We start from the raw sequence: 72,089 nt of genomic DNA, 5'->3' as shown, positions 1-72,089 counted from the left end.
ATATTTGCTTTAGTGTAATATAACGAAATATGAAAGCAATTTAACTTACCAATGGCCAAATGAAGTCTATGACTAAAACACTGGATTCTAGTCCACTGATTAAGCTCCACTGCTTTGACCATGTTAGTGCCGTTGTCTGTTGTTATGGCTACCTGACGCCCCTTGGCAGAGGTCCCACGCAGCCAGTGCCTCTCTCAAGCCCAAGGCTATGTTTTCTCCTGTGTGGTCGGCGGGGAAGTACGATGTTTGCAGGCAGTGGCTTTTCAATTCAAACTCCTCGTCGACAAAGTGCACAGTCAAGCTAATATACGGTTCACTTGTCCTGCTTGACCACAGGTCCGTAGTGGTTGAAAAGAACGTCACCGTAGCCATTTCCTTTTGAACTTCGTCACGGGGCGAGTTATAAAGTTTAGGGATCGCTATTTGAGAGAAATAGTTTCGACAGGGCAGTTGGTACCTCTTGTCCAGTGTGTGGATCATTTTCTGAAATCCCACTTTACTAACGGCGTGTATGGGCATCATGTCTTTTGCCAAACAGTGCGTTATGGAGTCAGTGATTTCTTTATGTCTAGCCGAAGACTTATCATATGGCGTGATGCTTGCACATCTGTAATTTTGTTTTGTTTGGCAATCGGCAAACTGTTCTCAGAAAGTTTGCCTTCACATACACACTCTTATTTATTTAATATAATCGCAACATTTTGCCGTCATATAATCGCAGAGGGCTGACATCGCGATTGCGATGCGATTAATCGTGCAGCCCTAACGACTAATAATAACGATGATTAATTTGGGACTGTCATATTACATAACATGAGAACACTATTTTATTAAATCGTTGTGGATTCATTGGGTTTAGTTGCCGTTTTCAGTGCGTCGTTCCAGGAAGAGCACGTCCACAACGGTCACACATTCTGACAAGCACGCATCTGAGGCGGTGTTATTGACACGTATTAGTCGTTATATTTGATTATTAAATAATTAATTTAATTAAACAACTAATTAATTAATTAAATTAATTTAGTTTCCTTAGTGTTTCAAGTTATTATTTCTAAAGCACATTACTACCGGCCGCCGGCCGCCCAAAGTGCTGTACAATAATTACAATATAGAAACACAATAAAGACTGTAGTAAAGTTCAAAGTTCGATATAAAAAGGATGGAAGAAGACAGGGGTCGGTGTGACTGGGTCTCGTACACTTTTATTTTCCAAACTCATACAGGTGCGCCCGAGCGCCTTCACCATAGATAAACTACAGCACAGTCTCAAGTTACTCAAAATCACGTTGGTTCTCTGGTTGTGTGTGTACAAGATCCCAGTCCCTCTCTCTCACTCGAACACACGCAGCAACCGGCCTTTATCCGGTCTCCCCACGCCAATCACTGCAATCAGAAACAGGTGTTCGTCATCTTGCACTTGACCTACTTACTTACCGCTCGCCTCCACCCCCGCTCTCCCGCTACAGACCTCGCTGAACCACGCCCCCCTACTACATACCCCCACCGCCCGACTCAGGCCGGGGAGCCATCCGGACTGCAGCCTCCCCCCCCCCTCCTTCTGGAAAGGAAGTCGGCCACAGCCATCTGTGCACCCGGCCTGTGGACCACCTGAAATTTAAAAGGTTGTAATGCTAGATACCAACGGGTGATCCGCGCGTTGGTATCCTTCATGCGGTGGAGCCACTGCAGAGGAGCGTGGTCCGAACAGAGGGTGAACTCCCGTCCCAAGAGATAGTAGCGGAGGGTGAGAACGGCCCACCTGATGGCAAGACATTCTTTCTCAATGGTGCTGTACTTAGTCTCTCTCTTAGAGAGCTTGCGACTAATGTACAGAACCGGCCGCTCTCCACCCTCCATCTCCTGGGACAGGACTGCGCCCAGCCCCCTGTCCGACGCGTCAGTCTGTAGAATAAAAGGGAGATAAAAGTTAGGAGCCTGTAAGAGCGGTCCGCCACATAAAGCAGCCTTTATCTGGGTAAAGGCCTGCTGACACTGCTCCGTCCACTGGACGGTATCTGGTACCTCCTTTTTAGTTAGATCAGTCAGCGGACTAGCGAGGTCCGAATAATTAGGCACAAACCTTCTATAATATCCCGCTAGCCCCAGGAACTGTCTAACCTCCTTTTTGGTCTTAGGTCTTGGACAGGTCGCAACTGCTGCAGTTTTGTCAATTTGGGGACGCACCTGCCCATGACCCAAGTGGAAACCCAGATACCTGACTTCCACACGCCCAATCGCACACTTCTTCGGGTTGGCCGTGAGCCCGGCCCCCCTCAGCGCTCCCAGGACAGCACGCAGATGCTGCAAATGCCGCTGCCAATCATTACTATAGATGATAATATCATCCAAGTAAGCAGCGGCATATGCAGCATGCGGCCGGAGAATCAAACGCTGAAAGGTCGCCGGCGCCCCGAACAGCCCGAAAGGAAGCGTGACAAATTGGTGTAATCCAAACGGCGTTGTGAAAGCTGTTTTTTCTTTGGAAATTGGAGTTAAGGGGATCTGCCAATATCCTTTCGTCAAATCCAGTGTCGAATAAAATCGAGCAGTACCTAGCCGATCAAGTAGCTCATCAACCCGAGGCATTGGATACGCGTCGAATTTCGACACGGCATTCACTTTGCGATAATCCACACAGAACCGGACCGAGCCGTCGGTTTTAGGCACTAAAACTATCGGGCTAGCCCAGTCACTGTTGGATTCTTCTATTACTCCCATGTCCAGCATAGCCTCTAATTCCTCCTGAACCACTTTTTTCTTGTGTTCAGGCAAACGATATGGCCGGCTACGCACTACTACGCTCGGATCCGTCTCAATGTGGTGCTGAATGAGATTCCATCGACCAGGCAGGGGCAAAAACACGTCAGCAAATTCTGCTTGTAAATTGCGTATATCAGTGATCTGAACCGGCGAGAGGTGGTCTCCTCCAAGTGCCAGAGCGAGAGATTGTGATTTTGGACTCGTCTCTGGACCGAGATCCTCCTCCCCACTCACCACCGATGCCAACATCACTGATTCCACCTCATTCCACTTTTTTAACAGATTCAGGTGATAAATTTGACGTGCCCCGTCCCTATCTGTTCGAATGACCTCATAATTGAGATCCCCAACTCGCCGTGTAACCTCAAACGGCCCTTGCCACTTCGCGAGTAATTTAGAACTGGATGTGGGAAGTAATACAAGTACTTTATCTCCCTGTGCAAATTCTCGCAGTCTAGTCCCCCTGTTGTACAGCCGACTTTGCTTGTCCTGGGCCTGTAACAAATTTTCCATAGAGAGCCGCCCCAACGTGTGGAGTTTTGTTCTCAGGTCCATGACATATTGAATTTCATTTCTGCTATTCGAAGGTCCGTCCTCCCAAGTTTCTCTAAGCACGTCTAGCACCCCGCGGGGCTGACACCCATAAAGAAGCTCGAAGGGGGAAAACCCTGTGGAGGCTTGGGGGACCTCGCGTACAGCGAACAAGAGGAGTTCTAGCCATTTATCCCAATTTCTGGCGTCTTCTTGTACGAACTTTCGAATCATTGTCTTTAATGTGCGATTAAAACGTTCCACCAGCCCGTCCGTCTGTGGGTGATAGACGCTGGTGCGAATCGATTTAATGCCCAATAATTCATAAAGCTCGCGAATCGTACGTGACATAAACGCCGTGCCTTGATCGGTGAGAATCTCTTTCGGGATTCCCACCCGGGAGATTAATTGAAACAGTGCACTCGCCACGCTCTTCGCGGAAATCGTACGAAGTGGCACTGCTTCTGGGTATCGCGTTGCATAATCCACTAGGACTAAAGCAAAGCGATGCCCCCGTGCAGATCGCTCTAATGGCCTGATGAGGTCCATACCAATTCTTTCAAAGGGGACCTCTATCAAAGGAAGAGGGCACAATGGTGCTTTTGGGTTGGCCGGCGGATTCACCAGCTGACATTCACGACAAGCGGCGCACCACTTGCGCACGTTCTCGTGGATGCCCGGCCAAAAAAATCGGGTCATTAAGCGATTGAGTGGAGCTGCCTGCCCTAAATGCCCAGCCATCGGATTACAATGAGCCGCCTGAAAAAGCATTTCCCGGCCGCTTTTTGGAACTAACAACTGTGTTGTATCTTGCTTTGACTGGGTGTCTTGGGTCACCCGATACAACTTATCTTTTAAAAATGCGAAATAAGGATATGAGATGGGCCGGTCTGGGTGAAGAGGCTGCCCGTCGATTGTACGGACTTGATCAAAGGCATTTTTCAGCGTTTCATCTCGGGACTGCTCCAGAGGAGAATCATCGCGTTCTGAAAGATCTCTCCTTTCAATCGCGCTCCGTTCCTCCGAGACAGGCTCCGATGGTCCCGGAACAGCCTCTCCCACCTGAGCAGCCCCCTCCTTCCCCCGCTTTTTCCCTTTCCCAGATGCACCCGCACATAAATGCCCTAATAAAATCTTAAATCCTGGCCAATTGGTCCCCAAAATCAGCGGATGCCGAAGGTGCTGACTAACAGCCACCTCCACCTTATGCTTTTGTCCCCTGAATTGAATCATGACTGGCATTAAGGGATATTCCATCACCTCCCCGTGCACACACCTCACCTTAACCGCGCGGCTCTTATCCAATGCCTCGGATTGCATCAGACTTTGATGAATCGAGGTTTGGTTACAGCCTGAATCCACCAAAGCCTGATACGTACCCCCCTTTATACTCACAGGTATTTGGTATAATCCGCCATGACCGGGGGCAGCCTGCGGTGTGTCGGGTACCCTGACCAGTGTCCCTACCTCCATCACTGTACACTGGTCGACAAAATGCCCAGGGTCCCCGCAACGCCAACAGGCCGGCCCAGACCTTCCCGCCGCTCCAGTGGCGGGAAGCGGGTCAAGAGATTGGCGTGGGGAGAGCGTTAGGGCCGGTGCTGGACCGCCGCTGGTCGCGGCGACAAATTTCCGAGGCGCTGTCCTCGGTCCTGAACTGGGCTCCGTCGGGGCTCCAGCCCTCCACCTCGGCGCTGGTCTGGGCGGAGCCGACCCCCGATACCTGGGAGCAGGGACAGGTGGAGAGAAAGAAGAAAAAGAAGAAAGAGAGGACGTTGGTAGGTTTTCACCGACCCCTGGACACGCCGCCAGCTGATCCTCCGCCAGTTGGATGGCCTGGTTCAGCGACGTCGGGCGGTGGCACTGGACCCACTGTGCAGTCTTCTTGGGCAGTCTCGCCACAAACTGCTCCAGCACCACCTTATCGATGACTCCCTCGACGTCGCGATCCTCGGCCATCAGCCACTTGCGGCACGCGTCCCGGAGCTGCTGCGCGAAGACGAAGGGCCGGCCGGACTCCCCGAGTTCCAGCGACCGGAACCGCTGTCTGCTCTCCTCAGGGGTCTGACCGACCCGCTGGAGGATAGCGCGCCTTAGGTCTTGATAGACCAGGGGGTTCTGGACTGGCAGTTGTTGGGCGGCGATCTGTGCTTCTCCAGACAGCAGAGGGATCAGCCGCATTGGCCAGTCCGCCGGGAACCACCCCCCTGACTCGGCCGCTTTCTCGAACAGATCGAGAAACGCCTCTGGGTCATCATGAGGACCCATCTTCTGTAACGGAATGGCGGTGGCCGAGGCAGTCGCTGGTATTAATGGGTCGGCCCGAACCTCCCGGTCCAGGCAGCTCCGGAGCAGCTCGCGGTCCTCTTGTTGGGCCCTGAGGAGCATCTCGAACCGACGCTCCTGCTCCTCTTTTATCTCCACCAGGGCCCGATGTTGTTCCTGATGGAGTCCCGCGAGCGCGTGGATGATATCCTCAAGTGGCGACGGAGTTTGTCTGGCGGCGGTTCCTTCTTCCATCCCGGGTTTCGGCACCAGTGTAGTAAAGTTCAAAGTTCGATATAAAAAGGATGGAAGAAGACAGGGGTCGGTGTGACTGGGTCTCGTACACTTTTATTTTCCAAACTCATACAGGTGCGCCCGAGCGCCTTCACCATAGATAAACTACAGCACAGTCTCAAGTAACTCAAAATCACGTTGGTTCTCTGGTTGTGTGTGTACAAGATCCCAGTCCCTCTCTCTCACTCGAACACACGCAGCAACCGGCCTTTATCCGGTCTCCCCACGCCAATCACTGCAATCAGAAACAGGTGTTCGTCATCTTGCACTTGACCTACTTACTTACCGCTCGGCTCCACCCCCGCTCTCCCGCTACAGACCTCGCTGAACCACGCCCCCCTACTACAAAGACAATCAATAATCACTTATAAACATTGAAAACAGGATAAATTACGTTAAAAGCCGAGACAAACAGATGAGTTTTGAGGGCAGCTTTAACTCTCTGGGGTCGGCGGTCTCGCCGGCGATACCAGCTCACTTTTTTCCTTATCAGTGCAAAAGAGACTCAAATTACTCTGTTAATTTTGATCTTACATATAAGTGTTGTACATCATTAGATCCTGTTAAGTTTCTATTTTTTTTGTGGATACTCACAATAAAAACAAAGTGTTGTGCTTTTCACCAAATAAAGAAAAACAAACATGATGCGAGTTCTGCGTTCTCTCTGTCAGTGAAGTCCATTCTGAAACGCGTCCTAAGATTAACTGTAACTCCGCGATTACTTGTCACACAGGCACGAGAGGTTTTTCTTTATGAAGCTTAAATTCTCTTCTTTTAAATGAAGTAATTTATATAAAAAACAAATATTCTCAGTTTATGCAATCTGTATGAAAAGAGAGTGCTGTCAGTATTTTTTCCCCCAGCTCATTACACTTCATTACGCGTTAATCTGACACGCCCACGGAGGACGCGCGCTATTCAAACGCAAATGTTGAGGCAAGCCATGACAATGCCCACATCAGCTGTTCCACCGCGGCGGTAAAATGTGTGGTGTATTTGCTGCCTTTTACCGCTAAGAGGCGCTACAATCATAGACTCTGAAAAGTGTTCGTTTATTCCGGTTTATTCTCTCTAATGCGTAATCTGCTGCCGCACCGCGCTGATTCAGAGCGATTGAAAGCTGGTAGCAGAAGAATTCAACAAGTGAAACGTAGTTAAAATAATTCATAATCACAATACTGAAATTAGGCTACTGAAATGTAATTGAATAAATAATGAAAACATTTCAACATAAAACATTGCAATAAAAACATTTAGGCTACATGAATGAGGCTTTACAACATTATCAGCGTACAGACGATAGCTCAGTGATCAACGCAACGACACGAGCTTCGAGGAGCTTCAACAGACCTGAGATCGAATCTCAATGTAGCATAGATGTTGTTAACCGATGTTGTCCTACGTTTATATTTTCCCACCTTGATGCTTAAATAGGTAACTGTTTATATCTGTTTACTTATTTAAAGTCAAGAGTTTTGTTTGATTATCATTACAACATAAATTTGCTACATTCCTGTAGAACCGCAGCCGCTGCACAAACGACAAAAACTGATGAAGGAAGATTGTCAGCCGATCAGAAAATGAAAATGAAGAAGCTCGTCTTTAGTCTGCTAAATTATTGTGTAATGTAAAAGAACACTAAAATTACTTAAGTTTGAAACCAAGTTAGAACATTTCAAGGTTTAAATTGTTTAATTTAAAACAGGGTTGCATCTTGTTTAGAGTTTATTTCTTTTGCGATGCAAAATAAGAAACACTAGGCTAATCTTATTCTTGCGACATTTTAAATTTGTATTGCCAAAGAAATTACAGCTAAATTAAACAATTAAAACAGTAGGCCTACAAAACGAAAATTGTCCAAAGAAACATAATTAAATTAAAAACATGCGTTTCTCTTTGCCTCTCTCGCGCTGGATCTCTTTTTAACAAGTTTATTTAGTCTCCCTCGCTGCGCGCGCGGGTCTCTCTCTCGAAATGAATCATTTCAGGGTAAAAACACATCATACAGCTGATAATACTGTATATGTCGCTGCGTGTCAGCCATACAAATCACGAAAATCTTTAATTGTTGCTTCAAAGACACAGCATGCCTTGTTGAATTCACCTTACAATAACTTCAATTGAAATTTTGTGTGAAAAAAACTTTAAATAGGCTACAATAAATAAACTACAATATTTATAATTTAATAAGATATGGGGCCTACATTTGGACACAGATTTATCCTTACAATAATTTTGCCTGCTCATCAGGCTGGCTATCCGACACTCTCCATATGAAAGAGGAACATTAACACCTTTGTCCAGCAACTGTCCCTCCAACCCCCCACAGGCTATCGGAGTCTGAGGCTGACTTAACACAAAGAGAAGTCGCAATTCACACTTAAATCGCCATTCTAGACAGTGTTGATAATGAAGGAATTAAATGATTTAAGTTACATGTAGCCTAGTGATATTTCTGTCATAAAAGTTTATTACTAAATATTTCATTATTTCAATAATTGATGAAATAAAACTGGTTTGGGGCAGCTTTTTCCAAGCAAAACTAAATATAATCTGAAAAAACGCTTGTTAATTTGTTGTCATGAACAAAATGTTCAACTTAATATTAAAGTCTACAGGGATCTTTGGATCCTTACAACCAGGCATGCAATTTGTGAATTAAGTTTTTATTTTATTTTGTATTATTCAAATAAATATCGAAACACGGTGCTTCGTGGTAATGCTGCTAAATTAAATAACATTTATAGAATAATTATGAACTTAAATGAAACAATATCGCAACATTTCGACAAATACATTATTATGTTTTTACATTTTAATTCAGGGCGATTTAGCCTACATTTAATTAGAGCGAGATTTTCACCCATGTCTTGTCATTTTCTCATTGGGAAGCGCATGTTTGAGTAGATCCTCGTACCTCTCGTTTTCATATGGATTAGCCTACATAATCAGATAACATTTATTAGCCTAAATATTTAGACATTTAAAGGCTTTAGACATAGCCGATTTCTTATCGTGACTGAGCTGAAGTGGCTTTCGGTTCATTTTTGTGACGCGCAGTTCCCGAAGACAGAGGACAGATATAGGCTACTGTTTTTGTCGTTAGCCTAATATGAATACAAGTTTACAGTTTTGAACGATGTAAGCTACTCTACTCTTATCTGTATGACCAAAAAATTACGGAGTCGCCTATTAAGTTATTTTAGCTGTAATAATGAGATAAATAAATTAATCTAAATGAACGCTCCGCCGCGTTTGTCGAACACTAACTCACGATGCCAGAATAAAACCCGACTTTAGAAAAATGCATAGGGCCACTCGGCGTGGTGTGCCAAAACACTTAATTATAAACTTCAATATTTCATTCAAAATAATCTCAACACGCTTTGTGAAATTTTGAAAAGCCGTGCATGCATTAAGGCCACTGGAACTAATGAACAACTGAAACGCTGGTTTTGATTTTATTGTTTTTCGTTTAAACGTGCCTGTTGCATATCTCTATTTTATATATTTGATATTGGTGAAGTAGCCTATAGCATTGATTAGCTGTGGAGGGAGGGGTGTGGGGATTAAAATAATTCAGCAGAAGTAGGGATGTTTAGACCAGAAGGAAATCCCAGTCCCCCCTGGCAAATCACACTTTACTTAAAACCATGTTTTTAAAAACTCTAGGTTGTAGGGAACAGACCTCTCTGCCATGCGCGCACGGTTTGGAGCACAATATCTGTCTCGCATGCACGCTCGCTCTAAATAGATTACGGGATATTTTAACTAATTTGCGGTATAACTAGTCGATCACGAGTGGCTCAACAGGTAGATCTATAGATAAACTATATCTTTCAGGAATTTGACCGACCGGGTTGACACTTCAGCGTGAGAAATCAGGGGTGTGGCGTGAGAGCCTGGAATAAATAAATAAAAAATATATATATAGCCTATATAAAACAAAACTGTATGGTGTAACAGAGTTTTAGAGCTAGACAAATCTCTCTGCAATAATAAATATAAAATATACAGCAGACCATGTTTGTGCGGGATTTGAACCTGTGTTATCTTGATGATGAACCGTCAGTTCTACCGCTCGGCTATGAATTTTGTTACTGAGAAATAACCAAACGTTTGATTCTCACATGAGCGAGAAAACGTTTTGTGTTTAGCCTGTGAGTGTAGGCCTACTTTAGCCTTTTACAGTTTTAAAAGATTATATCTTATCTGTATGACCAACAATTTGTTGTAGGCTTATTTGGAAATTACCATAACTTGTAGTATTTCATCCTTAGGCTACTGTTAATAGACATTAGCCCCACTTACGTTTTGCTAAATGTCCCTTTGCGCCACCTGGCGGTCATTTCGCGTACGACTTTGAAATGCGACTGGTTTATTTTTACCGCGGTGGATGGCTAAAAATGGTATGTGGATGGCTAAAAGGTGTGACTAAAAATGTGCTTTTGGCTTTCATTTATATTTTGATTGTTTGTATATATATATATATATATATATATATATACTAATGAGCCTTTCATTCAGGGGTGTCACACAAGAAAGAATGCAAGGACAATATATATAAATAAATAAATATTTATATACACACACACACACACACACACACACACACACACACATATATATATATATATATATATATGTGTGTGTGTGTGTGTGTGTGTGTGTGTATATAAATATTTATTTATTTATATATATATTGTCCTTGCATTCTTTCTTGTGTGACACCCCTGAATGAAAGGCTCATTAGTATGCAGTCTGCTCAGGTGAGAACTGCCTAATTATTCATGAGGGGGTTGGGCCGATCCGCCCATCCGCATATTGCCTTTGCAAACAAAAAAATGTTTTTCACAATTTAAAACAATCTATTGTGTTATGTGAATGATAATTCAGGATGATTTTCAGATCATTTTGAAGAAAAAACTCTAGGCCACAACATCCATTAGTCAAAAGTCTTGTGGACACATATTTAGTATGTGTTTTGTGGCCTTATTTCAGAAACTTTAAGTTTTAGTTTTTTCAATAACCACGCATAAACAATATTCTCTCAAAAATACAAAAATGTACATACATGTTGATAACACATTATGGTAGCCCTGTGTGTGCTAAATAGAGTGTAATTACACCTTTGCCAGTAATATGTTTATAAGCAACTGAAAAAAGCACAAATGTCAGAGTATGTCAAAACATCTCAAGGACCCCAAAAACACCTTGGACCCCAGAGGGTTAAACTCAGATAAAGTGGAAGCCATTTTAATTTGGGTCGGGAGATTATTCCACAGAGTGGGGCCAGCCACTTCAAATCCAGCCGAGATGTAATAAAGGCATTGGATAGCAACCTCTAAAGGGGCGTTAGAAAGAAAGGTTTTAATTTTAGAGAGAGAGCGAAGAAAAAAAAACTAGAGCCCACTACAGAGGCAATTTGCCTGTCAAATTTCAAGCCGTTCTCAATTTCCACACCCAGATTTCGCACTTGGGATGAAATAGCAAGATTTAAAGGGGTCATATAATGGTACATGCACTTTTACAAGTTGATTGTACTGAAATGTGTGTTGGCAGTGCCTGTACACAACCATCATATAATGATAAAAATCCATCCAGTGGTTTTGTTTTAATCTCCTTATATGTTTTCCCCTGTCTTAAATTGAGCCGTTCGTTTTTGTGACGTAAATAAAACGGACGCCCCTCCCACGATTGTTGATTGACAGCCGCGACAGCCGCGTTTCAACACAGACCCGCCCTCGCTAGCTGTCAATCATAGTCAGCGCGGACCGGCGCGGTCATTGTTGATATGCTGGAGCACTGTCTATGAGCAGAATGGCGTCTAAGCGATTGTGGTGTTCTGTTCTTGGGTGTAATCACGAACACAGCAGTCATTTTAATGTTCCTAAATCCAAACCGCTGAAGACGCAGTGGCTGTGTTTGTTTACGAAGGGAATATTCCCCACGAGCAACGTCAATGCTCTCATGTTTGCGCGAATCATTTCACACACCAGACTGCTTTATAAACGAGGGTCAGTATAAAGCTGGATTTGCTAAGAAGCTTTGCTAAAAAGGATCGGTACCAGATATTCGTGTTCCTGCTGAACCTCCAAAAGAACTGAAGTGAGTGTAACGTTTTATTAAACGTTATATTACTATTTATATTAATCCTTGTAAATCGCTAGCTGCACGCTTCACAATGAATGCGTCTAAGGTTTACACTCAGGGTACATTACGGCATGTTTTCTATGGATGACGTTCTCAATATAATGCATAATCCCACGTTTATACTGAACAACGCGTTATGGTTACCGGTATTGTGTTATTGTGTTACAAACGGTGTACGCCAGAGCCGGCTCTGGTGACGCATAGAACAGAGAGGCGGAGTCAGCAAAGCTCATGATCATTTAAAGTCATATACACTGAAACGGCGTGCTGAAAACAGAGCTGTTTTTGACCAGGTAAAATAAGTGTTTTCTTACAATACTAATGAGAATTTTTAATTAAAGTATATTACAAACTTTTAATTTAGACCCTAAAGAATCATATTAGCTTGTACAAAAATGGCATTATATGACCCCTTTAAGAACCCAAGATTAGGTAAGTTTTGTAAACCACCCCTTTCAATCGGATCGAAATTTCAATCGGATCGAGCTCAATCGGATCGATTAAGGTGTTTACATGAAGGTTTTTTAGTCTGATTGAGCCGTCAATCCGATTATAAGTGTCCATGTAAACGCAGCTACTGATTCACTTTAGCATGTAGGTTGTATTAGTAAATTAATCCACACAGATTATTAAATATAAATCAGTCATTAAAACTATCTGCGAGACGCAATTTCACAAACAGCGTAAGTGTTCAGCGGTGCTGCGTCTTCTATCTCTGGTCTCTCAACATGGGTTGCACAAGGCAATCGTTAAGCGCTGCAGGCGGCGAATATACTCTCGCGTTTCGAGTGGATATTCTGATGTCCATGAGAATAAAAACAAACTCAGTAACTTGTATATTTTCTATTTTGGCAGATCAGCTCCTCCCACTACAATTCATCATCAGTGAAGCCCCTCCAACTGTAATTATTCAATAAATACTATAATTATTCAATAAATGCTGTGATTATTCAATAAATGCTGTAAATTCCCATCAGCTACAAGTGAAGACGAGCATCAGAGCATCAGGAAGAGCTGAAATCTGCCAAGACTGAGTTTATTAAAGAGGACAGTGAGAACATGAGTGATCCAGAACCCTGCAGAATGAAACACATTGAAGATCCTGAAGAACAAAGAGGTTAGTGTTTATTCTTCATTCATTCATTATGCTGAAGAACATTCATGTTAGAAACATTCAAGCACTTCATCACATTTAGATAAACAGTTACACTATGAAATGGTACAGAATGTTCTTGGTTTTTTTTTTACAAATGGTCAGTAAAGGGAGGTTTCATATGGTCAATATCAGGTCAAGCTAAATCTAAATATTTTATCGGTTTTATTTTACAACATATGGTTTACAATTTGTAACAGTTACCAGAATTTTTACCTGAATTTGAGTATTTTTTTAAATTGTCCAACATGTACAAATTTTTCAATCTACTTTGCTTTACTGCAAACATTTGTGTTCTTTCTCGCAGTGAAATTCACTTGATCTTGTGTTTCTTGTGTCCCACTTTCACATGCATGTGAAGTCAACGGAAGAAGTTCAGTGTGAATGGCCCTTAATTAAAATGTTTTAGTAGTTTTTAACATAATTAAATATTAATCTAAAAGTTGGTGTCAAAATATGGCAGTATTGTGTATTTTAATGTTCATATGTTAGATAAGTGCGTCATTGATCAAACATTTATAGTTCTCACTACAGAAACATGGGATTTGTGGAAAAAATAACTGGAAGATCAGTGTATCTCATTCATGGAAAGTTTCAGGGACGTATAATTAATTTATTAAAAAAATACATAAATTATTGTATTATTTTATAGAAGTTGTCTGTTACATCTGGGATAATTTTAATCTTCATTAACTCTGAACTATTTTGATTATTTAGAAATTTTTTAAATGAGAGTTTTTCTTTCATGTCAGACCCGATGGAAGAGAGCGAGAAGATGGAGGAGGAGAGAGAAGAACTGAGTGAAGTGGAGGAGGAGAGAGAAGAACTGAGTGAAGTGAAGGAGGAGAGAGAAGAACTGAGTGAAGTGAAGGAGGAGAGAGAAGAACTGAGTGAAGTGGAGGAGGAGAGAGAAGAACTGAGTGAAGTGGAGGAGGAGAGTGAAGAACTGAGTGAAGTGAAGGAGGAGAGAGAAGAACTGAGTGAAGTGGAGGAGGAGAGAGAAGAACTGAGTGAAGTGGAGGAGGAGAGAGAAGAACTGAGTGAAGTGGAGGAGGAGAGAGAAGAACTGAGTGAAGTGAAGGAGGAGAGTGAAGAACTGAGTGAAGTGAAGGAGGAGAGAGAAGAACTGAGTGAAGTGAAGGAGGAGAGTGAAGAACTGAGTGAAGTGAAGGAGGAGAGAGAAGAACTGAGTGAAGTGAAGGAGGAGAGAGAAGAACTGAGTGAAGTGAAGGAGGAGAGAGAAGAGCTGAGTGAAGTGAAGGAGGAGAGTGAAGAACTGAGTGAAGTGAAGGAGGAGAGAGAAGAACTGAGTGAAGTGGAGGAGGAGAGAGAAGAACTGAGTGAAGTGGAGGTGGACAATCATGTCCAACCTGGAGGAAAACCCTTGAGTCGCTCAAAGACTAAACAGACATTTTTAAAGAAAAGAAGAGCCAAGAAATCTTTCACCTGCACTCAGTGTGGAAAGAGTCTCAACACCAAACAACATCTTGATGTTCACATGAGAGTTCACACCGGAAAGAAGCCGTTCTCATGTGATCAGTGTGGGAAGAGTTTCAGTCAATCATCAAACCTTAATGTTCACATGAGGATCCACACTGGAGAGAAGCCGTTCTCATGTGATCAGTGTGGGAAGAGTTTCAGTCAATCATCATCCCTTAATGGTCACATGAGGATCCACACCGGAGAGAAGACGTTCACATGTGATCAGTGCGGGAAAACATTTATCTGTGCATCAGACCTGACGAAACACCTGAGAGTTCATACGAAGGAGAAGCCGCATTCATGTTCTGTGTGTGGAAAGAGTTTTGTACTGCTGCACACTTTACATGGTCATGAGAAAATACACACTGGTGTGAGAGAGTACATGTGCTTTGAGTGTGAGAAGACTTTTACTACAGCAAAGGATTTAAAACTGCACCAGAGGATTCACACTGGAGAAAAACCTTACAAGTGTTCACACTGCGACAAGAGATTCAGTCGATCAGGACATCTGAGATCACATGAGAGGATCCACACTGGAGAAAAACCTTACAAGTGTTCACACTGTGACAAGAGATTCAGTCGATCAGAAAATCTGAAAACACATGAGAGGATCCACACTGGAGAAAAACCTTACAAGTGTTCACACTGTGACAAGAGATTCAGTGAGTCATCATCTCTGAAAATACATGAGAGGATCCACACTGGAGAAAAACCATACAAGTGTTCACACTGTGACAAGAGATTCAGTGTTTCATCACATCTGAAAAGACATGAGAGGATCCACACTGGAGAAAAACCTTACAAGTGTTCACACTGTGACAAGAGATACAGTGTTTCATCACATCTGAAAACACATGAGATGATCCACACTGGAGAGAAGCCGCACATCTGTGATCAGTGTGGAAAGAGTTTCTCTATTAAAAGTCACCTGAAGCGACACATGAAGATCCATGCAGTGGAGAAACCACATCACCACAGTCTGAGATCACGGTAAGTAGTTCATCTTTATGTGCTGAGAAACAAAAGCTGCTTTTCCACCTTCAGAAAAGGTTCCTGGAGCCTGGTACGGCACGGCACAATTACAAACCATTCTTGGCCCTAAACTCTCAGCACACTTGGCTAACCGTGTGCAAAGTTCAATAATGACAACAACATGTTCCAAGAACATGGTTCCTGTTCTCACCATGCACCATTCATTTTCAACTGCCTTTTGTCCATAGAAATGTCCAGCTTCAACTCGAGCTTAGATAAACCACCCAGTGGGACTGATAATGCTTGGATGATGAGTCTGGTAGCAAGATACCCAAATTATGCAGGTGGAGCTGGGGAGGAACGCCAGAGGGCAATTCCAAGCAAAGGTCATCCTTACCATCAAAAAATAAAGTTTTTACCAAAAGAACAAAACCCTTTTTAAGTTGTCCATTTAGGTCTGTAATATACTGTATTAATGTGTTTTACAGAGTCACATGAGCAATATAAACCAAGTTGAATGGTTCAATCTAACAGTACATATAAACAGACAGACTGAAAGGAATGCAAGATTCGTGCTCTAGTGATGTTACATATGACACTGAAGCTTATAAGCGTGTATCGAGTTCGCAGCGAAATTTCTCATGAAGCTCTGTGTCAGAGCGTGTATTGTTTTCAGAGAAACACGTGATCAACGAAAAGCCTCACTTTCTTTCCAGTCACGTGAATGCTTCACTTTGCGTGTCGAAATGTTTGAACCCAGACCACTACTCTACAGGGTTTTGGAAGTTCAAGTCAATTTAAATTATTTTTATTTATATATATATATATATATATATATATATATATATATAAGCAAAGCATTTGTGAAGCCACAACACGCACAACCTTGAGGCGGATGGGCTACAACAGCAGAAGACCCCACCGGGTACCACTCATCTCCACTACAAATAGGAAAAAGAGGCTACAATTTGCAATAGCTCACCAAAATTGGACAGTTGAAGACTGGAAAAATGTTGCCTGGTCTGATGAGTCTCGATTTCTGTTGAGACATTAGTCAGAATTTGGCGTAAACAGAATGAGAACATGGATCCATCATGCTTTGTGACCACTGTGCAGGCTGGTGGTGGTGGTGTAATGGTGTGGGGGATGTTTTCTTGGCACACCTTAGGCCCCTTAGTGCCAATTGAGCATCGTTTAAATGCCACGGCCTACCAAAGCATTGTTTCTGACCATGTCCATCCCTTAATGGCCACCATGTAGGCCACCATGTACCCATCCTCTGATGGCTACTTCCAGCAGAATAATGCACCATGTCACAAAGCTCGAATCATTTCAAATTGGTTTCTTGAACATGACAATGAGTTCACTGTACTAAAATGGCCCCCACAGTCACCAGATCTCAACCCAATAGAGCATCTTTGGGATGTGGTGGAACGGGAGCCTCGTGCCCTGGATGTGCATCCCACAAATCTCCATCAACTGCAAGATGCTATCCTATCAATATGGGCCAACATTTCTAAAGAATGCTTTCAGCACCTTGTTGAATCAATGCCACATAGAATTAAGGCAGTTCTGAAGGCGAAAGGGGGTCAAACACAGTATTAGTATGGTGTTCCTTATAATCCTTTAGGTGAGTGTAATTGGTATTAATATAATTGTTACATTTAATTTATTGCCATACTTTAATATGTGAATTATATTATCAGAAAACTGAACATTTAGCATCCTCTGGCTTTTATTTGTGCTTACAGTTTTTCTCGATTGTTTACACACATTTTCTGAAAGAATGCCTCGTATTCTCAGAACTCTACACACAAATCAATAAACACACACAATGGGCAAAACCACTCAATTCTCCTGCTAAATGAAACTTTACATTCAAAACAATGTTATTCTCAAAATGGTATTTTGTTTTCAAATGACACACAGAAACCATCATATGAATATACATTTATAAGAACCAGTTGAACACTGATGTGCTCAATGTAAAACACTATGATGAATGGAAAACACATCTTCTCCATTCATCATAATGACTTTGGGCCTTTTTTGTTCAGTGTTACACTTACTACAATATTGAGAATATTGTTTTTATACTCAGAACACACAAATACACAGTAACATATTTTTTATTTTTCCCACAAAAACAATGTACACAGTGTACATCCAATTCTCAACCAAAACAAAGTTGCACATACACTACATACAAAACAACAGAAGAATTTACTGTACACGGTTACAGTAATTTTTTATTTATTTTTTTACTTTATAAACTTTTTATAAACTTTATTGCAGACTCAAGTCCATATAACACAGCATAGAAAAGAGATACAAAAATACATTAAAAATTCTATAGGAGATACAGGCTATTGCACCAATGTCGTCTTAACCTCAAAGTATTTCTATAACAGCTTTTAAGAGGATTGACTAGGGCCTCAATTATACTGTTTACTGAATTGTCCAGACGACCCAGAAAACCAAACATCAGTTGTCTCAAGAGCGCCTCCCAAGTCGGCACTCTATTAGACACAAACAAATGACTGGCACTATGCCACCTAGGGACACGAAGCCGCAATCTCATCGCATCATTGTATGCTACCTTGAGCCTCTGCATACTCTTTTTCTTATAATTAGACCACAATTGAGCAGTATATAGCGGTGTGATGTAGGTTCTAAACAAAGAGCACTTCACATTATCAGAGCACATTGAAAACCTCCTTATAAGCATGTTAGCTTGACAATAAATTTTACAGCGTTGACGGTATAGATCTTTGTCATCCGTCCAGTCAATGGATATAACATGACCTAAATATTTAGCTTCCTCACACACAGAAAGGGCTGTCTGACAGATAAAAAGTCGGAAAAGTTGATTTCTTGTCCTCATCACTTCGAACTACCGTTTTGTGGCTTTTTTTAGCGTTATACTTTATATCATAATCAAGGCCATACTGAGAGCACACCTTTAGCATCTGCTGCAGCCCAGCACTATATGGACAGAGCAGGACCAAGTCATCTGCATACATAAGATGATTAACCGTAGTATTGCCCACAAGACAGCCAGTTTTTAGCCTATTTAACTGGTTTGATAATTCATCCATATAGACATTGAATAAAATAGGAGACATAATACCACCTTGTCTCACTCCATTGCTAACATGAAAAGGAGCAGATACAACATTGTCCCATTTAACCTGAAATGTTTGATGGGCATACCAAAACACTAAAATTCTCACTAAAAATTTAGGGGCACCTCTATCTAACAGTTTTACAAACAATCGTTCATGATTGATTCTATCAAATGCCTTTGACGCATCAATAAAACATAAAAACATAGATGAATTCAGGCTTGTGTACCTGGACACAATCTCTTTAAGAGCATAGATACACAAATCGGTTCCATGCCTTCTCTTAAACCCAAACTGATTGTCAGTAGTAAGGACATACATTTCTAGCTTTGTTAGCAGTATTCTCTCCAGTACTTTAGACAAGATATTGGCCAATGCAATTGGTTGATAGTTGTCAATACTGTTGAGCTTACCAGCCTTATCTTTAAGCACAGGCAATAACAATACAGACATAAAAGTATTAGGCAGGACACCATGCTGCATCCTCTCTTCTGTTGCGATCTGGCCACAGCATCTCATCCACATCACAAGCAATGTTTTTCCTGGCCAAGCAGCGGGGGAAATATCGCCTAGCATGGCGATTCCAGCCATGAAAAGCATCAGCTGCTATATCTCCACATGCGTCCTTCATAGCTTGGAGAAGAGGTATACGCGTTTGTGGATTTCGGTCATACACTTTCCATCTCCAGGCAGAAAAAAAATTGAGGAATGGAGAATATGGAGGGAGATAAACAACTAAAAAGCGTGGTTGGGCAGTGAACCAGTTACAAACCAGAGCAGCCCTGTGGAAACTTACGTTGTCCCAAATGACAACGTACCCGAGCTGCTCTGGGCCATCTACCTGATCTGGTGGAATGAGTGTGTTGTGTAGGGTGTCCAGCAGAGATGCTCACAAGTCTCTGAGCTAGAGTCCAAGTCAAGTCTCAAGTCTCTGAGCTAGAGTCCAAGTCAAGTCTCAAGTCTTTGAGCTAGAGTCCAAGTCAAGTCTCAAGTCTTTGAGCTAGAGTCCAAGTCAAGTCTCAAGTCTCTTGTGGTTATAAGTGTTGCATCACGTACAGCGACCCATCCAGGTTGCTTAGAACACTGCATAGCTTTATATAAGGAATTCAAAGCATGTAATATGTTAGGTTACACTTTATTTCGATAGTCCACTTTAGACATTCTACTAACCATGTACATTTTCAACTACATGTCAACTAACTCTCATTAGAGTATTAGTAGACTGTAAGGTTATGATGTGGGTTCGGGTTTGGAGAACAAGTTGACTTGTAGTTGCCAAGTTACTTATAGTCAGTAGAATATCTGTTGGGGAACCAACAAAATAAGATATTATAATATATAATTAGCAGATATTAAGCAGACAGCCTACTAATACTCTAATGAGAGTTAGTTGACATGCAGCTGCAAAGTTACTTATAGTTAGTAGAATGTATAAAGTGGACTATCAAAATAAAGTGGTACCATATGTTATTATGACTCCTTTATCTATTAGCATACAGTATCAGCTTTGATTTTGGTATATAATCAGTGTAAACAGGCTATTGCAACATGACAAAAACACCAAGAATGCTTTACTTTTAGTTAATTTCTTTATTTTGCCTTGTAGCTTGAACATACCAAGACATAAGACCAAATATAGAAAATGATATAACTCACAACACTAAAATTGACACACTCCTATTAAGTGCAAAACATCAGTGTAGCTAAATGCAAATAAACTATTGCATCCAAATGAAATTTTTAACACTACAGTGCACTTCCAAAACATTAAAATGCTCAAAATCTTTAGTGTAAATGTGAAGCAACTGACCAACTTATGGCATGTAACTTGTTAAGAACAAAATGTTTAGAAATAAAAAAATCCAAAGGGTGAGATCAGACTGGTTAACCTTCTCTTCTCTTAACACACTAGGTATGGGCCACAAAACATTTCTGGCTTCTTCTGGCTGCACTGCCTATGCAACTAATCATAGCTTATATACTGTAAGTCAACACATCCCAGACTCTCAAACCAGTGTAACGTTATTATAACTAAATGAAACAGTAACGTTACATGATCAACAATAAACCTGTTTGTAGACAACGGGCAGCCAGCGGCACGTAAATGATTAACGTTACGTTAATCGACGACCACAAGTTTGGCAATTAAACAAACGCTCATTCATATTTCATAAGGAAGACAGTCGGAGTTAACCTCTCGTAACGTTAGGTAGCTAAAGCAATAAGCAAGCTAACGGTAGATGGTCAATGCTGAGCTAAACATGTTTACTCACCTATCAGGGTGCGTTTTCAGATGCCTGATAATAAAATTAGATGTGGTTGAGCCAGAATCTTATATCGTGATACTGCATATTTTGCATTGAGCGCTTCTTTTGAGCGCGTCTTGTTTGAAGTTTTTGAACCCAAAGCTAGCGATGAATGGCTCAGCAGCGGCCGGTGCAGTCGAACTTTTTGTTTGTTATCCTCTCATGTGCGGTCGCGCGCGCGCTGCCAGCAATAGGCCACGTAGTACGTGGTTACGTAGGCAGGTTATAGGTAACGGAGGGAGGGGGATAACAGCGAGCTCATCAGACGTTTCCTAAAAATAAACATTGTTCACGAGTCCCGCAGCTCGAGTCCGAGTCGAGTCTGAAGTCTTTCGAGGACGAGTCTCAAGTCGAGTCTGAAGTCACTGTGTGTGGGACTTAAGTCGCACTCGAGTCCGAGTCTCAAACTCGAGTCCCCATCTCTGGTGTCCAGGAATGTGATCAGATGGGCGGTGTTGTAGGGGCCAAGGGTACACATTGTGATGTTCCCTCCGCGCTGGCCAGGGACTTTAACAATGGCACGCTGGCCAATGATATTCCTTCCCCTCTTTCATCTTGAACCCAACCTCATCAATGAAGATGAACTGGGGCTCCACTGCAGCCACCTCTAGCTCAAGGACTCTATGAAACACACATGACAATATTAGACATAGACATGGAGTGGTCACTATTGTGAAGCACAATCATTATGATTACAATATTGTCACGGCCAGCTCTAAGCTGCGACAAATGAGGGAGGCAACGAGAACAAAAGCCAGTCAAAGAGTTTTTATTGACAATAAAGAATAAGCTACGTAATTAATGCAAAACACAAAAAACACGTTCCAATAACACAGGCCTGTAAACATAACTTCCCAAACTAAACTAATACATAAAGCAAACAAATAACAAAACAGCAACCCAAAATAACAGAAAACCAGAGGGTAACCGAAGCCACCTCAAGTCAGAGAACCATTACCTTTTATAATCCTCTGCAGGTGTTTCACATTAATTACCTGATTACCTCAGTAGGACGGGCCTAGAGGCACGTCACACACCACCCCACCTTAAAAAATAAACCCACATACAAACAAAACAAAATATACTTCCAACTGGTAGCAGAGGATGGTTTGTTTTGTTTGTATGTGGGTTTATTTTTTAATAAAAAATCTAGGGGTATGATTCTCGCTTGGGTTGCGAGAGGAACCGGGTTCAGATCCCGGACGAGCCCCCATATTTGTCACGGCCGGCTCTAAGCCGCGACAAATGAGGGAGGCAACGAGAACAAAAGCCAGTCAAAGAGTTTTTATTGACAATAAAGAATAAGCTACGTAATTAACGCAAAACGCAAAAAACACGTTCCAATAACACAGGCCTGTAAACATAACTTCCCAAACTAAACTAATACATAAAGCAAACAAATAACAAATAAAACAGCAACCCAAAATAACAGAAAACCAGAGGGTAACCGAAGCCACCTCAAGTCAGAGAACCATTACCTTTTATAATCCTCTGCAGGTGTTTCACATTAATTACCTAATTACCTCAGTAGGACGGGCCTAGAGGCACGTCACAATATTGATATGTGTATTATTTACTGTAAACAGTGTTGGGAGTATGCATCAATTGTGAGACTTACTTGCACATAGTTATATCGCAATTCTTTGACTCTTTCTGAATTGCATTCAAATGGCACCCTGTAGACCTGCTTCATCCTGAGATGATTTCTGCGCAAGACACGGTCCAGTGTTGATAAGCTTACCCTATCAATATTTTCAAATGTGTCATTGTTTTCTATTATTTTTCTTTGTATTTGCTGTAATGTTATGGCGTTGTTTTCTAGGACCATGTTTATGATTTCAGTTTCCTGTTCAGGAGACAGAACACGTTCCCGACCACCTTATGTTCGTAATCTTTCAGTTCTGCCAAACAAATTGTAAAATACTGTAAAAACAAAGTAGGTATACATTTCCTAAATACTTGAAACATACTTTACAGTATTTCTTACCTATTCTCATTTCGGAAAGTCCGGATAATGGATGCTACAGTGTACCTGCTCAGATTTGACTGTACTCTTTGCCCAGCCTCCCTCATTGTTAGACCATGGTTGACCACATGATCAACCAATCCTTATTTTCTGCATGAAAATTGTGCCAAAAGCAGATAATTGTGTGTGGTGTTTGGAAAAAAGTGTGTTTTAGAACTGCAATTTGAGTGTAAAGCAGGAATTGTGCTTGTAGTTTAGCAGAATTGGTTCAGGAGGTTGGTGAATGAGTTACATGTTGTGGTCATTGTGTCTCAAGTACCAGAATTTGTGTGTAAACAATTGAGAAAACCTGTAAAAGATAGAACAACGGCGCTGCACTCGGGTTTATGGCTGCTATAAATTTAACCTGCCACAAGATGGCGCTGTTTTCGACACTCTTAATGCTTCAAATCTTTTCCCGGAACAATACAGGTGCTGTCTAATGAAGTCTGTGACTGATTGAGTTTAATTAGTTGAAGGTGTGGTGAACTGCATGGGGAACTGAGTGGCAAAGAAAAATGGGGCGTGGCAACTGCAGGACAGAGAGGAAAACTTCCAAACACATGAATATTGTGATCTGTTTCAGGCGAGAAATGATTTTGGCCACTTCATTAATGTTTGTTATGTAGAAAGACTTTCTTTTAAGTGAATTTCGATTTGTATGAATTGTAATCAAAGTTTTTGTCAACCAATTGCCTGGATTTAATAAATAAGAAGCAAATATAGCAGACAATATAATCATGGAGGTGCCGGCGTGATCACTTGCATTGCTCGTGAACTAGAGCGCATCTCATAAATGAACAGAAACTCAACGTATGCCTCTGTAATGGATTTTCCCCTAAACCTGACTATCTAGCATCTACAAATCGACACTTAATAAATAAATCTGTCGCGTCTACTGATCGACACTGAGCGTCTGCAATTCGACACTTAATACTTCTTTATACTCTAGCTCTCTGCGTCTACTGTCAACAACTGGCCGAGTCTCTTACCCTAACTTCTTTGGTTCCCTAAACTGACCTGCTGTGCAGCTTTAAATGACAGACAGACTTCAGCAATTGTCCTCTAATGCTCTTTATTACGGCCAGGAGTTCTCGAGCAGTTCTCGGAGAATCTCCCAAGAATAAACAAGGCCGGAGGATCTCAGTCAATTTCCATTGAGAATCCCACCGAAAACACGGATACAACAGTTTTTATAGAATAGGGAGGTATAGCAAATGACATTAATTTGATTGGTTCTTCATTGGCAGACTCTTCTATTTCTAGGTAGAGGAGACTTTGTTTGAATGATTACTTCATTATTAATCACGAGTTCTAACCTAGTCATCTGTCTAGTTTAATTTACCATACATGTTATTTATACACACAGTCAGGGGTTTGACACACATCTTCTAAAGTAAAGAATGTCTTAGTACATTGTTTCAGAGTGTTAGCAGGCTAAGTAAGGTTAAATGTTAAAACATGGTTAGCTTAATATTCAGTTTAAAATTACCACCACACCTCTCATAGACATGAGAAGAAATATAGCCTCTATCTAGAAAGATTGAAATGTCTACTTTCAAACTAAACAATTCAAAACGAAAAGAAATAGGCTACTCTCTGGTAATCTGTATGAAATGTGCCTTTTCCACCACCATATCCCTTTAGAGGCTCGGTACGTTCAAGGATGACAAAAAAATTATAATAGCCTAATATTGCGTGTCAATTATTTTGTGTCAAATAATTTTGATACAAAATAAAATGTGATTATTTTGACTTGTGACTGTGCATTAAAATGCATACACTGGCCGAAAAACCGTGCAATCATTTAGATAAAAAAAAACGTACATGATTGCGAGTGACTCGCACCTACGGACCTATATGACAAACATCAATATTTGTTAATGTATTTTAATCTTGACTGTCTAACGTAATAGTCTCTGTTTTAATGTTCTGTCTGTGTGTTTATAGTATTCACTTCCTAGTCGAGAGGCGTCCTCTGGAACCTGATTGGTTTAGGCGCGAAACAGGCGCCCTCTAATTCGCTCACGCTTCCTGTCATTCAAGCTCAGGTTTTGACAGCTCGAAGATATCGTTATCTTAAAGCTAAACACCTACCACAACAACAGATGGGTTAAAAAAAAAATGTAAAGTCAAAGTGCGCACCCCTGACATATCTATTAATAGCTTCGGAATGCAAAACAGAGAAATGGTACTTTACCCTATCTAATGATATAAAATGCTGTTGGTGTGTGAACCAATCACAGACCAATATAAAACAAACAATGACGTTTTCAGGTGTCCTAGGAACATAAAAAAGGGGAGGGGTTTGGAATAAATCCCACACCTCTTCCTACAGCCAGAGCGTAACTGCTTTCACATGTGGCGAAAGACTGATGTGCACAGTGCCATCTAGACGTTGTTTTTGAATGTGTTTGGTAAATTGACACATAAATTATAAGAAAATGTAAAGGGAACATAAATGTTCATTTTGAATTGAATATTCTATGTTTTTCCAACAAAACAAAACAAAACTTACGGTGACTACAGTCACATAAATGTAAATAGTTATTTTGTTTCTTTATAGTTTTTCACCCAATTTTATTTCAGGTGTTCTAAAGCCTTTGAGGAATCAATATTTGGTGTGAAATCCCTTATTCATTATGGTTTACTCTTTTTATATAATAAAAAACAAAACATTTGAACTTCCGTTTTTGTATTTCTTGGTGATATATCACATCAGAACACATACAAGTGTCTCAAGAAGTGTATTGTCAATGCATCCACCTTGTAGCTGAGAGTCTATAGAATCCAGAAATATGACTTATCTTCACTCTGCGGGTCCGGCGACTCACGGCTCCGGCGGCGTGGGAATCCCTCCGCGCTCCCTTCCTGGACCCACGAGGACACCAGTGTGCATGCACAGGGAAGAGAGGCATTTAACAGCGGCGGTGATGAGGCTTCATTCTCGTCAGGTGTGCCTCATCACACGCCGCCAATTCTCCTCTTCAGGCCCCTCCTCTCCAATTACACCCACTCCAGTCGGGAACCTGGCGAAGGGCAGCGAATTATGGGATGGGGCGGCGCTAATTACGAGGGAGAGGCAGACGATCCTATATATATATTATATATATATATATATTCAGATATAATGGACTTGACAAAAAAATTATAAATGCCTATTCAATGGACCTAATACTAGGCTGCTACACTAGAGTTAATTGTACTGCTGGATGTTGTAAACTGGTTTTCAAATTATTTTCAATTGACGTACTAATAGACGCACAATAGACGAGATGCACCACACTGCAGCTAATGAATTGGGAGTGTCACACGTACACAGAAAATAATTTTTCCAAGACAACTGAATTTAAAACTAGTCTTGAATATAGTTGCTCATATATTAAAACAAACTTAAGTTCAATATTTCAAGAAGGTTACCAATGTGTTTGTTTAGGGTGAGGGGTTGGTTATTATGACAATATATCAATTCAATTTTACAATTAAACAACTAAATTATCCCTGAAAAATAATAAATACAGAATTAAATAGTAAGTGCTATAAAATATTATAAACTGCTAATACATAAAACCTAAAAAAAAAACCTAGGGTCCTCTGAAACTGCAGCCTCCAGCATTGCAGGAATACCCTACTTCATAGTGCTCCGAAAATAACAGTGATTTTAACATATATTGAGTATTCCTGCCCAGAGAGCAGCACAAAATACACTAAAAATAACAGCGAAGACTTCTGGTTTCAACATGAGCGGGTAGCACACGTTCTACAACAGCTCCGCGGTAAATCCAAATAGTATTACAGTCAGAACATCTTTTAATAATCTTTTTGGTTAGGAAAGGAACAGAGTTTTGATTACAATTGACATATCAATATTGTTGATCTGGGATATTGGTAGTTAAACATGCCAGCCAAACGTAGCGGATCAGGCCGTGTCCGCCTCGGACTGCTACAGAAGATGCGTCGGCGGAAAGTACTCAGGATGCAGGTAACGCAGCGATTCTTGGTGCAATCTCTTCAATGCGCTGTGAAATACACTCAATCAAATCGGATATCGGGGAGATAATAGATTGAACAACTTGCTGTCTCTAAACGAGGAGAGATAACGGCATTCCAACATGAAGCCAGTTCTGCGATTTCGGCTATTAAAATCACGGTGGATGAGCATGCTTCAAAACTTGCAAGCTTGGAAACTAACGCTTCCACTTCTTCGGATACAGTAACCCAGCTTGAACAAGAAGTGGGACATTTAAAGCAGGTGGTGGAGCAGCTTTTGGACAAATGCAAGGACCTTGAAGGACTTAGTAGGAGACAGAACATTCACATACTACACATCAAGGAAGAGGCAGAGTCCGGAATGAAACCAAGGGACTTTACCGCTCAACTTCTGATGGGGGCTTTATCGCTAGATAATCTGCCACTTGTTGATCGTTGCGCAATCGACCCGTGGATGATGAACCACTGCTGGCTTTCGTTCTTCGGCTAAACTACACTTATGAAATAAAAGAAATTTTGCAGAAGATGCAGCAAGTCACTTTCAAGGGGCAATAAATAAACATCTTCCTGGACTACCCTCCAGCAGTTGTAAAACGCAGCACGCTTTTCAAATGAGCAAGGGAACTGCTGAGGGACAAACTTGGTGTCAAGAACGGTCTACAGTACCCAGAGAAATTAAGGATCTCATTCAACGGCAAGGAACATTATTTCACGGACAAGGCCGTCAAGTTTGCAGAAAACTGCCTCGGATCCGGGTAATTGTTCTAAAGAGGTCATGCATCTGAGAAAAGTGTCAACAATACAACACTCTCCGAGTGTAATTATTTTGTAATGATAAGTGTACAATTTTCATAGTCAAGTCAAGTCATCTTCATTTATATAGCGCTTTTAACAATGGATTGTTTCAAAGCAGCTTTACAGAGACTAACATAATTTAAGGTAACAGAGATTGTTTTGGCTTTATAGAGATTCTCGAATAATGTTATTTCCAGCTAAAGTTAGTTTTGATTGATTCACCTCCGCCAAAATTATCATTTGTTATTAAATTAGGGGCCGCTAAGACGACGCCCTTCTCTAAACAGACTCTAAACGTGAACCTGTGATAAATGCTGGTGGCGTTCACATGCGCATTAAGAATTTATTCTATAGTTATGTGCTTTTGAATATATGTGTGCAGGTTTGTAATTCAACCAACCAACTACAAACCATGCCTAAACAAACTACTTCTCTTGCCTATAATTGATACAGAATTGTGTCATAACCACGACCCGTTACATATCTGTTCCTTTCTTTCCTTTGATTTTTCTATATGTTCTGAGATGTTCTTCTGAAATTCCCTACTGTGGAGCTGTGTTGATTATTGTTTGAAGGTCAACCAATTAGATATTTATGTTAGGCTTTTTCTAGGAAGTTAATCTATCACTCATCACTGTTCTGATACTAATTTGTTCATTTTCAATTTACCTTGTTTTTCGCAGCTGGTTCTATTCGTCGGTCAGATGACGGGGTTGTTATTTAAAGGAACACTCCAACTTTTTGGGACTTTAGCCTATTCACCTTATCCCCCAGAGTTAGATAAGTCCATACATACCTTTTTCATCTCCGTGCGTGCTATAAGTCTGTTTGACGCACCCACCGCTAGCCTAGCTTAGCACAAAGACTGGGTGTAAATGGTTGCAGCTAGCATACTAATCCAAATAAGTGACAAAATAACGCAAACATTTTCCTATTTACATGTTGTGATTTGTATAGTCACAGGGTGTACAAAAAACAAAGTCACATGAGACACAGACATATTTTAACCGTATAAATAATGGGAACTATATTCTCTGAAGGCGAAGCACTGCTACATGGGCGGAGTGATAACCGCAGCACCTGAGACTGACCGTACCCAAACTCTGAACGAACTCTCTGCTCCTCACGGTTGCTGCGGTTATCACTCCGCCCGAGTAGCAGTGCTTCGCCTTCAGAGAATATAGTTCCCAGTATTTATACGGTTAAAATATGTCTGTGTCTCATGTGACTTTGTTTTTTGTACACTCTGTGACTATACAAATCACAACATGTAAATAGGAAAAGGTTTGCGTTATTTTGTCACTTATTTGGATTAGTATGCTAGCTGCAACCATTTACATCCAGTCTTTGTGCTAAGCTAGGCTAGCGGTGGGTGCGTCAAACAGACTTATAGCACGCACGGAGATGAAAAAGGTATGTATGGACTTATCTAACTCTGGGGGATAAGGTGAATAGGCTAAAGTCCCAAAAAGGAGTGTTCCTTTAAGTTGGTGGTTGGGTGGGGTGGGGACCTGTTTAAGATACTTCAAAGTGTTAATATGTGTGGTAATAACAAAATATTTGGTCCCTAATGATGATTGTAACATTAGGTAACAGACCAGGGCTTGTTTTTGCTTCTTGGAATGTGAAAGGTCTAAATCAACCTGTTAAAAGGAGTAAGGTGCTATCACACTTGAAATCACTCTCTGCGAATGTACTATTTTTGCAAGAAACACACTTAAAACCGGTTTCCAAGGATAAGTTACTCGCATTTACAGGTGTTTAACTTCGCTATCAACGCGAAATCGACCAACCTCAGACTATATCAGCTAGGGTGTGGCACCGACAAGATAACAGAAGCGAGCAAATTACAAATCTTTTGGTAAATCTCACCATTAAATAAGTTAACATTTGCGTTATATTATATCAACACGATAAACAACAACAATAACAACAAAACGTACCTGAAGCTCAACACTTCGTGCCGGTCCCGCTGGAAGACGTTGAATTTGAATTTCGTGATTCCCGCCTGGAATAGATGTTGAAGTTGGCACATGCGCAATTTGCGACCAAAATTGTAAATATTTCACATAAAAAGTGCCCAAAATTCACAGAATAAGGATGTCTAGTGTGTTTTAACAAGAACTGGAGTAGGAAATGTCAGAAAAACAAATGGAGATTCAAAAAAATATTTATAGAAGATTTACCCATTTAAACTTGTTTTTTTATTATGTTTTAAAAACTAAACTAGCGAGAAAATTAAATCTAAACTTTTTTTTTAGTTTATGTAATACACAGACAGGTTCATCACTACCCAAATCAAACCTGAGTGTGCGTTTTGTGTTGTTTTTAATCTGCGCAGTTTGCTGTCTGGTAACCGTATCGAAGCATGACTGCCCTTGCGGAACTAAAATATATTTCCTATGAATTATCAATATATTAAATGGTTTAACAGTATATAAAAAAAAAAATACAGAATAATATATTGTGTTGATTACAATATATTGAATAATACATAAGGAATTACAGCTTTTCATATATTGATCAGATATGGTACTGCACAACATGCAACATAAACACACATATGAGAAATATTTAATGTAATATATTTCTTATATATTTTTTATTGTTTACATTATTTCATATTTTCAAGTTAGTTATTAAAAGCACAAGCACGCCTGCAAGTACTATAGTTTTTAGTCAAGAGACTATCACTGTGCTGAGGAGAGCACAATCATTACTTATAAAATATAATAATAATAGTCTTCAGCACAATGGTCACCTACCATAAAACATATATATTTTAAAATATACAGAGAGCATTAAAAACTAACAGATCTACCCCTATATACATATTGAACAAAATACTTAATTTTAATATTTGTTTACCTCTGTCAGAAGAAGAAGCAAAGCATGCTGGTAACTAGAAATCTGATGTAACTCATTCCGTGAATGTGTGTGACTGCATATGTTCCCATATAAATACATTAACATGTATATGGGAACATGTATCTGAAATATATGTACACAATAAAGGATACAACTTTGTGAATAATACATGTAATGCTATTTTTGTCTTTATTTATAAATATTTTATATTCATTAATATATAGCCATACATAGTCAATGCATATAGGCTATATTATATGGAAATGTATTTTGTAATATATTGCATTATATTTTGCAGTCTAATAGTACCATCTTTAAATATATTTAAACTATATTAGCATCATGCTTTTACCTATTTTCACAATACAACTTTTAACACACTTTTAAATAATTTTACTTTAGAATATTTTCTAAAAACAAATATATATTTTAGAAAAATATACTTGAAGTGAAAATTCAGTTTATTTTTTAAAAGTATATTTATATATGGGAATAGTATTTGCAATGTAGGCCTAATATTGAAAAAGAGAATATATTTCAAATACAATAAAGTATACTTTTTTTTCACTAGGGCTATCAAGTGTATAAATGACCAACTTCTAAAAAAGTTGCTCCCTTATATGACGAGTCTGACGCGGATCTGACGCGAGTCTGACGCGGAGCTCCAGCTCGCGGTGAGAAACGCCCATTGGAAGCGCTTTCTCTCCCCTTTAAGCATTCGCGCTCAGTCTCACTGTAAAGGCAGAAGCTCAGTGTATTTCACCCGCTCATACTCATAAATATGACCTATTTACCGTCTCTTTATCAGTGAACATCGTGTTAAAACTTTGTTGATAAATACTTCATGACGTGTATCCGTGTATTTAGAGAACTCTCGTTGAAACTGGCGCTTTGAATCGTGTTTCGCCTATCGCTTCATTCGCGCGTGTGTTTGTCCATGCAGGAGTGAGAGAGAAGGACTTCCGGTGTGTTTTTGCTCATTTCGCCTCGTACTACTCTTCTTTAAAGGTATGTTTGTGCTCTTAGTGGTTATATAATTTGTTTTATGTTTCAATGTGATCGAATAGCAGAAGTTATAATATTTGTTTGACTAGCATCGTCAGTTAGGCTACCATAGACATAGGCAACAACATATACCGATGTAATATAACGGTTAAATGCAAATAAAAGTACTAAGCATACTTGCAACACACCATCATATAAACACATCATATTACACAATATGTGTGTAAATATTTTATAATATAAAGTCTTTTTGGTAATCATGCTGTGTCACTGAATGAGATTGAATCATAGTTATATTTTGTGAAACACTGTTATGTATTTTGTTGCCTACATGTATATTTATGCAATTATGTACGTTACATTCATGCCTTTTAGCATTCACACTTTCTGTGTTTTTGCTAATTTTGCCTAATACTAATCCTCTTTAAAAGAGAATAAATTCCATCACTCATCCCATCCGTGCATGATCATGCTTCTTTCCTGAGGATCTGCTTGATATCTGATACAGTAGCATGAACACGACGGCACGATCATATTAACTAAGGAATATGACATTTATTCATTAAGGCGAGACACTACCAGTGAATATGGTAAAACATTTAACTTACTGACACCACCATGAAAGTTTATCACATGAATAGGAGACAAAAATGTATTGCAAGTTTTCTGTAATTTTATGTCTAAATATGCTAATCAGGCTATATCTAATTAAAGATATGCTAATTTGCATATATTTTGAAGTGACGAATCTGACCATTGGAAGAAAAAAAACATTACCAGAGGGAATTATGAATATCTCCTTTTGTTACCCTTTAAATCAGAAAATACTGCCAATAGCCTTAAATAGATTTCCTCCCTATTTTTAGGCATACAATGTCATACAAATCAGGCCAAGAATGATATATCAACAAACCCCTCTGGACAAACCTTCACAATATAGTTAGGAACACGGCTGTAAAGTTTGGTGTGGTGCTACAGACGTGGAAAATCGGAAAACATTCCACTAATTTCTATTGAAAGCCATGAATTACAGACAAAATATGCTTAAATCGATGTATCACACTGTTTAACATCCAAAACTCATTATTGCTTCATCCATCACTGATCATAACATCTAAAACAACACATCAACAGTCCATCACACAGGTGGAATGACTCCAAGCCTCTCTCAATCTCAGAGACTGAAATTACATTTATAGTTTATTACTAACTGTTCATCCATATTATAAAACACAAATAGATGGAGGCCATAATCTATAATGCCACAAATGTTACAGAGAGGGAGAGAGGGAGAGAGAGAGAGACAGAGACAGGGGCTAGATGTAAGACAAGAGATGGAACGTTTAATTCCCATTACTGCAAAAATAAGTTTTTCCAATTTGGAATAATCTTCACTAAGAGATTTACACCTTGGAAAAATAGGCAAAAGAATAAAACTTCCCAAGTTAACACCAGAAAAGAAGCTGGAAGTTCTCCTAGGAGAGGAGACGGCAGCTCCACTGACAGCTAAATATGTGAGGGACTCACAACCACTTTAGGATCCCACAATTACAGATTTGTTTAGTATAGTAATTATATTGTATACAAAAACTGAAATGTGTTGTGTAATGTAATTGTTTTGTATATATAGTGTGTAAAGTATAGAATATATGTGACACCTATACACTCACCGGCCACTTTATTAGGTACCCCATGCTAGTAACGGGTTGGACCCCCTTTTGCCTTCAGAACTGCCTCAATTCTTCGTGGCATAGATTCAACAAGGTGCTGGAAGCATTCCTCAGGGACTTTGGTCCATATTGACATGATGGCATCACACAGTTGCCGCAGATTTGTCGGCTGCACATCCATGATGCGAATCTCCCGTTCCACCACATCCCAAAGATGCTCTATTGGGTTGAGATCTGGTGACTGTGGAGGCCATTTTAGTACAGTGAACTCATTGTCATGTTCAAGAAACCAATTTGAAATGATTAGAGCTTTGTGACATGGTGGAAGTAGCCATCAGAGGATGGGTACATGGTGGCCATAAAGGGATGGACATGGTCAGAAACAATGCTCAGGTAGGCGTGGCATTTAAACGATGCCCAATTGGCACTAAGGGGCCTAAAGTGTGCCAGGAAAACATCCCCCACACCATTACACCACCACCACCAGCCTGCACAGTGGTAACAAGGCATGATGGTTCCATGTTCTCATTCTGTTTACGCCAAATTCTGACTCTAACATCTGAATGTCTCAACAGAAATCGAGACTCATCAGACCAGGCAACATTTTTCCAGTCTTCAACTGTTCAATTTTGGTGAGCTCTTGCAAATTGTAGCCTCTTTTTCCTATTTGTAGTGGAGATGAGTGGTACCCGGTGGAGTCTTCTGCTGTTGTAGCCCATCCGCCTCAAGGTTGTGCGTGTTGTGGCTTCACAAATGCTTTGCTGCATACCTCGGTTGTAACGAGTGGTTATTTCAGTCACTGTTGCCCTTCTATCAGCTCGAACCAGTCTGGCCATTCTCCTCTGACCTCTGGCATCAACAAGGCATTTCCGCCCACAGAACTGCCGCTCACTGGATGTTTTTTCTTTTTCGGACCATTCTCTGTAAACCCTAGAGATGGTTGTGCGTGAAAATCCCAGTAGATTAGCAGTTTCTGAAATACTCAGACCAGCCCTTCTGGCACCAACAATCATGCCACGTTCAAAGTCACTCAAATCACCTTTCTTCCCCATACTGATGCTCGGTTTGAACTGCAGGAGATTGTCTTGACCATGTCTACATGCCTAAATGCACTGAGTTGCCGCCATGTGATTGGCTGCTTAGAAATTAAGTGTTAACGAGCAGTTGGACAGGTGTACCTAATAAAGTGGCCGGTGAGTGTATATATTTAATATATGACATGTAGGCTATGAATCTTCTTTCTTCATTGGTAATCCATTGTGTCTTCTTGCTAATGACTACTGTTTAAAAATATATAATAATAAATAACACAAAAATACATAATTTGACATAGGGATAAGCCATAGGAGGGTGGGCCACCGGATTACAAGCTTGCCCAGGCCTAGGTTTCAATACCACACGTGAGCTAAGGTACACCACTTAGAGTAAAACCAACACTACAAACTCAGCCTAGACAACCACAGCAATCATGCTCTTTGAGCCATTTCCAAAAGATGCGCACGTCACAGCATTACACTGCACACATTGGTTCCAAATGAGTGAAACACTAAGGAAACTAGGCTAGAACCCGGTGAGCTAGTCTATCCTATGGGCCCAATCCACACCGAGACTATTACTAGGGAAGGGGTTGAAACAAACAACAACAAAAAGAAGAAGAAACCGCTAGCCAGTGGTAGGCTTGCCGCGATAGACGGTGTTGACGGTGTTACCGGTTTTAAGCCCCATCACCGGTGACATCACTTTCCCACCGTGACACCACGATGTCTTGACTTTTTTAAAGTATTAGTTTTTGCTAAAATATTTATTTGAATTAATTAAAAATAATAATTATCAATTATTTAGTTCAGAAGAGAGCATACATTATAATTAAAAACTGAACTGCGCAGTGCGTGCCAAGAGCCAGTCACGTCACAGATCAGCAAGCATCAGGATTCCATTTAGCACGTGTGGAGATGAGAACGAGTCAAATTACAGAAAAGAAAGATAATGGCGGAATGTGTAATTTATTTAGGCCTGTTTTATTTTCTTATTCGTTAATAAACGTTTTATGGTTCTTATTTGTTTGGGCCCACAGTTTGACGATTTTCAGCCTATGCATGGGGTTATTTTTATTCGTTCGTTATGCTAATAAAAGTTCTGTCTATAAATAAAAGTTTTATTATCAGCGAGCCGAGTTGTTGTTTTTTTGTCCATTCAAGCAATTGACGCTGAATTGCCAATTGACGCTTATTTCGAAAGTGAAAGTATAACGCGCACGCATTTAAAAGCTATTTAACCCCGTTTTATTATCAGCGAGCCGAGTTGTTGTTTTTTTGTCCATTCAAGCAATTGACGCTGAATTGCCAATTGACGCTTATTTCGAAAGTGAAAGTATAACGCGCACGCATTTAAAAGCTATTTAACCCCCCCGCCCCGCCCCCCACGGTGACACCGGGATTACCGGTGTTGTGACACGTCGATTAACCGGTGGGAAATTTTCCTCACCGCGGCAACCCTAGCCAGTGGTCACAATCAGTTCACTAACACAAATCTCTTACAACCCACCGGTTAGCGGGAAAAAAATGAAACATTACAGAAAAGTGTCTAAAAAGCAGCCTACAATGGATTGGCCGTAGCCTCTGCCTGCCCCTGCCGTCTAGCGATTGGGTGGGTAGACCGTGTTTCGGTGCTTCACAATTTCACCAGGGTCACGGAACGCTCCTCTGTGCTCGTCAGTCTAGACATTTTCACATGTTTCAGAAGCGCACACACACACCAACAGTAGTGCCGTTGGCAATCACTCGCAACACCTTGCACTACAAACAGCGCCCCGGAACACTGCTGCACTCCAACACGTTAGCAGCTAGCTACAGTGTATGGCTACCGGCATGAGGACCCCAGGTGCCTATAAACCTGCCTGCTCTCAATTTCCAACCACTCCCACCCACATCAGGCAACGTAGCAACATGAGGTGGAGTGAAGGCGAGCAGAAGCGAAGGAGGAGGGAGATGAGAGAGAGAAACAAAGAACGCCTCAAACCCACAGGCCACATATATTGTTAAAAGTGCTATATAAATGAAGGTGACTTAAGGCGAGACACGGCAGGCAAAAACATGTCTTCTTTCAGACTTGTGCTAAAAAATTTTTTCCAAAATACACATTTACCGTATTTTCCGCACTATAAGGCGCACTTAAAAGCTATTAATTTTCTCAAAAAACGACAGTGCGCTTTATAATCCGGAGCGCCTTATATATGGATGGGGAAGACACGTTCACCAAGACGGGGAGACAGCGCCGAGCGACTTACGCCACTATCTGCCAATGGATCGTGGATGCCTGCCCTAGGCTGATATATCAGTCTCAACTGTGATCCGAGCTTTCACGAAGGCAGGAATAATCTCTTTATTCCATAGACAGTAAAAGAAAGCTTTATTCAGCCAGCTCACATACCCGTATTTACTTCCTGTTTTCGGCCGAAGTCCACAATAGTCGATTGTCGAGTTTGCGCGCGCGATCAAACCTCCTCCGTGTGTTCAACATCTGATTTGAGCTGATATTCTCAGAACACCACACAGCACCGTCATCGGCTGACAGCTGACAGGCTGAGTCTCCACTGTTGCTTAGTTACCAATGATCGCGCGCGCGCGCACTCGACAATCGCCTACTGTGGACTTCGACCGAAAACAGGAAGAAAATACGGGTATGTGCAGTCAGATTCACCGTGTTCACTCACATGGCTCGGCTGTGCACTTGTAATGACACATTAAGGTTGTTAAGAGGCTAAAAGCAGGTTTAAAACTTGTCCCGTTTAAGTCAACAGGGTGCAAATTTTAAAAAGAGGATAACACGGTGTAGGCAACACCGTTTTTTGTCGTTGTTATCTGTACTGACAGCACTCCCAATTTACAAAAAATGAGCTCAATGTTAAAATTGACTGGAGTTCTCCTTTAATGTTTGAACAACGTTACCATGGGAGTGAACGGAGTTGTCAGAACGCTTAATAAAGTTTGACTTTTCTGACTGTTTTGTTGACATTTGTTGACATCTAGTGGATGCATAACGCAAACCCAGTCAAACGTTTGACTGCAGTATCTTATGCGCCTTATAATCCGGTGCGCCCTATATATGAAAAATTTTCTAAAATAGGTCATTCATTGAAGGTGCGCCTTATAATCCGGTGCGCCGTATAGTGCGGAAAATACGGTAGGTCTTTATTTTACTACACTTTGTGTGTTTGCGTCTGTAGATTTTGCCTAAATTCATCAAAAGTTGGCGTTGTAAATCACTGTCCGTGATCACTGCCTGCACCCTGTCATCACACACACACACCGTTGAAAAGCTCTCTCTCCTGTACAATGCTGTTGGATCCAAATAGGGTAATTTCCTGTTTATCAGCAACTAATCATGAAAGTAAAATGGGCGATTTAACTTGAAATGCGCAATCTCATTGGCTGATGCCAATTTCTGACAACGTGATTTGTTCACTGACATTTCCGCGGTGGTTCAAAATGTCGAATGATATGCGTGTAAAACTCTCTCAGAGAAGCCGAAAACAGTTTAATTTTTTTCTTTTTTTTCTTTTCTTTTCCCGCTAACCGGTGGGTTGTAAGAGATTTGTGATAGTGAACTGATTGTGACCACCGGCTAGCGGTTTCTTCTTCTTTTTGTTGTTGTTTGTTTCATCCCCTTCCCTAGTAATAGTACATATACCTACATATAGATTGTTTCAAAGCAGCTTTACTGTGATAATAGGAGGCTACCTTTTCTCCCTCAGCGCTGGGTTTGGCATTGTTCATTAAATCTAACAGTAAATCTAACAGTAGCCTATGTTTATTTCTGTTAACGCTTTCAGCTGTCGTTCTTAGCATTATCTATATTTGGAAGAATTTACATTATTATATTCTGATGTCCATGAGCATAAAAACAAACTCAGTAACTTATATTTTTGATTTTGGCAGATCAACTCCTCCCACTACAATTCATCATCAGTGAAGCTCCTCCCACTGTAATTCATCATCAGTGAAGCTCCTCCCACTATAATATTCAATAAATGCTGTAATTATTCAATAAATGCTGTAAATTCCCATCAGTTACAAGTGAAGACAAGCATGAAAGCATCAGGAAGAGCTGAAATCTGCCAAGACTGAGTTTATTAAAGAGGACAGTGAGAACATGAGTGATCCAGAACCCTGCAGAATGAAACACACTGAAGATCCTGAAGAACAAAGAGGTTGGTGTTTATTCTTCATTCATTCATGATGCTGAAGAACATTCATGTTAGAAACATTCAAGCCCTTCATCACATTTATATAAACATGACATGGCTGCAAAAGTTTCTTTTTTTTTAAACAAATGGTCAGTAAAGGGAGGTTTCATATTGTCAACATGGGATTTGTGCCTATAATGTTCTTTAAAAAATAACTGGAAGATCAGTCTACCTCATTCATGGAAAGTTTCAGGGACGTATAATTCATTTATAAAAAATATTTATAATTTATAATTTATCTTCATTCACTCCATATTTCTCTATTTGAACTATTTTTATTTAGAACATTTTAAAATGAGAGTTTTTCTTTCATGTCAGACCCGATGGAAGAGAGCGAGGAGAGAGAAGAACTGAGTGAAGTGAAGGAGGAGAGAGAAGAACTGAGTGAAGTGGAGGAGGAGAGAGAAGAACTGAGTGAAGAGGAGGAGGAGAGAGAAGAACCGAGTGAAGTGAAGGAGGAGAGAGAAGAACTGAGTGAAGAGGAGGAGGAGAGAGAAGAACTGAGTGAAGTGGAGGAGGAGAGAGAAGAACTGAGTGAAGTGGAGGAGGAGAGAGAAGAACTGAGTGAAGAGGAGGAGGAGAGAGAAGAACTGAGTGAAGTGGAGGAGGAGAGAGAAGAACCGAGTGAAGTGAAGGAGGAGAGAGAAGAACTGAGTGAAGAGGAGGAGGAGAGAGAAGAACTGAGTGAAGTTGAGGAGGAGAGAGAAGAACTGAGTGAAGTGGAGGAGGAGAGAGAAGAACTGAGTGAAGTGAAGGAGGAGAGTGAAGAACTGAGTGAAGTGAAGGAGGAGAGAGAAGAACTGAGTGAAGTGAAGGAGGAGAGTGAAGAACTGAGTGAAGTGGAGGAGGAACATCATGTCCAACCTGGAGGAAAACATTTGAGTCGCTCAAAGACTAAAAATACTTTTTTAAAGAAAAGACGAGCCAAGAAATCTTTCACCTGCACTCAGTGTGGAAAGACTCTCACAAGCAAACGTCATCTTGAGATTCACATGAGGATCCACACCGGAGAGAAGCCGTTCTCATGTGATCAGTGTGGGAAGAGTTTCAGTCAATCATCATCCCTTAATATTCACATGAGGATCCACACCGGAGAGAAGCCGTTCTCATGTGATCAATGCGGCAAAACATTTCTTACTGCATCAGACCTGAAGAGACACCTGACAGTTCATACGAAGGAGAAGCCGTATTCATGTTCTGTGTGTGGAAAGAGTTTTTCACAGCGGCAACATTTACATAGGCATCAGAAAACTCATACTGGTTTGAGGGAGTACATGTGCTTTGAGTGTGAGAAGACTTTTACTACAGCGGACGGTTTAAAACTGCACCAGAGAATTCACACTGGAGAAAAACCTTACAAGTGTTCACACTGTGACAAGAGATTCAGTCTGTCAGCAGATCTAAAAACACATGAGAGGATCCACACTGGAGAAAAACCTTACAAGTGTTCACACTGTGACGAGAGATTCAGTCTGTCATCATCTCTGAAAAGACATGAGAGGATCCACACTGGAGAAAAACCTTACAAGTGTTCACACTGTGACAAGAGATTCAATGTGTCATCATCTCTGAAAACACATGAGAGGATCCACACTGGAGAAAAACCTTACAAGTGTTCACACTGTGACAAGAGATTCAGTGATTCATCATCTCTGAGATCACATGAGAGGATCCACACTGGAGAGAAGCCGCACATCTGTGATCAGTGTGGAAAGAGTTTCTCTATTAAAAGTCACCTGAAGCGACACATGAAGATCCACACAGTGGAGAAACCACATCACCACAGTCTGAGATCACGGTAAGTAGTTCATCTTTATGTGCTGAGAAACAAAAGCTGCTTTTCCACCTTCAGAAAAGGTTCCAGTTGTGTTTCCACTTGAGCCTGGTACGGCACGGCACATTTACAAACCGTTCTCGGCCCTGAACTCTCAGCACACTTGGCTAACCGTGTGCAAAGTTCAATAATGACCACAACATGTTCCAAGAAGGCTTCTTGTTCCACTTGGCTAACCGCGCCGAACCATGATGGTTGAATGTGTGTAGTGACATCGCCACTCAGGATTGGCTCACCAACCATATTATTTTTCAGATGAGTTTTGTCCATAAGAATGTTTTTCCTCTGGATACACAATTAATCTATAATTAGTTTGGTGGTTGATCATTTTCATGATCGATTTCATCAATTAGTTATTGCAGCCCTAGTTAAAGTTTGTTTTGATCATCAAAAATAATTTAAGAAAATGAAACACCATGATACTGAAGAACAAATAGGTTGGTATTTATTCTTGATTCTTCATTCATACATCGAGATTTGCGTTGTTTCAGGTCAAGAATATAAAAAGAGATTCAATTAAATAAATATAAAATTATTTTAACATTGAACTTTCTTGATTTTGTCATTTTATATGAATTTGACACAGGAAAGGCCTAAAAAGCAGGTGAACTGGGTGGAAGGCTTTTTCACACTAAACATGAATGGTTTTGTTCAAGCTGAATTTAAATAGAAACAGAGACATTGACGCTGGGTTGGAATATTCAACCGCTAATGATGCAATGCTTTTTTCTTCAGATAATATTTCTACTATTTGCTTTGCCTTTTAAAGATACGTGCTTACCGGATATAAACTTTGATCTTCTGCAGATACACATTTAAGAGCATTTGGAGGCACTAGTGAAACCAGCGTAAAATTTTGGAATTGCTTTAAATAAAACATTAACATTTAATTGTCACTTTGAACTACACAAAAACTCCATAACTTGTCCATAAACAATCAGTGTACAGCTCTGAGAACATATTTGAACTTTCTAAGCATTTATATAATCTTTTTTTTTTAGTAAAATCATACATGTTTTTGCAAGGCAGCAGGCGTTTCCATCACATGAAAAGATCGACGCGAGACTCGTCTAGGTGACTCACATCGTGCCCCTGTATGTGGCTTTGCATAAATTCAAACGATATACAGAGAAATAACGTATTTATAAATTTTTTAAAAAGTACACAAACCTGTATTTCACAGAAGACACGCACAAATTTGATGAAGCACTGATCTCTCCTGAAGAGGTTGCAAAAAGCCTGCAATAAATAACACAATCCCTGGAGTGTTACGTCTGACCCAGGAGTTGGGTAACACAAAAACTACCCAAACATTGGGTTGTCACGTCTGAACCAGGATCTGGGTAATAGAAAAACTACTCAAACACTGGGTTGTTATGTCTAAACCAGGATCTGGGTAACACAATAATGCCCTAAACACTGGGTTGTTACGTCCAAGCCAGGATCTGGGTAATAGAAAAACTACCCAAACACTGGGTTGTTACATCTGAACCAGGATCTGGGTTACACAAAAACTACCCAAACTCTGAAAAAACAACCCACATTTTTTTTTTACCTAAAAGGCTCAACCCAGGATTTGGGTAGAAAGAATAACGCTCTCGGTTACTAACGTAACCTCGGTTCTCTCTAGATGAGGGAACGAGTGTTGCATAAGCTAGCTTACGCTACGGGTCCTAGGTCTGCTCTGAGCAGCAATGCATTTTAAATTATCTTAATTTTGCATTAATTTAAAATGCATTGCTGGTCAGAGCAGACCTAGGCTGGTTGCTCTGTGGCAACTGCTGCAGCCTATCGATGGACTATTCGTGAAGTAAGAACCAATGAGGGCGCGCTTGCGTGTCACGTCCCGTCCCGTCACAATGGGCGTGGCTTATGTGTATATAAGCCGAGTCCAGATAGGATGTTCTTTGGTTTTTCATACTGAAGCGAAACCGGAACGTAGCACAAGCACGGCAGGGTTACGCAACACTCGTTCCCTCATCTAGAGAGAACCGAGGTTACATTAGTAACCGAGAGCTTTCTCTTACGAGAGTAAGCTAGCTTACGCTACGGGAACCCAATGTAAAAGGCCGTGCGTGCTAGAGTCGTCCACACATGGCCCCAAGGGCGTGAGCCCGTGGCACACATAATAGTGGGTAATATTTAGACCGACGAGTAGTGGGTCTAATAATGGGAAGTATTCAGACCGACGAGTAGCTGGCCTGAAAATAACATAGCCAAATAAAAAATGGACTGGGTGCTTAACACAATATAACAGTCAGGGTGGACGAAAGCCAGCCTGAACTGTATAATGACTGAAACCTACAGTCTATCAGTCAGGAATGTTAGACTGAAAACAGCTTAGCCTGTAGGGCAGGAATTTCCAGGTTGTAAAACCTGCCGCCATACAAATATCTTTGAGTGAAGCCCCCCTGGACCAGGCCCATGAGGAGGCCCTGGTCGAATGGGCTCTGATACTTAAAGGGCACCTAAGGCCCTTAGACTTGTAAAGCCCCGTTCACACTACACGCGACAGGATACCATTCATTTTCAATGGGGAGCGGGCGACTTCCGGTGACACGCGCGGTCGCGACCGTTGGCGACTGGATGGGGCGTGTCTGGCGAAGCGACAAAGTTGAGAAATTTTTAACTTCATGAGCCGGACAAACAGACATAATGCTCTTTTTTAAAGATGCATTTGGGTAGCTGTGAAAACGGCCTTTGGGTACAGACAAGCAGGTCGTCTGACGGGCTCGTTGGCTGTAAAACAAACTTCTCCAGCTGGCTCTGTTGAGGGGACTGAGAGAACGAAGCATGGTATCTTTGATGGAGGTTCGGCTGTGGCTTGGTCTTCTCTGGGTGGTCTGGAAGACTTTGAGGGCTCGGTTTTCAGCGTGATTTTAGGCCTGGGTCCCCTGGAGGGACCTGTTAGGTTAGGCGGCTGCTTCTTTGAGCGACCTGTCGCGGAGCTGGAGCGCCTTGGAATAAAATGTTGCATGGCCTGTAACGTTTTCTGAACTTCAGAAAGCGCTCGGTGAAGCCCTTGACCACCGGGCCGAAGAGACCGGTTGGAGAGACAGGCGCGTCGAGGAAAGTCGGACTCTTTCATGTCGGACAGAGTGAGCCATAAATGTCTCTCAGTGACAATGAGAGACACCATGTTTCTCCCGATTGCCTGTGCAGCGGACTTGGTGGCTCGTAGAGCTAAGTCCGTGGCGCTTCTGAGATCGGAAAAGTTCTCCGAGGTCCTCCACGGCCTTGGTGATGAGGCGAAGAAGTTTAGCGTTGACGCTGGATCGCACGCCGCTCGACTCTTGCAAGGAAGGGGCGGGGTCCGGAATGGAGCCTGACCAACCTGGCAAGAGAGCAGCTGTCCTCTTCCGCGTCGTCCCCATTAGACTCTAGATGCACGACTGGAGCAGACGGCGGCTGGCCGGCCGTGATCGAGGCGGGGGAATCAGGGAGCGATGCACACGGGGAAATGACCGACGTGCATTCGCTCACAGCAGCGGGCTCCGGAGCTCTCTGTGAACGGCGCTTTTTACGGCGCGGCCCAGACAAGAGAGGCGGAGGGGTGGGGTCCACGTCGAAAGTGGCTAATCGAGCCCGCAGGGTCGAAATAACCATGGTGTCGCATTCCGTGCAGAAGCGCTACGTCCCAGGCAGGAACCGCACAGAATGTGGCGGTCCCCGTCGCTGAGAGGGGCTCGGCAAGAGCCGCACTTAGAGAAACGAGGCATTTGCAAAAACGCCTCAGTTCAATTCAATTCAAGTTTATTTGTATAGCGCTTTTCACAATACATATTGTTTCAAAGCAGCTTTACAGAAAGTGCATTTCAGAAATGTACATAGAAAAATACAGTTAGTTAATCATCATGTATTAATTTAGGGCATAACATATCGCCGGCGTTGAGTCGTCTCTTCACAGGCGTCGAGTCGTCTCATAGCAGGTGTTGGGGCATCTGAAGTCTCCGTGAGAGTCTGGATACAAACTGGAGCTGACGAACGCTATTTACCTCGACTAGCGTCCCGATAAAACAGCAGAAAAGCAGATGGGAAATAATTAGTGTAGCTGCTGTTCATAATATTAATGCATTTGATCTGATTCAACAGTAGTATAAAAGGTAAGCATTATGTGAATGCTTGGCTGAAGAGATGCATCTTTAATCTAGTTTTGAACTGGGAGAGCGAGTCTGAGCAACGAACAGTATCAGGAAGGCTATTCCAGAGTTTAGGAGCTAAATGTGAGAACGCCCTCCCTCCTTTAGTGGACTTAGATATCCTAGGAATGACCAGAAGCCTCGAATTTAGTGATCTTAAAGAACGCGATGGATTGTAGGGCGATAGAAGGTCCATTAAATACACAGGAGCTAGACCATTTAGGGCTTAATAGGTCAGTAGTAGTACTTTGTAATTGATAGGGAACTTAATAGGTAACCAGTGTAGAGAAGATAAAATCGGTGTTATATGATCATATTTTCTTGACCTAGTAAGAACTCTAGCAGCTGCATTTTGGATTAACTGTAGCTTATTTATTGAGGATGCAGGACAACCAGCTAATAAAGCATTACAGTAATCTAGTCTCGAGGTCATGAATGCATGAACTAACTTTTCTGCATCAGAAACAGATAGCATGTTACGTAATTTAGCAATGTTTCTAAGGTGGAAAAAGGCAGTTCTTGTAACATATGAAATATGATTTTCGAAAGACAAGTTGCGGTCTAGTATAACACCCAGGTCTTTTACTGTAGTGGATAAGGTAACAGTACATCCTTCTAAATTAAAGTTGTATTGTAAGAGATTTTGTGGGCAGTTTTTTGGACCAATAAGTAATACCTGCGTTTTATCTGGATTTAATAGCAGGAAAGTACACGTCATCCAGCATTTTATATCTTTAAAATGCTGGATGACGTGCTCAGCTCTTTTAGGAAGTGTGTTCGAGGCGAACACACAATGCAATGAGAAAGGATATGGGCGCCGGAGAGCGCAGCATGAACAGTGGTGAAGAGGCGAGGAAATAGCGTCTTCAATCTGCGTGCAGATGGCTCGTCCCGCTGAAAGGCACTTCGACGGCGCAGCTTCTCTGCAGAGTCAGCGATGTGGAGACTTCGCTGAAGAGATGAAAAATCAAATAACATCCTATCTGGACTCGGCTTATATACACATAAGCCACGCCCATTGTTGTGGGACGTGACTCGCCCTCACCCTCATTGGTGCTTACGTCACGAATAGTCCATCGATAGGCTGCAGCAGTTGCCGCAGAGCAACCAATAGGCGCGCGAGCTGCTTCGCCTAGGTCTGCTCTGTGCAGCAATGCGTTTTAAATTAATGCAAAATTAGGATAATTTTTGGCTTCAGTATTCTCGAGAAAAGAGCTTTACCCGTAGCATAAGCTAGCTTACGTAACACGAGAGTACTCTCGTAAGAGAACCAGATTTTTTAGTGGTGTAGTGGTGGGAAAAACAAAGCTTTTCAAAGGTTTGAATCAGTTGAGCAAAATGCTTCGTAAATCATTATTCACTTTTTTGAAGTGTTCGAAAAGCCACACATTGGTCAGAACAATGTAAATGCAACACAAACTCATGCCAAACATGCATAAAAACACCTTTTACAAACAATTGCAAATGTGTTATTAAAGTAACCAATCAAATGCCATCAACACATCATCCAATATCATAAAGATTAAGGATCTGTATAACATGTGGGTTTTTAATACACAGCTAAACAGGCCAATAAGAGACTATTAACTACTATTATTCCTTTTAATTATGCAAATGTCTCATTAAAACGTCTACAAATGTTTGAAACTGATCAGAGATCAGGCAAAACCCATAGACGCTTGTTCAATGGTTCGCCGCATGATGGGTTCACCTAGATATCATTGACATTTTGAAACAATTAAGAGGCAACGAAGCCTGAAATCACGTGACTTTCGCAGTTTGATTCAAGCTCTGAACGACTGATTTGAAACAAAAGATTCATAAAGGTTTCTGAGCTTCGTGAAGCAGTGTTTCGAAATCGCCCATCACTACTTTAACTACATGAGTAAGACATGATTAGCAAGCCGTTTGCATAAAATAGTCCAATGAAACTCACCTGATTTAAAGGAGAACTCCGGTGCAAAATGAACCTTTGGTCTAATTACACATTGTTACCTAGTCAACCGTTATCTGAGATTTGTTTTCATGATTATCGAATGTAAATAGTTTTATCTCTAAAAACAGTTTAGCCTATAAAGCTAGTATAACGCTAGTATATTGGGCATAGTGTAATGACAAATAAAAATCGCTTGTTTATACCACTAACAAGGCTGAAAATAGCCCCACACTAACACGGTAGCATAATGAGGGTCCCTACCTTCAAACCGAAGCATTGAGAACTTTGTAAGTGTACAGACAGTTTAATAAGAAGATATTTTAAACATACAGTCAACTTCGCGTATACAGGCAGAAGCCATCTTTGAAATACAGCCTTTACCAGTCGATCTACGAACGCCGATCCAAGTGCGCTGGTGAGAATGTGAACGAGCTATAAGTTGTGATAAGGTGAGCGCGAACAGCAGGCTTGGATTGGCGTTCGTAGATCGACTGGTAAAGGCTGTATTTCAAAGATGGCTTCTGCCTGTATACGCGAAGTTGACTATGTTTAAAATATCTTCTTATTAAACTGTCTGGACACTGACAAAGTTCTCAATGCTTCGGTTTGAAGGTAGGGACCCTCATTATGCTACCGTGCTAGTGTGGGGCTATTTTGAGCCTTGTTAGTGGTATTAACAAGCGATTTTTATTTGTCATTACACTATGCCCAATATACTAGCGTTATACTAGCTTTATAGGCTAAACTGTTTGTAGAGATAAAACTATTTACATTCGATAATCATGAAAACAAATCTCAGATAACGGTTGACTAGGTAACAATGTGTAATTAGACCAAAGGTTCATTTTGCGCCGGAGTTCTCCTTTAATGGACGTGAACAAGAAAGGAAAAACAGAAGCCAATAAATCTGTCTCCTGCCCTCAGTGTAAAAAATGCTTCACATTTAAATCAAGGCTGAAGATTCACATGAGAGTTTCACATCTTCTCATTCTGAAGAAAGACCATTTAACTGTGATCAGTGCGGTAAACTGGGCATCAGTCATGAAGAAACACCAGAAGATTCACACAAAGGAGAAGATTCATCCTTAATATTACAGAAGAAAAGCACACGTAACTCCTCTCCTCACAAAATAGCACTGGTTGCTAGTTGCAGCTCGCATAAAATTCAAGTCACTGTCGCTTGCCTACAGAACAACCACAGGCTCTGCTCCCTTTTACCTAAACTCATTACTTCAGACTTATGTGCCATCCAGAAACTTGCGCTCTGCAAGCGAACGTCATCTTGTGGTGCCATGTGAAAGAGGCACAAAATCTCTTTCTCTGACCTTTACCATGACTGTTCCCCGCTGGTGGAATGACCTACCCAACTCAACCAGAGCTGCTGAGTCCATAACCATTTTCAAGAAACGGTTGAAGACGCATCTCTTTCGGCAGCACTTATTACAGTAATACTAACACTTTCTCTTTCTTTTCCTTAAATTTTTATATATAAAAAAAAAAAACGGGTTCTGTGTTGGATCAAACTGAGAAAGGTTATAGCACTCACATTTTGTTGTCCTACTGTTAGTTTAACTGCTTCTATTGTTCTCATTTGTAAGTCGCTTTGGATAAAAGCGTCTGCTAAATGAATAAATGTAAATGTAAGAAAAGACACAGTGGTGTGTGTTTCAGGGATGAAGTCCTTTACTACAGAAGATTAACTGAAAGACCACCAGAAAATTCACACTGGAGAAGAAGGCCATAACACTTTTAAGAGATGTGAATCTGATAATAATTTGTTTTTCATTAGAACATCTAGTTTCTCTTCCACTTCGACAAGATGCGTATATGTATCTTTGAAACTGGACAATTTTCTTCTTTTCTTCTCTTGAGACGTTTTGGCTCTAATAAGTCAGTAAAGAGAGAGATCTGTCTCATTCACTTTCACTTAATGTTTGTATTTGCTTCATGTAATGATTGATTAAACTCTTTACTCGTTTTATCAACATTTTATCAACATCTCATTGTTATTGTCCATTTTCTGCTGATTCTGCTTGAATTAGATATAATATTTGTTCTGAAAGTCATGAAGTATCCTGATATGATTGCTTTTTTAGCTTTCCATGTTTTCATTTTCTCAATAGAGCTTTTAAATGCCTAATTAATGATATTGTCACGATGCGCTCCACGACGCCTCCTCCTGGCCTCACCAGATCACTCTCTCCTGAGTTCTAGGACTTCACTTCCCATCACTCCCTTCACTAATCACCTCCTTCCATCCCGGTCTCATCTCCATCATCTCAGCCACCTGTTCCCACTCAGCTCCCCTTTATCTGGACCTTGCTCCCCTTTGTTCTCTGTGAGGTCTTGTTACTGCCACAGCGTGCAACTCTGAGCAATCTCCTATATTTCTACGTATTCCTGGTTCCTTGATTCTCGCCTGTTTTCCCCATTACTCTGTGAACGTTTGCCGCCTGCCTTCGACCCTTGCCTGGTAACCACTCTGAGTTTGGACTGCCCCAGTATATATTCTACCCTGTGCTTTCTCTGTTTTCTGCCTGTTTGTGTTCATCGTTAAAGTTATTGCATATGGATTCGGACGCCTCTGACTCTTCATCACAGAAGACCTCACCAATACAGGATCCAGCAACCTTGCATCGTCTAGCCTCAGAAGTCACCAATCAAGCTTCCGTACTGGTCGTTCATCAACAGCAGCTTGAGAAATTAACTTCACTTACCGAAGAACTGGTGAGATCCATGCGGTCCCTCACGACGCAAACCGCCGACGCTGCTCAAACCACTGCACCTCCAGTTCAACCATCCTCCAGTGTGAGTAACATTCCAGCTTCCAATAATCCTCGTTTATCATTACCCGACAAATACGACGGCTCGTCAGCAACATGCAAGGGTTTTCTTCTGCAAAGCACTCTGTATATTAACCAGCAATCCCACCTCTTTTCAAACGACGACAGCCGGGTCTCTTTCATTTGTTCGCTGCTGACTGGGAAGGCACTGGAGTGGGCGACAGCGCTTTGGGCAGGTGGTCAGCTTACTTTCCCCTCTTATGACGACTTTCTCGCCCAATTCAGAGAGGTTTTCGAGCATCCAGCCGGTGGAAAGGAACCGGGCGAGCTGTTACTGTCTCTTCATCAAGGAGGATCTTCCGCGGCGGATTACACCCTCAACTTCCGCACACTCGCTGCACAGACAGGCTGGGAAGAGGATCCTCTGAAACTGCTTTACCGCAAGGGTCTGAATTCCGATTTACAAGGAGAGCTGGCTTGTCGGGATGAGGATAAAACTCTCAGTCAGCTGATGAATCTAACCATTCGCCTTGATAATTTGATGCGAGCGCGGCGCACCCCGCTCAAACACCGGGTCGTTGTAAATCCTTCCGTCAGTTCTGAGCCTGAACCCATGCAAATCGGCTTCACGCGCTTATCCACTGAGGAGCGTGAGCGAAGAATGCGCAACAACCTCTGTCTTTACTGCGCCCGTACTGGTCACATGAGGTCAACATGTCCTGTAAGACCCACCTCGAGAGATTCTGCTGCGGTGAGTTCCCGTGTTCGTTCTCTCAACTCTCTTACTTTACAGGTATCTTTCTGTTCTGATGAGGGTATTGTTAATGTAAATGCTTTGATTGATTCGGGGGCAGCAGGAAATTTTATTGACCTCACTTTTGCTAAAACTCATAATTTCTCTCTCAAACCATGTGAATCCCGGGTGTCAGTGGCAGCATTAGACGGACGACCCCTGGGATCAGACAAGATACAGTATATCACTCAACAGTTAACCCTTAATGTCGGCACTCAGCACTCGGAGACCATCCAACTTTTCACCATAAATTCACCGCTGCACCCTGTGATTCTCGGTTTCCCCTGGCTGGAGAAGCACAACCCCTACATTTCGTGGTCCGAGAGGAAGGTAATTCAGTGGTCATCTTTTTGTTTTACAAACTGTCAACCTGCTGTCCTAGGTCCTGAAACTGTTTCCAGCCGCTCCGAGAATCCTGACCTGTTGGGGGTTCCCACTGAATACCATGATCTTGCTCTGGCCTTTAGTGAAGGAGAGGCCTCTCAACTTCCCCCACATCGACCTTGGGATTGCGCCATTGAACTTCTTCCTGGAGCTAACCCGCCCCGTGGGAGAGTCTATCCGTTGTCCCAACCTGAGACCGACACGATGAAGTCTTACATTGAAGAACAACTCGCTAAGGGCTTCATTACTCCTTCCACTTCTCCCGCCTCAGCTGGGTTTTTCTTTGTCAAGAAGAAGGATGGAGGTCTCCGTCCTTGTATTGACTATCGCAGTCTAAACGAGATCACTGTGAAGTACCGCTATCCTCTGCCTCTGGTCCCCGCTGCACTGGAGATGCTCCGCACCGCCAAGTTCTTCACCAAACTGGACCTGCGGAACGCCTACAACCTGGTTCGTATTCGAGAGGGTGACGAGTGGAAGACGGCCTTCTCTACGACCACCGGGCACTACGAATACCGGGTTATGCCGTTTGGGCTTTCTAACAGTCCTTCTGTCTTTCAGGCCTTCGTAAATGAGATCTTCCGGGACATGCTGAACCAGAGAGTCATTGTCTACATTGACGACATCCTTATTTACTCTGATACCCTCGAAGCACACGTCCGGGATGTGCGAGCCGTACTTCAATGCCTCATCGACAACCAGCTGTATGTCAAGGTCCAGAAGTGTGAGTTCCACCAGACCCGAATTGCGTTCCTGGGGTATGTCATCAGTGCTGAAGGAGTCATCATGGACGACAGTAAGGTCCGAGCAGTAGTCAATTGGCCTCGACCCACCACCGTGAAAGAATTGCAGCGTTTCCTGGGCTTTGCCAATTTCTACCGTAGATTTATTTGTAATTTCAGCACCACGGCGGCACCTCTCACATCCCTCCTACAGGGGGGGAGGCAACATTTGAAGTGGTCTCCAGAATGCTCTTCCGCGTTCGAACGACTTAAGGAGAAGTTCACTACGGCACCCATCCTTCATCATCCGGACCCCGAGCGTGAGTTCATCGTGGAGGTGGATGCTTCGAATTCAGGAATCGGCGCCATTCTGTCCCAACGACACGGTAATCCAGCCAAGATGTTTCCATGCGCCTTTCATTCTCGTAAGCTCACTTCGGCTGAACGCAACTACGATGTGGGTGACAGGGAGCTTCTGGCCATGAAGGCCGCCTTCGAGGAATGGAGACATTGGCTGGAGGGTGCTCGTCTGCCTTTTACTGTCCTCACCGATCATCGCAACCTCGAGTACATCAGGTCAGCAAAACGTCTGAATGCCCGACAGGCCAGGTGGTCTCTCTACTTCTCGAGGTTCCACTTTAAGATCACGTATCGTCCAGGTTCCAAGAACGGCAAAGCCAACGCCCTGTCTCGCCTATTTGACAGTAAATCCGATCATCCCGAGCCCAAGTACATTTTGCCATCTACCCTCATCGTAGCCCCTGTTCAGTGGGACATCATGACTGAGATCTCTGCCACACAAGGGGATCATCCGACCCCTCCGGAATGTCCTCCTGACCGAGTCTTCGTACCACAGGATCTCCGCACTCGTGTTCTTCAGTGGGTACATTGCACTCCCAGCGCTGGTCACCCCGGGATTGCGGCCACACTTCTGCTAGTCACTAATCGTTTCTGGTGGTCCAATCTTCATGCAGACGTAGTCAAATTCATTCGTCAGTGTCCTACATGCAACATCTCAAAGGCCTCCCACTTAAGGCCGGCCGGACTTCTTCAGCCACTTCCCGTCCCTCAACGGCCATGGTCCCATATTGCAGTGGATTTCGTCACTGATCTGCCTTCCTCTCAGGGTTTTACTACTATCCTCTCAGTAGTTGACCGATTCTCCAAGGCATGCAGGTTCGTTCCCCTGGCTGGTCTACCCACAGCACTCCAAACCGCTGAAGCTCTTCTTCACCATGTCTTCCGTTTGTATGGATTGCCGGAGGATATCGTTTCAGATAGAGGATCCCAGTTCACCTCCCGGGTATGGAGAGCTCTCTGTAGTAAAATGAACATTAATGTCAGTCTCACTTCTGGTTATCACCCGCAGGCCAACGGACAGGTGGAGAGGCTGAACCAGGACCTCATCCGCTTCCTCCGAACTTACTGCCACCGTAATCAACAAGACTGGAGTCGTTTCCTTGTGTGGGCAGAATACGCCCAGAATTCTCTCCGCAAACCGTCAACAGGTCTCACGCCCTTCCAGTGCGTGCTCGGGTTCCAACCTCCATTGTTTCCCTGGTCTGGTGAGCCCACGGATCTCCCTGCGGTGGACGCATGGTTGCAGAGGAGTGAGGAGACCTGGAACACCGCCCACGTCCATCTCCAGCGTGCGGTACGTCAGTTCAGGCAGCAGGCTGACCGACGCAGAAGAGACGGCCCCATCTTCAGACCGGGCCAATGGGCATGGTTGTCCACTCGTGATCTCCGTCTCCGACTCCCTTGCAAGAAGTTGTCTCCACGTTTCATTGGTCCCTTCCGGATCCTGAGACAGATCACCCCTGTCTCCTACAGGTTAGCACTTCCTTCCACTTACCGCATCTCACCCACCTTTCATGTCTCTCTCCTCAGACCGGCTGCTGCACCCAGGAGAGAGGATAACCAGGAGGAGGTCGTGGCGAGGAATGCTCCCCCCATCGACATCGGAGGCGAGGAGGTTTACCGTGTGCGAGAGATCCTGGACTCCAGGCGCCATAGAGGGGTCCTCCAGTACCTAATTGACTGGGAGGGATGCGGTCCGGAGGAGCGCTCCTGGGAAAGGTCCCAAAACATCCTTGACCCGGCTCTTCTCACCACCTTCCACCAGAATCACCCTGATCGTCCTGCTCCCAGACCCCGTGGAAGACCCCGTCGCCGTTCAGGTCCTAGCTTCGGGAGCCGCTCGCAGGGGGGGGGGCTCTGTCACGATGCGCTCCACGACGCCTCCTCCTGGCCTCACCAGATCACTCTCTCCTGAGTTCTAGGACTTCACTTCCCATCACTCCCTTCACTAATCACCTCCTTCCATCCCGGTCTCATCTCCATCATCTCAGCCACCTGTTCCCACTCAGCTCCCCTTTATCTGGACCTTGCTCCCCTTTGTTCTCTGTGAGGTCTTGTTACTGCCACGGCGTGCAACTCTGAGCAATCTCCTATATTTCTACGTATTCCTGGTTCCTTGATTCTCGCCTGTTTTCCCCATTACTCTGTGAACGTTTGCCGCCTGCCTTCGACCCTTGCCTGGTAACCACTCTGAGTTTGGACTGCCCCAGTATATATTCTACCTTGTGCTTTCTCTGTTTTCTGCCTGTTTGTGTTCATCATTAAAGTTATTGCACATGGATTCGGACGCCTCTGACTCTTCATCACAGATATTTCACTGTGCACATGACTGACATTGAATGAGATTGCTGTCTGGTTTCCTAGTGAAATTCCTAGTTTCAACATTATTATTTTCCCCATAACAAAACTTTATTTTATAACAAAAGAGGCAGGTCTTGATATTTGCAGGGCTCAACACAAATGAGCTTTTATACAGTTCATTCTGGTTCAGATTTTTAATTTCCCTGCAATAATCTTCACTGGCCCATCACAAAAAAATATATATTGTAAGTATTTTAATAAATATAAAGACAAGTAAACAGCGCAAGTAAAAATAACAAAGATCAGGTCTGGGGCCCCTGGGTTTGAGTTTATGCCCGGGCCCTACATATATGCTGCAAATGAAATGACCCTAACTAGAACATAATTATCGAGAAGCACAACATACACAACAATTAAAATATAGCCTATTTGAGGTTCCTAGAACAATGAATATGCAACATGCCAAGCCCAGTCAAAGTTTAGAGGTAATATTAAATAGTCATTAAAATACAATACAGGGTGTGCTCTATCAGCATAATTGCATAATCAGTGTTGGGTGTAATGCAGTACTAACTTATTAATTAATTACTGTAATTACTTTTTATTCTAAAAGTAAAATAAGAAATTACTCGGATATTAATAAGATAATGGCCACATTGAGCTGGCCAATCGTAGCACGTTCTCGCTACAACCAATCAGGTTTGGCTTTACACTTGGGGCGGGAACTGATTCTTGCACCCTTGAAAGGAGCATTAATAATCTTTGGGCGCTTCGTTCAGATTGAGCTGAACTGGTTGTGTGGTTAAAAAAACACTTTAAAGAGTTTAATGACTCTTTATATTTTGTTTTATGGTGCATCATTTTAAACACCTTTTACCTTATTTTAATTGTTCTCAGGTTAGGTAAAGTAAGTCAAATCTGTCCTAAAGAATAAGCATTTGAATTTCCATACTCACAATATTTAGATCACAGAAGACTTCTCCGTGGTCAGTTCAGCTCAAGCTTTTGTAAAGCAGAGACTTATGGCAGGCGAGCTTCTTCATTTCAATTATATATTTTTTTTTATTAAATACAGGTTAGTTTACATAAAAGGTACTAATATATAAAACACAATTCAAAGTAAATCAAAACCAAATAGTTTACCAGCTTTAACTGCATGAGGCGCAATAGCAAGCATCTAACACCAGAGAGGCCGTTGGTGAATCAGCGTCTGGACATTATCTCTCCAGTGCTTTTAAAGTCCATCAAACTCTCTGACGTCTTCAGAAATCCTCTGGAAACTCACTAGGACTTGTTCATATAAAGCCTTTCGTCTTTTCGTCCTCCTTCTTCTGACCTTTTCCTTGTTGTATTCTGTGTCTCGTCCGCAACACACACAACAGTAATGCTTGCATTGTTCTTCTTTCTTTAGCACAACTCTTTCTAATACATGTTTTGTTCCTCTCTATGCTTATTAATAAATGCTTAAAACATTAAGTGTGGTATGTGCTTCTCTATAAACAATTTTCTCAATGAATGATTTTACAATAACAATTGTATAGTATTTTACCTTATAAACCATTTTCTCAATAAATGATTTTACAACAACAATTGTAGTGTTTTACTTTATAAACCATTTTCTCAATAAATGGTTACAATGATTATTTGTAATTTTCCTTTGAATGTCCTTCATTATATAACACTTTCTTACCAAATCGTTTAACAACAACCTCTGGTGTCTTGCTTTATAAAAACACTTTCATTATATAAAGTTACAATTGTGGTTAACTATAACACATAAGTACTTCATACAAAATGGCATAATTATAATAGAATAATTGCATATTCCATAACAATTTCCATCAGGATAAACTTATGGAATTATGATCTTTACAGATCCCGAGCATCAGAGTCAAATCAAAAGCAAATAGTGTACCATTATCTTTTCACTGCTGCCTTAGCATTGTAGGGTATCTAGGCTGGGCTAGCGTGACTCATGCGGCCCAACACGTGGAAACCTTCTAACCCCTAACCTTTGCCTTGTAATTCACTAGTAGGGCGCCAGAGAGTCGTGTTTAAAGTGCTCCAACGCGACCGGAAGCAAGTGCCATAAAGAGGCTCACACATTCTACGCTCCCCCCACTGCAGGCAACACGACTGGCTGGACTCCTCGCACACGCACACACTCACAAACACCCTACACACACTCTCTACCCAGGGGTCCGAGCTTCAAAAAGTCTTATCGCTCCTTTCCATCTTCCTTTCCGCGGATGAAGGGATGCCAGATGGCCTGGCTGGACCTCTCAATGACGCAACCTCGCACACACACACAAACTTACACACACACATATACGAACTTTGCATTAACTTCCTCATGAAAAGACTATATTTGAGATGTTGTTATGTTTGTCCGATTGCCCACACTGTAAAATTTTTTTTCGTAAAATAACGGTAAAAAGTCTGGCAGCAAAGTTGCCAACCACTTACCGTCAAATTACAGTAAAAAAACTTAAATCATTTTACCGAAAAATGTTGTTTTTTGAAAACGGATATTTACCGTAAACATTTTCTGTATTTTTACAGTCAAACTGCTGTAGAAAGAAAAAAAATCTCATAAAAAAATGTCTTTTGAATGTTAAACGAATGTATAAATCTGTATAAAAACTTACAAATATTGCAGAAATACCTTAAAATTAAACAATTAAAACAAATACTTCTGTTTTAATACAGTATTATTTGGTATATTTTTAGGATAATCCAATCCATCTACAAGAACTCCTTGTCAAAGTAAAGACTTTTATATGTAAAACACACAGAAAATGTTGTATAATTACCTTCAGATACCCTAATTTAAAGCCCAATACCAGTATATTGATCGATTTAAACTTTTGTTTTTTCATTATTCAATCTATTTACAGTAAATTCCTGTTAAATATTGGTTTTATCCTGTACAAAAAAAAAACAAGATCTTGTGATATTAAGTTTCAGAAACATATTTTTAACAGTTATTGCTTTATAAAAACATTATTTGACAGTAATTACAGACACATCTCCAATAAATTTACAAGCTTTTACCATTAATGTATGCAGGTTTACTTTATATAAACATTATTTGACAGTAATAACAAGCAACTCTCCAATATTTCTACATATTTGTACCTTTAATGTATGGGGCTTTACCTTCAATTCAATTCAATTCAAATTTATTTGTATAGCGCTTTTCACAATACATATTGTTTCAAAGCAGCTTTACAGAAAGTGCATTTCAGAAATGTACATAGAAGAATATAGTTAGTTAATCATCATGTATTAATTTAGGGCATAACATATTGCCGGCGTTGAGTCATCTCTTCACAGGCGTCGAGTCGTCTCATCGCAGGTGTTGGGGCATCTGAAGTCTCCGTGAGAGGCTGGATACTGTTGTAATGTCTGTCTGTGTTCCCCCTGTCTTTGTGCTTTTGGTTCAGTCCTGTTCAGTTTTCCCGCTCCTCGTTTGTGTTCATGTATACCACGCCCCCTTGTTATCTTGTTTAGCTTGTTTGGCCTTGTATTTAAGCCCTGTGTTTCAGTCCAGTCTTTGTGAGTTCTTGATGTTGTAACATGGATGTTGGTTGTTCTGTTCCTGAGTCCTGTTCCCTGTTCCCTGTCCCCTGTCTGAGTCCTTGTCCAGTTTGGAGTTTGTTTAATAAATTGTGCTGCATTTACATTTTACATTTACATTTAAATTTATTTATTTGCTGCAAGTGGATCCTGCTTCTTTCTTGTCTCAACCACATCATAACAGAAGAACTCACCAAACGATGGATCCAGCAGTTGTCCACAACCAGGTACTAAGAAGATTTCTAGCCTCTATGTTTCAGGATGGCCAGCTGATCGAGAAGTATGTGAGGGACTTTTTGAACTGCTGCCATCTGGGATCGCTTAATGACATTGAGCTCATGGACCTGTTCTGGAGCGGGCTGGATGCGGATATCGCGCAACTGATGCCGGATGATTATACCGGTTGGACCCTAGAGGGATATATTGACCTGGCCCTTTACTTGGGGGGTTCGGCATCTACGGTGGGCTTGGCTGATGAAGCACCCTGCCAGTTCACAGTATCCCTGGAGCCTATCCACGTCCCGCCTGTCCAGCCAGAGACCGTCCAGCCAGAGACCGTCCAGCCAGAGACCGTCCAGCCAGAGACCGTCCAGCCAGAGACCGTCCAGCCAGAGACCGTCCAGCCAGAGACCGTCCAGCCAGAGACCGCCCAGCCAGAGACCGTCCACGTCACGTCTGCCCAGCCAGAGACTGTTCACGTCACGTCTGCCCAGCCAGAGACCGTTCACGTCACGTCTGCCCAGCCAGAGACCGTTCACGTCACGTCTGCCCAGCCAGAGACCGTTCACGTCACGTCTGCCCAGCCAGAGACCGTTCACGTCACGTCTGCCCAGCCAGAGACCGTTCACGTCACGTCTGCCCAGCCAGAGACCGTTCACGTCACGTCTGCCCAGCCAGAGACCGTTCACGTCACGTCTGCCCAGCCAGAGACCGTTCACGTCACGTCTGCCCAGCCAGAGACCGTTCACGTCACGTCTGCCCAGCCAGAGACCGTTCACGTCACGTCTGCCCAGCCAGAGATTGATCACGCCACGCATGCGCCGCCTGAGCCCTCAGTGACCGCAACACTGGCCATTATGGCCACAGCCATGTGGTGTGTGTGGGCTACGCACACACTTGAGCCGGTGTCCGCTGATCCTGTGCCAGAGCCCGCTGATCCTGTGCCAGAGCCCGCTGATCCTGTGCCAGAGCCCGCTGATCCTGTGCCAGAGCCCGCTGATCCTATGCCAGAGCCCGCTGATCCTGCGCCAGAGCCCGCTGATCCTGCGCTGGTGTCTGTTCCTGCTGCTGACCCCATGGCTGCCCCTAAGAAAATTTTGGGGGGGGGGCAGTAGGACCCTGGATGGGACTGTGAAGGCCGCACCGCCATGGCCGCCCAAAGGGTCTTCTCCGCCATGGCCGGCCGAAGGGTCCTCTCCACCATGGCCGCCCGAAGGGTCTTCTCCGCCGTTGCCGCCCAAAGGGTCAGCTCCGCCCTGGAAGCCCGAGGGTCCGACAGCTCCGCCCTGGAAGCCCGAGGGTCCGACAGCTCCGCCCTGGACGCCCGAGGGTCCGACAGCTCCGCCCTGGACGCCCGAGGGCCCACAGCCTGCTCCGCCCTGGTCACGCCCTCAGCCTGCTCCGCCGTGGCCTCGCCCTCAGCCTGCTCTGTCGTGGACACGCCCACAGCCTGCTCCGCCCTGGCAGTCTGTTCGTCCAGCTCCGCCCATGTTCCATGGCCCAGGTCCGCCATCGCAAGACCCCGGTCCCGTTCCCTGCACGGACCTGGCCCTCCATCCCTCCCCCGGGACCGCCTCCGCTCCACCACCCTCCCGAACTATGTTTCAAGTTTTGATGGGCGTCGGGAGCCGCCCATAGAGGGGGGGCTATGTTGTAATGTCTGTCTGTGTTCCCCCTGTCCTTGTGCTTTTGGTTCAGTCCTGTTCAGTTTTCCCGCTCCTCGTTTGTGTTCATGTATACCACGCCCCCTTGTTATCTTGTTTAGCTTGTTTGGCCTTGTATTTAAGCCCCGTGTTTCAGTCCAGTCTTTGTGAGTTCTTGATGTTGTAACATGGATGTTGGTTGTTCTGTTCCTGAGTCCTGTTCCCTGTTCCCTGTCCCCTGTCTGAGTCCTTGTCCAGTTTGGAGTTTGTTTAATAAATTGTGCTGCAAGTGGATCCTGCTTCTTTCTTGTCTCAACCACATCATAACAGATACAAACTGGAGCTGACGAACGCTATTTACCTCAGGACTAGCGTCCCGAGATAACAGCAGAAAAGCAGATGGGAAATAATTAGCGTAGCTGCTGTTCATAATATCAATGCATTTGATCTGATTCAACAGTAGTATAAAAGGTAAGCATTATGTGAATGCTTGGCTGAAGAGATGCGTCTTTAATCTAGTTTTGAACTGGGAGAGCGAGTCTGAGCAACGAACAGTATCAGGAAGGCTATTCCAGAGTTTAGGAGCTAAATGTGAGAACGCCCTCCCTCCTTTAGTGGACTTAGATATCCTAGGAATGACCAGAAGACCAGAAGAATTTAGTGATCTTAAAGAGCACGATGGATTGTAGGGCGATAGAAGGTCCATTAAATACACAGGAGCTAAACCGTTTAGGGCTTTATAGGTCAGTTCATAGGTCCCTATGACCCTGCCTGTGATAACCCAGCTAAAGTCTTTTTTTTTTTTTTTTACATCAGCTCACTCTACCCAGTATAAGGAATAGGCTGTGAAAGTTTCTCATTGATATACCTAATATTGACTGAGTTGGGCCATTTCAAAGATTTGGAGAATTCCGAGCTCGGAATTTTAGGTTTTTGAGAAATTCCAATTTGAAAATAAGTAAAATTTAAAATGGCAATACCTCTGGCAATACCTCTGATCCATAATTTTCCTGACTATGTGTCATATACCAAATTAAAGCTTACATCCTCCCCTATTCAGTGATGTATGATACTTTTAGGGGGAAATTCTATTAATTTGGTAAATATGAGTCTTTTTACATGATATGCATGACCAAAATGCATGCAAATAACATTTAAACGCATGGGGAGGAAAGAGATACCACAGTACTGTGTACAGAGTTACTGTATATGCCTACCATTACCAGCACTCTAAAAGTAGGATATGCATAATCAAGAAATAACCTGCCAATACAACTCGAGAATAATTAATAATAATGTATTTAATAATAATAAAAGAGAGAGAGAGATCCACTTACAAGAGCATCAGTAGGTAAATAAACAACGCATATCAGAGAAAGACACAAGTGAAAACAACATTCACTCAACCTAGAACAGTCTCACCCTGCGGTGATTAAAAAAAGGAATAAATAACACTGTACAAAGACGTGGTCAGTCAAGTCAACACTTCGGCAGCAGGTCTCCATTGATGGCCCTGCGGTGGACCCAGCAACGGAGAATGGAAAACGTACTCCGCCTAGGCAGTCCGCCAGACGATGATGTGGTCAGTCATGTGGTTGTGGTCAGTCAATATCAATAACAATAATAATCAATATAATCACAAAGTTTTTTTTTTTAATTATTAGAAATCTAACTCTAAAGGGAGTGCATATGCATGTTCTCTGCCAGTTTTATTCTTTTGGCAAGCGATTGTGGGGTCTTTTTTGGTCTTCCCACACCATGAGTTGGGGGTGGAGCAGGTGTCACAACCTCTGCATGGACAGCATTTTCCATCTGCATGTTTGGGTCAGGGCAAACCAGATCCCTGTAATTTTCTGCTACAAATTCCCTGATATCATGGAAAAGGTACTTTTTCCTTTCTTCACTAAGACCCTCTGGTTTTAAAGTGGCAGGTTTTTCACACGGTACATCTGCTAGGTTACACTTCAGCAACTTGTGTGTGACTGGCTCAGATTCTGATAGGGTCTTGCACATTACAGTCCAATCTGCTCTGCAATCAATGTGATGGAGTGGCTTGATAGAGGGGAGCTTCCTGAAAAACTGTAACAGGTAAGTGTCCCAGCCAAACATAGGAACGATGACATTGCCCGCCTCATCACCACACAGTTGAGGGATCAGCATACCACTTGGAGAAGCCTTGTACACAACATTCTCAATGTCAGCCAAGCAGTCAACTTTTGAATTCCTGTACTTGCGCTTGAACAGGCCAAACATAGAGTCAGGAGCAAACTTGGTGTGTCCGGTTAACATGAATGAAAGGGTGATACTCTGATGCTTCCCTGTTACAACGCGCCATAGAAGATATTGAATGACTGCATTGTTTTTATTTTGGCCTGAGCAATTGTCTGCATGTAAGTGCAAGTGGGTCTCCTTCAAACTATAATTGTCGAAAAAGTAGTCCAGAAGACTGATGACACAGTTGGCCCCTTTGCCTACCACAGTTGCCTCATCTAGAAGGAAGACGACCATCTGTGGAAGCCCTTCCGTCACGACGCCGAACACAGCACACTTGCGTGGTGTCTTGAAGAAGATGGGTCCTGGTTGCATGGGATTGTGAGGGTAATGGACCTGTTGCGCAAAGTCAAAGCTGTAATGAACCTTAAAGAGATAGAGAGAAGACAGAGAATATTTACTGAATTTGTAAATGCATCATCAAAAATTAAGTTCTATTCAGACACAAATGGTGCCATGTTGTCAATTACATAATTTTAACTAAATACATGAAATTGTAACAATTATAAACAATTACATTAAGCTAGATCTTAATGACAGACATCACAAGATAGCTTAGTCAATGATGGATTTTGTCTTTGTAACAGCATGTTCTGTACAGTATAACAACATAGCAATAGCTGTGAGTGTACCGTGCATAGGGCAGTAAATTACCTCAAAAGCAGACGAAGAATTGGGCGCACTGTTCCCAGGATCCAGCAGCTTGGTTACACCATTCTCGGCTACAACTCTGCGGCACTGCTGCACCTTGGTGTTGTAAAATGACCGCTCTGTTGTGGCCTGCAACAGATGTTCCTCAGCTTTCCGAAATGTTTCAGTTTTCTCATCCAGGTCTTTCTTTGAGGCCTTTAACAGTAAAGTGCTGTTCTTTTGGCAGGTCCAGCATAGATCTGACATCGGCTTCATCGGCAACACGTTAGGCACATACTGCCGCCAGAGATGATAAAACGTTCGCTCACTCAAAGCTCGATGGCCACTGGTCTCACAGGAATCATTAAACAGCTTGTGAATCGCAATTTTGCTGATGGAGGAGGGCAGCAACTTGAGGTCATCTCTCTTGTACCCAGGTATTCTCCCTGGAAGAAGCACGGCATTTTCCTCAGCGTAGTTGTGGATGAATGTAACCACTCTTTTGATGTCATCAACTTCTAATGCATGCTTAGGCAACCTTCCCTTGTTCCCATGGATCCTAGGAGTCACACCATTCTGCAGGTAATGCTTGATTAATGCAGCCAAGCGATCTTTAAACACGGCATGCATATACATGAAAGTATCCCGACATATTTTCAGCCCTTCATAAAAATAATCTAGGCGATAACGTTTCCGTGCAGTCTGTGATGCTTTTTTAGTGCGGACTGTCTCTTCCCCACAGTGCAGGTGACTTTGGATTTGAGCTAACAGGACCAGGTCGAGGGCCACACTATCCATCTCCAAATACCTCATCCTGAGCGACAGCAACTCTTGGTGCTTGAATGAAGATGAACACTTTCCTCCATTGTAAAACTTGCAGTTGCAAGAAAAAACAACATTCAATTTAGCATCTGAAAGTCCAGCATTTGAGGCAAATTGAGATTCTGGATGCTTTTCCACTTGAATATTTCCTAGACTTACAGCTTGGGGTTCAACCACTAAAACCGGCTCGTCCTCCTCATCAGTATGGTCTTGGTCTGAAAAAGCACATTACATTTTTATTCATAAAATACATTTAAGATGCCTTTAATAATCTTACTGATATTGGACTTAAACTTATTATTATTATTATTATTCTAGTATACTAAATTAAACTTCAAACTACTTTAATCTTTAAACTACTTTAAACTTCTGTCATGATTCTGTCATCATGTCTCTGTTTTCTCTGGTCTTGTGGCAGGATCATGGCAGACCCATGTTTTATGTACAAGCGCATGGTCTGTTATTTGGACCATGTGCTTGTGTTGTCTCGTCTCGTAACCCCGCCCCCTTGTTATCCTCGTCTTGTGATTAGTGTCTAGTCAGTTTCACCTGTCCTCGTCATTAGTGTTCCCCATATAATCCCCTTGTGTTTGCTGTCCTGTGTCGGTTCATTGTTTGACGTTGTGTGCTTCTATCAGTGAGTATTTCATAGAGAAGTCAGTTATTCAAGAAGTGTCTGTTCGTGTCTTTATTTTGTTCCTGTCTTAGTTTCTAGTCATAGTCTGGTGTGATCTACTCTGTCTTGTTTTGCCCCCTCGTGGGTTTTGTTTTCCTGTTTTTGTATCAATAAATCCTGTGTTCATTGCATCTGCTGTCTGCGCCTGGGTTCACCTTCCCCCACATAACAGAATGAACCGACCAATACCGAACCCAGCAGACAGTATGCCTTCGCCTATCGACCATCATTCTGACGATCTTATACATTGGTGGCAGGAGGCGATTTCCGATTGTAGGAACGGCAAACTTCCGTTCTCTCCCCAGGGTGAGCGGTCCCTGAGAGAACACGCCCGGATCGTGGATGAGAGGCGTTTCTTCTTGCCCGAGATTCTGGTCAATCGATACCTCATCGCGGGCCTGAATGATCTGCCTTCTCTGGCTGAACGGGAGAGACTCGTTCGCCGCCCTTTCCAGGAGATGGTGGCCTGCTTGTCTAGGAAGGATTCGCAGGTAACCACCATGTCGTCTTCTCCCGGCACGCTGCCAGTGATCCCGGAGGGTCGCATGATTGGTGTTGTGATGCTTGGGGACCAGGCCAGCTCCACCTCGACTCCTGTGACTCCCGCTGACCTCCGAGGTAAACGAGGGAGACGGGTTTCTTGGGATTCCCCCTCGGAGTCATCGTCTTCTGAGCTCACCCAACCAGAAGTTGTCTTCCCTGTACCTGTCTCGTCTTCTGTTGAGCCCTGTCAGCCGTTTGCGAGCCCTGCTGTGACCATTGCCTCACGGTCAAAGAGAAAGAAGAGGAAGAAGGGAGCCTCTTTTCCTCCGTCTCTGTCTTCCCTTGAGCCCGCTCCAGCCAGCGCCGTCCGTGAGCCCGTTCCGTCAAGCGCCGTCCACGAGCCCGCTCCGTCAAGCGCCGTCCACGAGCCCGCTCCGTCAAGCGCCGTCCACGAGCCCACTCCGTCAAGCGCCGTCCACGAGCCCGCTCCGTCAAGCGCCGTCCACGAGCCCGCTCCGTCAAGCGCCGTCCACGAGCCCGCTCCGTCAAGCGCTGTCCACGAGCCCGCTCCGTCAAGCGCCGTCCACGAGCCCGCTCCGTCAAGCGCCGTCCACGAGCCCGCCTCAGCAAGCGCTGTCCCAGAGCCCGCCTCAGCAAGCGCTGCCCCAGAGTCCTCCACTGCGAGAGTTGCGGCTGATCTAGCCGCTAAAGAGGTTCTTCAAGCTGTTTCTGCTCGTCAGGAGATGCCCATCTTCATTGCTGCCAAGACCCTGTCAGATTACCTGTCTCATCTCGCCAAGATCCTTGAGGTCCCAGTCTGTCCTGTCTTGTCCCCAGCCCCCGAGTCTGTCGCCGAGAGCGCGGCACCCGAGTCTGTCGCCGAGAGCGCGGCACCCGAGTCTGTCGCCGAGAGCGCTGCACCCGTGTCTGTCGCCGAGAGCGTCGCACCCGAGCCTGTCGCCGTGAGCGCTCCACCTAGTCCTGCCCTGTCGCCTGCCATGTCCCCTGTCAGGAGTCCCGTTACCTCATCCTCTGTGTCCTCTATGTCTGAGCCTGTTGCTGCTCCCTCAGATGCAGTATCCCCATCTGTTTTCCCGGTCTCCCCCGTCTCCACTAGTCCCCGGACTGTTTCACCATTTGTTCCTGTCGCCACTTGTCCCCGTACTGTTTCCCCTGTCGCCACTAGTCCCCGGACTGTTCCCCCTGTCACCACGAAACCCCGGACTGTTTCGCCCAAGCCCCGTCCTTGTGTGTCTTCCTCCAAGTCCCCCCGGATTCCCCGTCCTCAGCCCTCGTCCCGAAGACCCAAGACCCCTGTCCCGCCCATCCACCCTGGACTGTCTCCCAAAGACTTTGTGTTTCCTCCACCTCCTCTACCCTGTATGTTGTTTTTGATGTTTCACCCTAACCCTGTTATTGTTTTTTCATGTTTGCCTTTATTAGTGTTTTCCATGTTTTGTTGGTTCGTGTCTTTGTCACAGTCTGTCATGTCCCGTGTTTAGTTTCCCTTTGAGGAGCGTCTGGAAGCCGCTCCTTAGGGTGGGGGTTCTGTCATGATTCTGTCATCATGTCTCTGTTTTCTCTGGTCTTGTGGCAGGATCATGGCAGACCCATGTTTTATGTACAAGCGCATGGTCTGTTATTTGGACCATGTGCTTGTGTTGTCTCGTCTCGTAACCCCGCCCCCTTGTTATCCTCGTCTTGTGATTAGTGTCTAGTCAGTTTCACCTGTCCTCGTCATTAGTGTTCCCCATATAATCCCCTTGTGTTTGCTGTCCTGTGTCGGTTCATTGTTTGACGTTGTGTGCTTCTATCAGTGAGTATTTCATAGAGAAGTCAGTTATTCAAGAAGTGTCTGTTCGTGTCTTTATTTTGTTCCTGTCTTAGTTTCTAGTCATAGTCTGGTGTGATCTACTCTGTCTTGTTTTGCCCCCTCGTGGGTTTTGTTTTCCTGTTTTTGTATCAATAAATCCTGTGTTCATTGCATCTGCTGTCTGCGCCTGGGTTCACCTTCCCCCACATAACAACTTCAAACTATTTCAAACTTTAAACTACTTTAATCTGTTAACTACTTAAAACTTTTTCAAACTTTCTGATCTAAATTTCTCAAGCCAACTTAAAGTTTGTCTCGACAAACAGGGGACAGACTAAAAGCTAGGTGATGAGTCTGATCAATAAACATCATGAGGGGCATAATAACTCATTGAAACAAGACATAATCAACAGCAATAGCACTAAATCCAATTGTCTGAATTTTCACGAAATAAACCTATGTTGGCAACACATTGGCTGTTACTGACAATGAGTTATCTAAGCAGAACATAATGCTAGGTAACCTAGAGTTTATGATAGTGCTAGGAATGCAGACAGAGCATAACCTACCTTCATCAAATTCCTCTTCAGACTCGTCGAAGAAAGAGTCCCCATCATCATCATCATCATCACTGATTTCATGTCCGACAAAATAATCTTCAATACAATTTCTAAGATCTTGGTTTGAGGCTATCCCTCCTAAATTACTAGGAGACAACTTATTGAGACAGGATGCAATCAACTCTTCTCGCGCCGCCATATCAGATAACAAATCACATTCGTCGCTGGTTCGAGATGCCAGAAAGTTCCTCAGCAGTGGTGCTGCTGCTGCATTCGGTCAGTCAGTGTCCAAACACCGAAATGTTTCAAGAGGTATGCTTGACACGTCCTTAAAATATGTTGGTTAGATTCACAAGTTAATCTTCAATAAAAAAAAAAACAGTTCTCCTGAAATTTCCGTTGTGATACGAAGCAATCCATTGAAAATCCATACCCGCCTTAAGTCGCAACTTTCCTGTCATACCGAAAACAGAGCTAGGTGACGGTGATGCGCATTTATATTATGATCTGTATTAACTTTCTAATGGGAGAAAAGAAGTTCCTGAACCGAATGACACCCAAATTACCGGGTGTTTATCCGCCAACATTAAACTCATTGCCGATTAAAAAATCTGACATTGTGGAACTAACGTCCGGTATTTCTCGGGGGAAAATGTCAATAAAAGTGTTAATTTTAATATTTATTATTTCAGAGAAGAGAATTTAAACACTACATTTCGAAACATTAGTATCTAACCTATCATTTAGAAGTATAAAAAAATAATCCATATGTTTGGCATTTTTCATGACTAGGACTACTTTACACCCTTTATCTCAAAATTAGATCTTGCGACTTTAGCCGGGTTCTCATGGGTGGGGTCACATATATACAACACAATTCATTTATGTTTCTTTTGTGAATATGATTTAATCAAGTAGATTTCATTTATTTATTTTAAGTGCTGTATTTAGACATTTTTCTCACGTTGATGGAAATTGATTGAATTAAAAACTGAAATCAATATAATTGTGTTTGGACACAACCGGGGTACTCCGGATCAGAAGGTGGCGGTAATGCATCAATTAGAAGGATGCGCCAAATGCCGTAAAAGGAGAATCAACCGTCAATTTGCGCCAAAACTGTGCAAGACTCTGCAGCCTCAGACGACGGACACCGACCGAATTTCTAAAAAGTAAGTTAATCATATTGCTTTATGTTTGTTTTCTAGTAATTTAGATGATATTTCCACTAGATTACAGTTTTCAGTACAATTATCAACACTTTAACACCCTCTGTTAGTTTAGCATCAAGAGTCAACGTAGGCCTAACGTTAACTCTCAGTCGGTGGAAACAGTCAGTCGGCCTCATTAACTAAGCACAACTGGTATTTTTGAAACTGAGGTATTTCTCATCAAATTAAATATTGTGAATCTTGTTTTCCTCATGTTGATTAAAGCTTTGCATTGAAAATGAGCTTCGAGCGGGAAACTCAACTTCCATAGGAATGAACTAAAAACGTTCGCTCTGCTCCTCGCTTCGATCACGCATAACTTATTGAAAATGAGGTTGACACTCGCGAATGGCAAAAAAGGGCCTTTTGAGAGTGTCGACCTCATTTTCAATAAAAGTGTGTGATCGAAGCGAGGAGCAGAGCAAACGTTTTTAGTTCATTCCTATGGAAGTTGAGTTTCCCGCTCGAAGCTCAACTTTGATGTATAAATTTTGAATTATCTCTGTCGCGGTTGCGTTCATGTTACGTTGCTGTGCTGCGCGGTCTCGAAAGCTTATCGTTTGCATGTGTTTTAAGCACTGAGGTTTAAAAACAGGTGATTTTTAAACAGTTGAAGCGCAGTATTCAGCGAAAGGCAAATAATTTCGCTAAATGCGTGTGATCAGCGCAGTCTGAGACAAATGCGACATGAAGTCACTGCTCATAAAGTGCGTGAGAGAAATCTGCAGCTATTCCACCTCGCAATTCCTTAAAGGGTCATAAAACCCCAAAACACATTTTGAGATGTGAACCGATATGTACAGGCTGCACATCTCTTAAAACACTGAACGCACTGGTGTTTGAAATTGGTTATTTTTGCGTTTTTTTCCAAGCAATTTCGTTCTTCCGGATTGAAAAGCAAAAAAATAAATAAATAACTTAACAAAATCGAAATGAATTCAAACAAAAGAACAGATTAATTAACCTACATTTAACCCCCATTAAAATAGTCACTTTACAGTTATTGCTATCTTACATATTTAAAATCTTACATAAGGCACATTCAAAAAATATTTTAGCAATATGTATATTCTATTCAGAATTATTGCACTCCTATTCTATTGCACTCTGTCTGTTTGTGGTCTTTCAATTATGTGAAGCTATGTGCTGAGTTCCTCACTAATTCTAAATAATTTATTTCATAGGTCATCTTTGCACACGCACTCAAAAGCTTTATATGGGTAAGTCTGTTTATTTCCTTTCGTATTGCTTCTAAAGTCCTAAATCTGTGACTTAAATACATAATTCAAAATGTATGCTTGCATTATAAATGTTGCAATTCCAATAGGATATTTAACAACATTAAAAACATATTTAGTTGTTTAGTGTTAGTCTAGATAGTATATGTGTATTTTATATTTTAATTGTGTAGTTACTAGTTTAATAGTGGACCATTTTTATCTGAATTTCAATTTGGAGCTTTAATTGTACCTAATGACTTTTTTTGGATGTTACAGGGTTAGGTCCTGGGAATGTGGAGTTGTAAGGGTTGTACAGAAACTGTGTCAAGTAGGTCCAAACTTTTGCATCACTATAAGTTAAAGCATCCACATTTTGGACGTAGTTCTCGCTTTCCATGTACATACCTGGACTGTCCGTGCACATTTAAGACTTGGAATGCCCTTATTGTCCACCAAAGTAAAGTTCACTCCACAGAAACCACTTCCAAAGAGAGTGCAATTTTCAGCTGTCACCTTTGTGCTTGTAGTGATTTTGTGTTTCAAATATTTTTATTAGAGCACATGTTCATATCGTTATAATTTCTACATCATACACAGGAGTATAATGTATAACCACAAAGAAATGTGTGCAGTTAGGACATACAGTCCTCTTTTTGTTTTTAGAACATACAACAATGTCAAAAACAAATAATAATACAAAATAAAAAAAACAGAATCAACAGATAAACATAGAATATAGAGAAAAAAAAAAGAAAAAAGAAAAAAGAAAAAAAAAGTCATTTAAATGTGCAATAAATGTTTGTTTTAAAGTCACAGCCTAAAAACATACAATTGACCACCTCATTTCTTTTGAGATGTGCATTTATATGAGCAAAATAATCCCTCTTTCTTGTAGTGATTTTGTGTCGGAGAGGGATTATTTTGCTCATATAAATGCACATCTCAAAAGAAATGAGGTGGTCAATTGTATGTTTTTAGGCTGTGACTTTAAAACAAACATTTATTGCACATTTAAATCACACAAAAACCGTAAACATTGCCATCACTCACTGGTTGATTTCAAACCGGGAGTCATTATAACTAGGATATCATCTGTGAATGAATTGGAGGCAAATTGTCAGGACTGTGTAGAGGAGCCAGAAACTGCCATTCCCTCAAGTAGTCACTCTAATACTGAGGACTTGGAGAAAATCATAGAGCAAAGATTTGCAGCTGCTTTGCTGAAGTTGGAGCATTTAGTTCATGTGCCAAGCACAGCTGTTAATGTGTTTTTAGGGGAACTCCATCATTTGATTGTTCTGCACCTGTCCCATTGTCGTGCGACATAGTGAGGGACATCTTTCATCAGAGAAACCTTCCTGTTGGTGAACTTGTAATTAGAGAAACTGTTGATGCAATTTGTTCTGGTAATCCTGTGCAAAGGTCCATACAAAATGGTGGCCCTTTAAGTACAACATATCTGCGTAAGCAGTATTACAAGGATTACTTTGGAGTGCTACAGCCAGTTGAATACTTTCTTGATACTAAAAACAAACGCAGTTTCCAATATGTCCCAATCCTAAAGTCTTTACAGCAGCTGTTAAGTAGAAGGGATGTCATTGATGAAGTTGTTGAGGGTCATCAAAGACAGAACTCAAATTCTGGAATATCATATCAGTACGGGTCCTCAAGAGATGGTTCCTTATTCAAGGATAATTCTTTTCTTGTTGGGGAAAATCCAAGGATCATTCTAAATTTGTATGTGGATGACTTTGAAGTCTGTAACCCCCTTGGTACTTCACGAAAGAAGCACAAACTTTGTGCTGTTTATTGGATCTTATTGGAACCGAGGCCCTGACTCTCTGTGGTCATTAAAAATCCCATGGCACTTCTCGTAAAAAGAGTAGGGGTGTAACCCCGGTGTCCTGGCCACATTCCAACCATTGGCCCCTGCCAATCATGGCCTCCTAATAATCCCCATCCACTGAATTGGCTCTATCACTCTCTCTCCTCTCCAACTAGCTGGTGTGTGGTGAGCGCACTGGCGCCGTTGTACTGTGGCTGCCGTCGCATCATCCAAGTGGATGCTGCACACTGGTGCTGGTTGAGGAGAGAACCCCTGATATGATTGTAAAGCTCTTTGGGTGTACAGTAGTACATATGAAAGCGCTATATAAATGCCTCATTCATATAGTTATGATAGGATCTTTGAACCTCTCCTGCAAGATCTGAAAACTCTGGAGGAACTGGGTGTTTACGTCCCTCTGTTAGGTGAATCGGTTAAAGGTACTGTATTCAGTGTCGTGGCTGACAACCTGGGAGCACACAGTGTCGCAGGATTTTTGCAGAGTTTTTCAGTGGAATACTTCTGCAGATTTTGCACAGAGAATAGTAGTGATATTCAGCTACATTCTGTTGCATCGGGTGCTTTCAGTTTGAGAACCAAGTATCTTCATCAGGCTCATGTCAAACAAGCTCAGGATACAGGTACAGGTTGTTGTGGAGTGAAAAAGGAATGCATCTTCACAAAAAATCTGTCTCATTTTCATGTCATCTTTGGTTATCCACCCGATCTTGCCCATGATGTTTTGGAGGGTATAATCCCAGTAGAGCTAGCTCGTTGCTTAAGAGTGCTTATATCAAGAAAGTATTTCACATTAGTTTACCTAAACAATGCCATTCTGAAGTTTCCCTACAAATGGGGTGATAGGACAAACAGACCTCATATAGTGTCACAACGTTTCTCCAAGACAAAAACCGTGGGGGGGAATGCTCATGAAAATTGGAGCTTGCTCCGGTTCTTACCTTTTTTGGTTGGAACACTGGTACCTGAAGATGAGCCTGCGTGGCTTATTCTCATGGATCTGAAGGACATCACAGAGCTTGTTGTTGCCCCAGTGCATACGGATGATTCACTGGCTTTTTTAGAAAGTAAAATCACAGAGCACAGGGAGAGATACAAAGAGTTGTTTCCTGACATCAAGCTGCTACCAAAACATCATTATTTGGAGCACTACCCCCAGATGATTAGGCAGTTTGGTCCAGTCGTCGGGCAGTGGACAATGCGCTTTGAGGCTAAGCATAGCTTTTTTAAGCAGGTTTGCAGACACAC

General features: G+C 42.4%; 2 protein-coding genes across 2 annotated transcripts in view; one reads left to right on the top strand and one right to left on the bottom strand.

Moving 5' to 3' along the window:
- Window positions 1-618, bottom strand: part of LOC130102561 (zinc finger BED domain-containing protein 4-like) — a 2,518-nt gene extending 1,900 nt beyond the window's left edge. The window contains exon 1 of the mRNA XM_056268515.1: window positions 50-618. Within this exon, the coding sequence (XP_056124490.1) occupies window positions 50-122 (73 nt within the window). The 5' untranslated portion in view covers window positions 123-618. The remainder of the gene's footprint in view (window positions 1-49) is intronic.
- A 13,340-nt stretch (window positions 619-13,958) lies between these two features.
- LOC130102543 (zinc finger protein 271-like) lies at window positions 13,959-40,563 on the top strand. Its single transcript, XM_056268495.1, has 3 exons — window positions 13,959-15,628; window positions 31,583-31,707; window positions 38,938-40,563. The coding sequence occupies exons 1-3, from the start codon at window positions 14,655-14,657 to the stop codon at window positions 40,419-40,421; spliced, it is 2,583 nt and encodes an 860-aa protein (XP_056124470.1). The 5' UTR covers window positions 13,959-14,654; the 3' UTR covers window positions 40,422-40,563.
- The last annotated feature ends 31,526 nt before the right edge of the window (window positions 40,564-72,089 follow it).

The sequence above is a fragment of the Rhinichthys klamathensis genome, unplaced genomic scaffold (genome assembly GCF_029890125.1).
Source record: "Rhinichthys klamathensis goyatoka isolate OS25496 unplaced genomic scaffold, OSU_Roscu_1.1 h1tg000274l_1, whole genome shotgun sequence".
NCBI lineage: Eukaryota > Metazoa > Chordata > Actinopteri > Cypriniformes > Leuciscidae > Rhinichthys > Rhinichthys klamathensis.
This window is presented reverse-complemented; position numbering and strand designations above follow the sequence as displayed.

Coding starts and splice junctions, on each gene's coding strand:
- LOC130102543 (XM_056268495.1), top strand. CDS start 14,655: ATGAGAGTTCACACCGGAAAGAAGCCGTTCTCATGTGATCAGTGTGGG. Junction 15,629..31,582: donor CACCACAGTCTGAGATCACG/GTAAGTAGTTCA, acceptor CTCTCGTTGAAA/CTGGCGCTTTGAATCGTGTT. Junction 31,708..38,937: donor CGTACTACTCTTCTTTAAAG/GTATGTTTGTGC, acceptor CTTTCATGTCAG/ACCCGATGGAAGAGAGCGAG.